The 72,089-nt window shown below is 34.8% G+C and overlaps 4 protein-coding genes across 4 annotated transcripts; all 4 read left to right on the top strand.

The window, feature by feature from the left end:
- The first annotated feature begins 23,255 nt into the window (after positions 1-23,255).
- LOC148586170 (uncharacterized) lies at positions 23,256-23,684 on the top strand. The gene has a single exon (XM_088515476.1). The coding sequence runs from the start codon at positions 23,256-23,258 to the stop codon at positions 23,682-23,684; it is 429 nt and encodes a 142-aa protein (XP_088371602.1).
- Positions 23,685-37,469: 13,785 nt separating this feature from the next.
- On the top strand, positions 37,470-44,248 carry LOC132179234 (serine carboxypeptidase-like 7). The gene is made up of 14 exons (XM_059591904.2): positions 37,470-37,637; positions 37,742-37,878; positions 39,828-39,904; positions 39,998-40,120; positions 40,772-40,874; positions 40,990-41,027; positions 41,123-41,224; positions 41,327-41,407; positions 42,305-42,460; positions 42,533-42,604; positions 42,880-42,998; positions 43,408-43,521; positions 43,631-43,685; positions 44,008-44,248. The coding sequence occupies exons 1-14, from the start codon at positions 37,504-37,506 to the stop codon at positions 44,089-44,091; spliced, it is 1,395 nt and encodes a 464-aa protein (XP_059447887.2). The 5' UTR covers positions 37,470-37,503; the 3' UTR covers positions 44,092-44,248.
- Positions 44,249-55,765: 11,517 nt separating this feature from the next.
- On the top strand, positions 55,766-60,581 carry LOC132179839 (serine carboxypeptidase-like 7). The gene is made up of 14 exons (XM_059592624.2): positions 55,766-55,935; positions 56,026-56,162; positions 56,304-56,380; positions 56,632-56,754; positions 56,874-56,976; positions 57,069-57,106; positions 57,208-57,309; positions 57,416-57,496; positions 57,604-57,759; positions 57,841-57,912; positions 58,145-58,263; positions 58,950-59,063; positions 59,164-59,218; positions 60,424-60,581. The coding sequence occupies exons 1-14, from the start codon at positions 55,799-55,801 to the stop codon at positions 60,505-60,507; spliced, it is 1,398 nt and encodes a 465-aa protein (XP_059448607.2). The 5' UTR covers positions 55,766-55,798; the 3' UTR covers positions 60,508-60,581.
- A 1,609-nt stretch (positions 60,582-62,190) lies between these two features.
- On the top strand, positions 62,191-66,457 carry LOC132179038 (serine carboxypeptidase-like 7). The gene is made up of 14 exons (XM_088515443.1): positions 62,191-62,327; positions 62,447-62,583; positions 62,951-63,027; positions 63,252-63,374; positions 63,771-63,873; positions 64,137-64,174; positions 64,276-64,377; positions 64,515-64,595; positions 64,700-64,855; positions 65,041-65,112; positions 65,217-65,347; positions 65,643-65,756; positions 65,872-65,926; positions 66,205-66,457. The coding sequence occupies exons 1-14, from the start codon at positions 62,191-62,193 to the stop codon at positions 66,286-66,288; spliced, it is 1,410 nt and encodes a 469-aa protein (XP_088371569.1). The 3' UTR covers positions 66,289-66,457.
- Positions 66,458-72,089: the final 5,632 nt, after the last annotated feature.

Below are 72,089 nucleotides of genomic sequence, written 5' to 3'. Positions count from 1 at the left end.
CCCCTTCTATCAAGATCGCTGTAAAACAAGAGTTTTACCGCATTCAATAAAAAATTGGCTCATCAGCTTAAAAAACCAAATAATATATACATAAAAATACGTATCTTTTCCATTCTTCTTCCTCAACCGGCTCCTTTGTTAGATTTTCTTTCTCATTTTATTCCTCTCAGATCTTCCCATTTACGACTTTTACATTTCCTTTTGAACCCAGATGAAACCAATCACCCCGCACTGCAATTGCTGGATTTCTTGATTAACGCAGCATCATTGTGCTTAAAACTCACCTCTGACTTCTCCTCATCCTTCTATTCCTCTCCTCTCTCTTTCTCTTTCTCTCTCTATGTGTATTTGTTTTCAATTTTCTCTGTTCTCAATTTTCTGTTCACCTTCGGAACTTGTTTCGGTGCCGAATTGATATTGCCATTGTAAATCAAACAGCTTCACTGTATTACTGTTTTTTCATCTGGTTCAAAAGGAAATGTAAAAGTCAAATGAGAAGATCTGAGAGGAATAAAATGAGAAAGAAAATCTGATAGACCAAGGAGCCGGATGAGGAAGAACAATGGAAAAGATATTGTGTTTTTATGTCTATATTATTTGGTGTTTTAAGCTGATGTGTAAATTTTTTATTGGATCCACTAAATTTAGTGTTTTATACCACATCCTAATTGAAGTTATTCTGAAAACGAAAATTGAGTAGATTCTCCAACAACAGACTAAAAACAAAAAACATAACCACATGATAACAATAAAAATGGTTAAATGCCTTTCCTTTGCGCCAAAATCAAATAGCCACTTCGATTTTCAAAAATGTCACAAATGGTACCTATAGTAAGCTAATAAACTCACTTGGTACTTCCGTCATGATTCTGTTATTTTTTTGATGGAGTGCCACGTCCCCCTTACACGCGGCATGATACCTGTGTTTTTGAGTGCCACGTCAGATTAAAAAACATTTAAAATAATATGTAACTAAAAAAAAATAAAAAAAAATTCTGGGGAGTTGGGTTGGGGGTGGCTGGCCATTTTGCCCGGCCACCCCCCATTTTAGCTAGGGGTGGCCCAAATGGGTAGCTAGGGGGTGGCTCGCCTACCCTCGTTTGGCCTGGGGTTGGCTTTGGCCATCCTAGATTGGCCCGTCTGGGTGGCCGAATCACCCTCAAGGGCTAAATAAAAAAAGTAAAAAAATAAAAAAAATTAAGGGTTTGCCATTGGGGTTGACTGAACCACCGCCAAAGCCCCCTCTCCCTCGCTCCCGGTTGGTTTGGGGTGGCCGAAGCCACCCGTAGGCCAAACGGGGTGGCCGAGCAACCCCTATGGCCTTTGGGGGTAGTTCGGCCACCCCCAAAGGCAAACCCTCAAAGAATTTTTTTATTTTTTATTTTTTATTTTTTTTATTTGGCCCTTGGGGGTGGTTCGGCCACCCCTTGGCTGCCCATTGGGGGCCTAGCTAAAATGGTGGTGGCTCATGCCACCCCTAGCTAAAATGAGCCACCCCCTATTGCCAAAATGGGGTGGCCAGCTACCCCCAACCCAACTCCCAGAATTTTATTATTATTATTTTTTTAATTGGTGATTTCATGTTTTTGGTTTTTGGTTTTTTTTTTTTTTTTTTTTTTTGGTTACATATTATTTTAAATATTTTTTAATCTAAGGTGACACCCAAAAACACAGGTACCACATCACGTGGTGCCTTGAAACTATAGGTATCAATTGTAGCGCTCCGTCAAAAAAACTAATAGAATAATGGCAGAAGTATTAAGTGGGTTTATTGGCTTAAAATATGTATCATTTGTGACATTTTTGAAAACCAAGGTGGCTATTTGATTATGGCACAAAGCACATGTACTAGAAATGCATTTAACCCAAATAATTTTTTTTTTTTAAAAAAGTAAAGTCCACATACCCTCAAACTACCACCCGATTGACAATGTTCCCCTCAAACTTTTAATTGTGACAATGTCCTTCCTAAACTACCAAAACATTGCCAATGTCTCCCCCAATGCTAGAAAAAAGATAAAAATGCCCTATATATTTCTCAATAAGACAAAAATACCCTTATAAATTCACAAAATATAAAATTTGTTTTTTTTTTTAAAAACGAAAATTTTAATTAAAAAAAAATTATTTAAAACAAATGATTTTATTTTAATTTTTCTTGTTTAAAACGAAAATTTTTAATTTTTTTTAAACCGAAATTTTTATGTAAAAAAGACGATTTTTTTTTTTTAAAAAAAATTCTGTTTTAAAAACGAAAATTTTTATTTTTTTTAAGCGTAAATTTTATTTTATTTTTAAAAAATAACGGAATTTTTTATTAAAAAAAAAATTATAAAATACAAATAAAAAAGAAAATTTTCAATTTTTATAAAAAAAAATTGAAAGTTTTTAATTTTTTTTTCTTATAAAAAGGAATTTTTTATTTTTAAATTTGGCAACTCCTTTTTTTTATTTTTTTATTTTATTTTATTTTTTCAGTTTTAGTATTTTTGTTTCTTAATTTTATTGAGGGTAATTTCATCATTGGGGGGATATTGACAATGTTTTAATAGTTTGGGGGGGAGGGGGGAAATTGTCAATTAGATGATGGTTTGATGGGGTATATGAACTTTCCCCAAAAAAATAAAAAAAAAAAGAAAGAAAAGAATTGTAATGCATTTTTTCATTAAAAAACAACGATTGTAATCTCTCTCTTGTCTTTTTCATAAATTGAGTGTAAAATTTACAAAATAACATTGAGATGCCAATAGAAAGCAAGAGAAGAAAAAAAGAAAAGAGAGAGAGAGAGAGAGAGAGAGAGAGTGACAAAGAGAAAATTTGGAAACTTTTTTTTTTTTTTTTTTTTGGTTAAGACGTGAATTAAATGCATTCCAAATAAAACTCTTAGGTTTTTTTTTTAAAGAATATAGTGGTATTCATTATCTCAAAAAGATCCAAAAAGATCACACAAACAGGAGAGATTGTTCCCTCTTTACAATATCATCACCGAGACTTGGTGGAAAGTCACTACAAAAAACTTATCAATTTGTAAGATCACTACAAAAGACATTAATGTTACGAGAATTAAGTTTATGCGGAACAATTATTAATATTATGATATATTAAAATATATGATACGGTATAATATTATATTGTGTTTATTTCTATTTGATATTGTGTTTATGTATTTCCATGTAAGAGTCTTGATAACTCAGCCCTAATTTCCTAATTTATATTCCAATAAGAACTGATGACTCAGCCCTAGAAAATATTGTAATAGTTTGCCTATTTAAAGACTATTATGTTATGAATAAAAAAAAACCAGAAAATTAATCTAAACTTTATATTTGAAAAGGTTTTAGATTCCCTTCAACGAATTTAAAGGGTTTAGGTTCCCTCAAAACCTAACAGTCTATCACGTTACGTGTATGTAAAGTATTCACGTAACAATTGGTATCAAAGCAGCCAGGTTGGTTGTTTTCTATAGCAATCAACGATCTATGAAGGATTCACGTCTTTAGCAACAATTAGCTAGTTTCATAACTATGTTCGAAGGCTTGATCAAGAAATTAGAAGAGTGGATGGAAAGGATGGGAAAAAAAATTGACAACCTTCTCTCAAAGAATGGGTTTGATGTACAAAAAATTGAAGTTGTCGTTCAGCTATTTCGCCACGTTGAAGCCCCAATTCAACAATTCAATCTCATTGCCACCAAATTCCGCCACCATCCAATTGTGCCAAAGGATCAAACAAAGGCAACACCTCCAACCGCAAATATGCGTCTTTTTGCCATCACAGTCCAACACTGCCCCATCTCAACCATGTCTCCACTGAAATCGCCAACTTCGTCTTGCTTGATCATGCCAACTTTGTCATCTCATGCTAGATCGTGGCTCACCCAAAGGAGAATTAAAAATGGCTTAGATGTTGCTTGGTTCCAAAAGAGAAAAAGAAAGAATGAAAGAAAGAAAAAAAATTAAAAAAATTAAAAAATTGGCGGGAAGGAAAAAAGGCCACGTGAAAGTGAGCAAGCCTTTTTCTAAAAAAAAAAAAAAAAAAAAAAAAAAAAAAAATTGAAGATACTTTCAGAAGTTGCTTAACAATGCGTGAAAGAGCAAATGCTTGGTCATGGTAATATTTTATTACCTATTATTTTTGTTGTATTATGAATATGCAGACTCCATTAATTCCAAGAGCAAGATTATTTCAAGAACAAGATTTCGGACCTTGAGGACAAGGTTCTCTTCAAGGAGAAAGGAATGTTAGAGAATTAAGTTTATGTGGAACAATTATTAATATTATGATATATTAAAATATATGATATGGTAGAATATTATATTATGTTTATTTTTATTTGATATTATTTTTATTAACTTTCATATAAGAGTCTTGATGACTCAGCCCTAGAAAATATTATAATAGTTTGCCTATTTAAAAGCCATTATGTTATGAATAAAAGAAACCAAAAAATTAATCCAAACTTTATGTTTGAAAAAGTTGTAGATTCTTTTCAATGAATCTAAAGGGTCTAAGTTCACTCAAAACCTAATAATCTATCCCGTTACGTGTATGTAAAAACATTCACGTAACCCATGCCTTCAAGTTTATCAGTGTGCCCACTTATATTGTAAAGTATAGCTTTCAGTTGGAACATTATACAAGTATATTCCATCATCTTCGGCCTGCCAAATGCACTCTTGAACATAATGATCTACCCATGGTGAATACTTATGATAGAGAAAATCGTTTGCAGTCCAGAAAACATTAAAGGTCCATTGTCTACCTACCCACGTTAGGTGGCAAAAGTAGAGCATGATATCCTGATAGAAGGTAAACTCCCAATGGACCTGTTCAGCCCGAGAGACATGCTGGAGGCCAAGATGTTGGCCGTCTCCGCACTTACAATGAATGTTTAGAATATGATTTGATAACATATTTTGAATGCGAACGACATATTTGTAGTTGTCGACGTCGTAGGCGTTAGTGATTAGCGTTTGACTCATGCACAAAGCCAAGACAAGCAAGAGTGCTAAATTACTCATTTTCTCTACTTCCATTGAGAATTTCTCTATTTTTTTTTTATGTATTATCTTACTTTCTGTTTATATCCTACAATTAAAACGTAGGGGTTTTATTTAGGATGCATTTAATTGATGTCTTAGTGAAGAAAACAAAAGGTTCTCAAATTCTCTCTCTCTTTCTCTTTATTTTTCCTTTTTCTTCTCTTGCTTTCTATTTATATCTCAATGTTATTGTGTAAATTTTACACTCAATTTAGGGGAAAAAAAGGAGAAAGAGAGAGAGTTTCTAATTGTTGTTTCTGAATGAAAAAAATATACTTCAGTTCTATTTTTTTCCTTTTGTTTTCCTTTTGCCAGAACAGTTCTTTTCAATTATATTAGTATTTTCATTTTTTTTTTATAATCTTTATCTTGTAGTTATGTTCTGCCATTTTCATTTTTGTTCCTTATATATATATATATATATATAATTTATACATTATTTTTATTCAAATTGAATACTTTTTTTTTTTTAAAAAAAAAAAAAATTACATTGAATTCAGGAAATGATAGTGAGAGATAGTTCTCCATCATTATTTTAGTTGACAGTTTTTTAGTTTGCATTGTTATTCATTGAGTAATTCGTTTTTCAGTTTACATGCTTAATTAATGGATGACATTGGTTTTCAAGGTTGCATTGGAATCGGGAAACGTATACTGCAGAAAAAGACAATTATTTCAATTATATTAAAAAATTTATTTTTAGTTTTTTATCTTTATTTCATGTGGTTATGTTCTTCCAATTTTTTTCCCTTAAATTTTCTACTAATTTATATATTATTTTTTTTTATTCAAATTGATTATTTTTCTTTGGTAAATTTTACATTGAATTTAGGGAAATGATAGTGAGAGAGAGTTTCCTATCATTATTTTTGGTACGAGATATGACTTTTTTTTATTACCTTGGTGTTTATTGAGTAGTTTTTTTTTTCCTATGTGTCCTAAAAGTAGTTCATTTTACGTTATATATGTTGCTATGTTATTTCATTCTTCGTTTTTTTTTTTTCCTTATATTTTGTTTTAATTTATATAGTTTTTTTTATTCGAATTTATTATTTTTCTTTTGTAAATTTTACGTTGTATTCAAGGAAATGATAGTGAAAAAGAGGTATGTGGTATGAGGTATGAGGTATGAATTTTTAGATTATGTTGATGTACTTTTTCCTATTACTCTGAATTTTATTTGAACTAGGGAAATTATAGAGAAAGAGATATTTATTTCATGTTGTTTTGTTTTTCCTTTTTTCCTTATTTTTTATTCTAATTTATATATTATTTTTCATTCGAATTTCTTATTGTTCTTTTGTAAATTTAATGTACTTTGTTCTTCATTATTTTTTTTGTGTTCCAATATTCCTTCTACGATTTTTTATCTCTTTCTTTGATGAAAGAAATAAAACTACTCCTATGAGAATAAATATTTTAATATGTTTTATGGGTCTTATGATTTAAGGGTCGTATGTTTTAACTCATTCCAGGTTTTCTTCTTACTGTTTTCTTTTTTCTTTACACTTCTTTTCATATGTTTTAATTTATATGGATTAAAACTAAAATTATATATGATTCTTATGATAGTATATTTTTATGTGATTTATATATTCATGCAAACTTATGTGTAATTGTGTCACTATGTTCAACAATATACTGTTGAATAACCTTTAGTATTTTATTTTTTATTTTTTATTGAAATATGCATGTTAGATTTTTTCACACAACTTTTTTGACCTATAATACAAAATACAATAGAGATGTGTTTTAAGTTTTAAACTTAAATTATAATGAATAATTTCGCGCATTGCGCGGATTATAAGCTAATTATATATAAAAACCCAGTTTTGGCTTAGAGAGTGCCTAAAATAGCGACACGTGTCCTAAACCCATTTGTTTTTGTGGGTGAGCTGGTCTTCGTAGAGAATGCCTAGAATTGCGACACATGGCGCTTTTTGAAGTAAAGTTCCATTTATGTGAGACAATTAAAAAGTAATGAATTTAAAAAGTAGGAACTAGATCTTTTTCAGTCCAAGATGGACTAGAGAATATCTCGTTCATATCCAGGATCTCTTTAAAGAGATCCAACAACCACAACAATGCCACGTGTCCCATTAATAAAAAAAAATAAAAAAAATATATATTATTTAAAAATTTTAAAAAATATAAGAGAAAGTAATAAAAAAAATAAAAAATAAAAAATTAATGGGAACTTGAGTTATATGTGAATAGAAGTGGTTTCCATATGAATTAACTCTTCTTTAATGAGAACTTGAGTCATATGTTTAGGCTTCATTTGTTTCGCTATAAAATGATTTACGAAAAATGTTTTCTGTATTTTCGAGTGTTTGGTGCGATGTAAAATAATAGTCAACGGAAAATATTTTCCCTTTGATAAAAAATTCTTCTTTAATTTACGGTACGGTTTCAAAACTGTAAACCATTTTCCGACTTTGAGCATTTCATTCGCAAATCGACGGACCCTGCTAAGACCCGCCCAGGACCCTGCCGAGACTTGACTGGGATCCACCCCGGGACTTAATCGGGACCTGCCCGAGACCTGCCTAGGACCCCATCTGGACATACCCAGGACTTGACCGGGACTCGACCGGACCTGCCTAGGACCCCACCAAGACCTAATCGGGACCCTACCGGACTTGCCCAGGACTTGACCGGGACCTGCTTAGAACTCGCCCGGGACCCCGCTGAGACTTGCCCGATACCCGCCCGGGACCTGCTCGAGACTTATCAGAAAATGTTTTCGCCTGGATTTTTTTTTTTTTTTTTTTTCTTTTTTTCCGGTATCTGGTGTGTACGCAAAATCATATTAAACAATAAATTATGAAAATGTTCCTATGCGGGTCCTGTCAAAGTCTCGGGCTGATCCCGACGGGGTCTTGATAGGGTCTAGGCGAGGTTCGGGCGGGTCCCGGGTGAGTCATAGTGGGTAATTTTTAGTTGTGAATAAAAATTACATTTTATAGGTTAATATGATTAAATGAAAATATAAAAAATATTTTTGATTTTCCGTGCGCGCGCGAAATGCCGGAAAAAGTTTTCACCGTAAAACATTTTCTTATAAAATGACTTCCCTGAAAATATTTTACAACAGAAAATATTTTATGCCGGAATAATCTCTTTATGTATCATAAGTGAGTTATGTGAGAGAAATCGGTTTAGGCTTTCGATCAAGAATCAAACAAGCTATGAATTATGAATACGATGCAGAAATGATATGAATACGACGAACCAACAGGAGAATCAGCCGATCCAAAACCAAAATGAATCAAATGGGGAACACCAAATCATCATCTCCAATGCAATCCAACTTAATAACTTCTTGCTTTTATATCTTGAATGTGTAATCTCATGATAACCTACCATGCACTGAACGTTGTAATCTTTTGTCTAAATATATATTGGCCTATCTTGTCATTCTTCATACACTTACAAAGAAAATTGAGATTGATATTTATATCCTTTGCATTGTTTACTTGAAGTACTTCTTGAACCTTGATAAACATGTAATGGAGGTTTACTAATTCAAACTTCTCCAACAAATATTGTCCGAATGGGGGCGGAAATACAAATAAAAGTTCTAATGCAAGACTAATCAAATTTCTAATGGAAAATCGGTGACCACAACTTCACCTAACCTCCAATGCCAATGGCCAACAATGACTTCCAGCGAACTCGGTGTAATTTATCACTACCCAAAAAAATGGTTATAATGAAGAAAAAAAAAAAAAGAATAGTTCCTACCATTGCTCGCATGACCCTGTTAAATGAATGATTTTTGCAAACACAAACACGTAAAGAGGATAGATGTTAGGTTCGAGTGTGATGTCTTTAAATAGACAATTACAATACATAATAAAAATAAAAGACTAAGTAAAATAAACTACCCTAATAATAATACTTATCTTTATTCTAAGATATTTTAATCTTAAAATACAACTCTATTATTAGACCCCTAACATACCCATAATGAGTAATTGATTTAATGCTACCTAATTTTGTCGTACAAATGTGGTTTCCATGACCATGAATCCTAGCTTGGACGAGAATCAATCTTGTCAGAAGAGACGTATATAAGAAACCAACTTAATTGAACAAGTGTCTTTTCATATTTGCTTTTGTCTTTTGTACGTGGGATTACTAATATATGTATGCATTATTGCATTTGGTGCTGAGAAAAAAAAACATTTGGTGCTGAGAAAAAAAAAAAATATATATATATATATATATAGTATGCTGCCATTTTTACAACGATCGAATTTTTTTAATGAAAAAAGGGGACATGCTCTAACATTATCTATTTTCAAATTACAGCAAATGCCACATGCTCTAATTTTTTTAGAGCAAATAAGTCAAATCTCATTTCGGAAGTAATATGTGAATTTATTGCTTATTCACTGCATTTCCTTAGCTGCAATGTTGGAGACTAAGCTGAATGTTCATGTATTTGTGCCAAGTATTTTTGTTTAATCATACATGAGACAAATAATCAAAGGGCGGCTGCGGTTATTTAAAAGCCGGAGCGGAGGGAGGCATATGCCCCCCCCTCACCTCCCAAAAAATTTTCTTACCTCCTATAAAATTTGTTTGTTAATTTGGTCGCCTACCCTCAAACACTCATTAGGGGGCAAATATTTTCTACAAGGACTGAGATTCACAACTGAAGCCAACGATCTGTCACAATTTTAGGGGTTTTCATAAATTAGGTTAAACCAGTTTCAATGATAACATTAAGTTGTTGAAGAAACGGAGGTTGAAGATGAAGTGATTTTACGGAGGTTCAAAACACACCGTTTTATTTATTTTGGACAAGGTTTTTCGTTTTGTGAGACAGTGAGGCTGATTAAGAAAGGGTGATTTAAGACAATCTTGTGAGTTGTTAGTGTTTGCTTTTAAGTGTATTCAATGTAAAATATATAAATTAACTCGTCTAAAATTTAATGATAACTAAAAACTTAAAGATTGCATTTCTTTAAGACATTTGGGTGAATTAAAATGTGCCAACCTAACTTTGAAATTATCCTCCCCGCCCTCCCCCATTTGGTAAATGCCTAAGCCTCTTCGATCTACAAGCAACCAAGACCGTTGACAATTAGATTTTTACTTTAGGGAGAACCCCCCCCCCCCCCCCCCCCCTAAATTTGGTGAATGCCTAAGCCTCCTCGGTCTACAATTGGCAAGCAGCCAAGACCGTTGACAATTATATTTTTACTTCATTTCTCCCGAAATTCGCACAAAAGAATTTTGAGCATAGCTAGAATTGGGGCATAATGGTGTTAAATTATTGCTTATTAAATTTCATTATTTAATTAATATTTCAACACTTCATCTTATTTGTGGGATCAAACTCTTTCTTAACAAGTGAGTCCAACACGTGAAATATTTAACTGATCGAAATAGGAGATGGAATGTGGAATTAAGGATTAAACTCATGACATTTGCCCAAATTATTCTGATATCATGTTGAAACACAAATTATACAAAAAATTTAAGCTAATAGGAATGAAGGAATTTAATCATTTAATTAATATTTGAACGAGAGAAAAAATAATTTTTCATCTAATTATTTCCCAGTTAGGCATAATGGTTTGTTTAATCATAAGAAAATTTAGCATTAGTTCTGTTCCAACATAAGAGGACTATTTATGGCATACATCTTATAAGAAACTTGTTCCATCTAAGTAACTAGATGTTGCATTATAACATAAGTGGTAATCTCTTAATGGAAGGAAAGGTATCGGGCTATCGGCATTTATGGATGAAGGTTTGTTGCAGGATTATGGTAATCTCTTAATGGAAGGAAAGGTATAGGGCTATCGACATTTATGGATGAAGGGTTTGTTGCAGGATTATCGTTGTCCTCCACATGAATAGGAGTAGTGCTACTTGTCGGTGTCGTACCAATTAATACTACCCACTAAAACTGTCATTTATATGTTATTAGATAAAAAATAGACTTTATTCATTAGAAATAATTAAAACAATTAATAAAGAAAAATGTTATGGGTACTGATGAACAAGCTTCACATCATCTTAATATTTATTTTTTGGTAAAAAATTTGGTACGATCCTTAACATTTCCAAAAAAAAAAAATTGCGGAAACAACACATACGATCGACCAACATGGACATGGTACAAGGAGGGTTGCTAGTTAGAGATTTAGGTTTCATGTCTCCCTAAATTCCCATATTTGGATTTTTTTTTTTTTTTTTTTTAAATTTTTATTATTATTTTTTTTGATATAGAATGCAAATAAATGCCTAGCAAAACTACCATATTTACTCTTACTCCTTTGAAGATTCAAAAGGAAACTGGGCCAATGTCTAGAATGGTGTGATAATGGTAGGGGGAAAATAGATATTCGCTGCTAATAATTTCCCTAGCTAGCCATGCACAATGGTTTGGTAATCCAAGGAAATTTAGAATTAGTTATTTTTCGAACAGAAGAGGACCGTTTGGTTTTCAAGGGGTAGCTCAATCGGTTGTAAACCACGCCCCATGAAGTGGAAATCACTAGTTCGAATCACTCCTTCCCATTTCCTTGTGTGAACATGTCAACAAAAAAAAAAAAAGGACCGTTTGTGGCATATGTCTTATGGACATAAATTTCTTCCAAACCAGTTTGAAAAAAATATCTTTCAACCTACTTAAAATAGTGTCATGTGTTTATAAATATTTAAAATGCACATTAAATTCTAAACGTCATTAATAACAGTTGGCACTATTTTAAATGGGTTGGAGGATATTTCCTCCACACTAATTTGGAAGAAATTGTCGAGGAGGGAGAGTTTCGGTTGGAGGTTTGTCTACTCTCAGTTCCGAGGAATAAGCACTACCTATGCATTAGTTTGAATTTGTTTGGCACAGATCTGTTTTTTAATATGTAGATTAGTCATGTGTTAGTGGATTAGTTTCGGGTCAAGGATGTAATACGTCATTTGTGGCGCTTATAATCTCGTAGCTTTGGCTATGGTTGCTTGAAAGAGCTTTATGGTCATGATTTGTATGAATGAGATTGATAAGGATTCTGTTTCAAAAAAATTTTGGAAGAAATTTTTGTTCATGTCTATATTAAGTAACTAGATATATGTTGCATTAAATATCAATTGGGAATTTATGTCATGACTCCCCTTGTACTTTCATATTTTTTGATATTAGCACCTTAGTTTTCAATTTGATAAAATTAAGACTTGTGCTTTAGACATTTGGACCACTCACATCTGGCTCAACAAATATTTAGTTAAGTTTTAATAAAAAAAGGAACATGCTCTAACTCTATATATTTTCAAATTACAGCAAATCCACATGCTCTAATTTTTTTAGAGCACATAAGTCAAATCTCATTTCGGAAGTAATATGTGAATTTATTGCTTATTCACTGCATTTCCTTAGCTGCAGTGTTGGAGACTAAGCTGAATGTTCATATATTTGTGCCAAGTATTTTTATTTAATCGTATGTGAGACAAATAATCGAAGGGTGGTAGTGGTTACTTAAAAGCAGGAGCGGAGGGAGGCATGTGCCCCCCTCACCTCCCAAATTAAAAATTTTCTTACCTCCTATAAAATTTGTTGGTTAATTTGGTCGTTCACCCTCAATAACTCATTAGGAGGCAAATATTTTCTACAAGGACTGAGATTCACAACTGAGGCCAACGATCTGTCACAATTTTAGGGGTTTTCATAAATTAGGTCAAACCAGTTTGAGTGATAACATTGAGTTGTTGAAGAAACGGAGGTTGAAAATGAAGTGATTTTATTGAAGCAAATTAAACGCACTGTCTTATTTATTTTGGACAAACTTGGTTTTTCGTTTTGTGAGACAGTGAGGCTGATTGAGAAAGGATGATTTAAGACAATCTTGTGAGCTGTTGGTGTTTGCTTTTAAGTGTGTATTCAATGTAAAATATATAAATTAATTCGTCTAAAATTTAATGATAATTAAAAACTTATAGATAGCATTTCTCTAAGACATTTGGGTGAATTAAAATGTGCCAACTAACTTTGAATTTATCCCCTTCCACACATACCCCCCCCCTCCCCCACCTAAGCCTCCTCGATCTACAAGTGGCAAGCAACCAAGACCGTTGACAATTAGAGTTTTACTTCATTTCTCCCGCATAGAATGCAAATACTTCCTAGCTAGAATTGCCCTAGCTAGAATGGTGACACAATGGTGTTAAATTATTGTTTATTGAATTTCATTATTTAATTAATATTTCAACACTTTATTTTATTTGTGGGATCAAACTTTCTCTTATCAAGTGAGTCTAATACGTAAAATATTTAACTGAAATAGGAGGTGAAATGTAGAATTAAGGTTTAAACTCATGACATTTGCCAAAATTATTTTGATATCATGTTGAAACACCAATTATACAAAAAAGTTAAGCAAATAGGAATAAACGAATTGAATTATTTAATTAATATTTGAACAAGAGAAACAACAAAAAAAAAATTCCTCTAATTATTTCCCCAGTTAAGCATAATGGTTTGTTTAATCATAAGAAAATTTAGCATTAGTTCTGTTCCGACATAAGAGGACTATTTATGGCATACATCTTATAAGAAACTTGTTCCATCTAAGTAACTAGATGTCGCATTATAACATAAGTGGTAATCTCTTAATTAATGGAAGGAAAGGTATAGGCTAGGGCTATCGGCATTTATGGATGAAGGTTTGTTGCAGGATTATGGTAATCTCTTAATGGAAGGAAAGGTATAGGGCTATCCATTTATGGATGAAGGTTTGTTGCAGGATTATCGTTGTCCTCCACATGAATAGGAGTAGTGCTACTCGTACCAATACTACCCACTAAAACTGTCATTTATAAGTTATTGAATAAAAAAATAGACTTTATTCATGGAAATGATCAAAACAATTAATAAATAAAAATGTTATGGGTACCAATGAACAAGCTCCATATCATCTTAATATCAATTTCTTGGTAAAAAATTTGGTATGATCCTTAACATTTCAAAAAAAAAAAAAAAAATTGCAGAGACAACACATACAATCGACCAACATGGTAGAAGGAGGGTTGCTAGTTAGAGATTTAGGTTTCATGTCTCCCTAAATTCCCATATTTGTTTTTTCTATTTTTTTATTTGATTTTTATTATTATTATTATTTTTTTAATATAGAATGCAAATAAATGCCTAGCAAAACTACCATATTTACTCTTACTCCTTTGAAGAGTCAAAAGGAAATTGGGCCAATGTCTAGAATGGAGAGATAATGGTAGGGGGAAAATAGATATTCGCTGCTAATAATTTCCCTACCTAACAATAATGGTTTGGTAATCCAAAGAAATTTAGAATTAGTTATTTTCGAACATAAGAGGATAGTTTGGTTCTCAAGGGGTAGCTCAATCGGCTGTAAACCATGCCTCATGAAACGGAGGTCATTAGTTCGAATCCCCCTTTCCCATTCCCTTGTGTGAACATGTTAAAAAAAAAAAAAAAAAAAAAAAAGAGAATAAAAGAGGAGCGTTTGTGGCGTATGTCTTATGGACATAAATTTCTTCCAAACCAATTTGGAGGAAATATCTTCCAACCTACTTAAAATAGTGTCACGCATTTATAAACATTTAAAATGTACATTAAATTCTTAATGTCATTAATAACAGTTAGTACTATTTTAAATGGGTTGGAGGATATTTCTTCCACACTAATTTGGAAGAAATTGTCAAGGAGGGAGAGTTTCGGTTGGGAGTTTGTCTACTCTCAGTTCCGAGGAATAAGCACTACCTATGCGTTAGTTTGAATTTGCTTGGTATAGATTTGTTTTTTAATATGTAGATTAGTCATGTGTTAGTGGATTAGTTTTGGGTCTGGGATGCAATACGTCACCTGTGACGCTTGTAACCTCGTAGCTTTGGCTATGGTTGCTTGTAAGAGCTTTATACTCATGATTTTTATGAATGAGACTAATATGAATTCTGTTTCAAAAAAAAAAATTGGAAGAAATTTCTGTTCATGTCTATATAAGTAACTAGATGTTGCATTAAATATCAATTGGGAATTTATGTCACGACTCCCCTTGTACTTTCATATTTTTTGATATTAGCACCTTAGTTTTCAATTTGATAAAATTAAGACTTGTGCTTTAGACATTTGGACCACTTACATATGGCTCAACAAATATTTCGTTAAGTTTTAATGAAAAAAAGGGACATGCTCTAACTTTATCTATTTTCAAATTACAGCAAATGCCACATGCTCTAATTTTTTTAGAACACATAAGTCAAATCTCATTTCGGAAGTAATATGTGAATTTATCCCTTATTCACTGCATTTCCTTAGCTGCAATGTTGGAGACTAAGCTGAATGTTCATATATTTGTGCCAAGTATTTTTGTTTAATCGTATGTGAGACAAATAATCAAAGGGTGGTTGCAGTTATTTAAAAGAAGGAGCGGAAGGAGGCATATGCCCCCCTCACCACCCAAAAAATTTTCTTACCTCCTATAAAATTTGTTCGTTAATTTGGTCGCTCATGCACCCTCAATAACTCATTAGGAGGCAAATATTTTCTACAAGGACTGAGATTCACAACTGAAGCCAATGATCTATCACAATTTTAGAGGTTTTCATAAATTAGGTCAAACCAGTTTCAGTGATAACATTGAATTGTTGAAGAAACGGAGGTTGAAAATGAAGTGATTTTATTGAAGCAAAAAGCACCATTTTATTTATTTTGGACAAACTTGGTTTTTCTTTTTGAGAGACAGTGAGGCTGATTGAGAAGGGGTGATTTAAGACAATCTTATGAGTTGTTAGTGTTTGCTTTTAAGTGTGTATTCAATGTAAAATATATAAATTAAGTCGTCTAAAATTTAATGATAATTAAAAACTTAAAGATTGCGTTTCTTTAAGACATTTGGGTGAATTAAAATGTGCCAACCTAACTTTGAAATTATACCCCCCACCAACAACACCCCCCCCCCCCCCCCCCCCCCCCATTTGGTGCCTCCTTCATCTACAAGTGGCAAGCAAACAAAGACCGTTGACAATTAGATTTTTACTTCATCTCTTCCGCATAGAATGCAAATACTCCCAAGCTAGAATGGCCATAGCTAGAATGGTGACATAATGTTGTTAAATTATTGCTTATTGAATTTCATTATTTAATTAATATTTCAAGACTTCAGTTTATTTGTGGGATCAAACTTTGTTTTAACAAGTGAGTCTATCATGTAAAATATTTAACTGAAATAGGGGGTAAAATGTAGAATCAAAGTTTAAACTCATGACATTTGCCGAAATTATTCTAATATCATGTTGAAACACCAATTATACAAAAAAGTTAAGCTAATAGGAATGAACGAATTTAATTATTTAATTAATATTTGAACAAGAGAAAAAATTGTTTTTCCTTTAATTATTTCCCCAGTTAAGCATAATGGTTTGTTTAATCATAAGAAAAGTTAGCATTAGTTCTGTTCCAACATAAGAGGACTATTTATGGCATACATCTTATAAGAAACTTGTTCCATCTAAGTAACTAGATGTTGCATTATAACATAAGTGGTAATCTCTTAATGGAAGGAAAGGTATCGGGCTATCGGCATTTATGGATGAAGGTTTGTTGCAGGATTATGGTAATCTCTTAATGGAAGGACAGGTATAGGGCTATCGACATTTATGGATGAAGGTTTGTTGCAGGATTATCATTGTCCTCCACATGAGTAGGAGCAGTGCTACTCGTACCAATATTACCCACTAAAACTGTCATTTATAAGTTATTGAATAAAAAATAGACTTTATTCATTGGAAATGATCAAAACAATTAATAAATAAAAATGTTGTGGGTACCAATGAACAAGCTCCGCATCAACTTAATATCCATTTCTTGATAAAAAATTTGGTAAAATTGCAAAGAGAACACATACAATCGACCAACATGGTACAAGGAGGGTTGCTACTTAGAGATTTAGGTTTCATGTCTCCCTAAACTCCCATATTTAGTTTTTTTTTTTTTTTAATTAATTAATTAATTAATTTTTATTATTATTATTTTTTAATATAGAATGCAACTAAATGCCTAGCAAAACTACCATATTTACTCTTATTCCTTTGAAGATTCGAAAGGAAATTGGGCCAATGTCTAGAATGGTGAGATAATGGTAGGGGAAAAATAGATATTCGCAGCTAATAATTTCCTTAGCTAACCATAATAGTTTGGTAATCCAAAGAAATTTAGAATTAGTTATTTTTCGAACAGAGGAGGACCATTTGGTTCTCAAGGGGTAGCTCAATCGACTGTAAATCACGCCTCATGAAGCGGAGGTCACTAGTTCGAATCCCCCTTCCCATTCCCTTGAGTGAACATGTCAAAAAAAAAAAAAAAAAAAAAAAAAAAAAAGAAAACCGTTTATGGCATATGTCTTATGAACATAAATTTCTTCCAAACCAGTTTGGACGAAATATCTTCCAACCTACTTAAAATAGTGTCATGTGTTTATAAACATTTAAAATGCACATTAAATTCTAAACGTCATTAATAACAGTTGGCACTATTTTAAATGGGTTTAAGGATATTTCCTCCACACTAATTTGGAAGAAGTTGTCGATAAATGAAAAATTGTGAGCCTAGAGGAGAAAACACCGGTTTCGAAGAAACTAATGGGGACAATGGGAGTTGTAGCCTTTGTGGTGGCGCTACCTATTGTCTGTCAAGGCCATTAGGGAGAGATCGGGGTTAAGCAAGGCGGAGGTTTGTAAGGAATGTATGCATGATTTGTTTCACAATCTACATTTGATTTTTCAAATAGTTTTCTCTCTGGGATCTGATAAAGCCTAGGGCAGAAGGAACGGTTTTCCACATCAACACAGGTGGTGGAAGGATTGCAAACGATGAATCAAGAACAACAAATGGCTGAGGATTTGTCTTGTATGTGGGAAAGTTTGTCTCTATCAGAAGCGGAGGGCTTAGAAATAGAAATCCAAAACCAGGCATGGGAGGTAGGTGCTAAAAGGGGGAAGACATGTGTGGTAGGAAAGCTGATCGCTGATCATCTGGTGAGTAAAGAACTTATCTGTTCTACCTTAATGCGTGGATGGAAGCCCTCAGGGACACCTTCTTTTAAGGTTTTGGGGGATAATCTTTTTCTGGTGGAGTTCGTGAACGAAAGGGACAAAAAAAGAGTACTGGAAGGGAGACCGTGGGTTTTTGAAGGGAATCTTTTTGCTGTTGAAGACTATGATGGTCTAACGTCCCCAGCAAATTTTAAATTCGACAAAGCATCTTTTTGGGTTAGGATGTTTAACCTTCCCCTAGCATGCATGAGTCTGATAGTGGGTCAACAAATTGGCTCGTCATTGGGTCAGGTTGAAGAAGTGGATGTGGATGAGAGAGGCATGGGATGGGGGCATTTTTATGAGTTAAAATTACACTCGATATCTACAAACCCTTGGTGAGAGGAAGGATAGTGAAAATCAACGGCTCATCTACTCTGGTTGGGTTTCAATATGAAAGGTTGCCGAAATTTTGTGGTCGCTGTGGAGTACTTAAACATGGGAAAACCGGCTGCTCAGCAATCTCCGGAACACGAAAACAGAATGCACCTATCGAATATAAGGCATGGTTGAGAGCATCATCGCCAAAGCGAGTCTTTGGAGGCCGACTTGCTCATAAGACGGATTGGCGAGACCAATATAGGAGTGATCATGGTGGGTAGAACAGACAACATGGACAAAATATATGGAGCTCTCCAAACAGACAACATCATTCACCGGAAGGGCGGGCACAAGGCAGAGCAGAGTCCGACGCGGTGGAGAAGGGGGCGGCGTCCTCTATGGAAAGTGCATTAAGGAGCAATAATTACTTTCCCAAAGAAAAATCGACCGGTACAGAAGATGCTGGCGAAATTAATGGTGGGATAGCTGTTGGCGGAAATTGGGGAATTATCAATCCTAAAAATATTGCAAGGGATTTGAATATTCAAATGACAGGTTTTGAGGGAGGAGAATCAGGAGACATATCCCAGACACGCGAGAATCTTGATGCTAATAATGGGGGAATTAAATTAGGCAACCTTTCCAATAATTCCCAAAAGGAGAGGGCGCCAGCTATGAGTCTTAATATGGGCCATGTACAAGAGTCTATGCATGGTGAATTTTTCAACATGCAAGGTGGTGAGACAGAACACAGTACTGAAAGACATGTTAAGGGAGCTAGTCCACATGGCATTGGGACTTTTCTTACGATGTCTGAGGTGGAACAATGCATGAAGCACAAGCATAACATGGAGATAAGTGAAAAAAGAAGGGCCAGTGATCCCGCAGGATCACGGGAAACTCAGGAGGGGCTCGCGATGAACCTATACGGGGCACCTGTTGGGACCCAAGGGAAGAGGAAAATGCGAGAATTCTCGGAAGGAGGAAAGGACATGCCTAAAAAAGGACGCATATCGGGTGGAACAAGCTATAAATCTATGGGAGGAGTCTCAAAAGATAACAAATATGGTTCGGGATTGGCGGCGGCTGTGCAACAGCCTCGCCGACTGCAATGAGCATATTGAGTTGGAACTGCCGGGGGCTTGGGAACCCTCGGACAGTTTCGGAGCTTCGCCGTTTGGTGAATGATAAGAAACCCACTATAGTTTTCCTAAAGGAAACTAAACTCCGGGCTGATCGATTGGAGAGAGTGAGAATACAATTGGGATATGACTACATGTTTGCGGTGGACTGTGTGGGAAGGAGTGGAGGCTTGGCCTTATTGTGGCTGGCCGATATGGGTATTGAAATTGAAAACTACAGTCGATGGCACATTAATGCAAAAGTTTGCCCCTCCTCAACTGAACCGCCGTGGAAATTAACTGGCTTTTATGGCCATCTGGACCCGAGTAAGCGAGGGGAATCATAGAGTTTGTTGCGATATATTGCTAGAATGGAACCTGGCCCTTGGGTGTGCATAGGCGATTTCAATGAGATCATAAGCCTTAATGAAAAATTTGGTGGGAGTGGACGTCAAAGAAGTCTAATGGAGGCTTTCCAAAGGGCTTTGAAGGACTGGGAACTCTTGGGATTTGGGCTATAGGGGTCCGAAGTACACATGAAGTAATTGTAGGGAGGGTGCAGATTTTACGAAGGAAAGGCTTGATCGAGCGGTTGCTAACAGGGAATGGTGTGACAATTTTCCTGATGCGGAACTAGTGATTGGGGCTACTGTATGGTCAAATCACTTCCTACTTCTCTTGACGTTAAGCTATCATGGGGGGAGACAGAAGGGTTGTAGGAACTTCAAATATGAGGCTAGGTGGGAGCTTGATGGTAAGTGTCGAACAATTATTCATAATTCTTGGAAGGCACAACCCATTAATTCTACCTTGCCACATGTCAACCCATGGTCTTATTTACAAAACAAAATGATGTGTTGTACCAAAGCCTTGATTAAATGGCGAACTGATGAGAGGGGATTGCTGGGTAAATCTCTAAGGGACCAGTACAATAAACTAGCAATGGAACAAGGGTAGAATGGGATACCAGACCTGGAATCGGAGGGAACAACAAGAAATACTCTGAAAGTGTTATTAGAACAAGATGAACTAAAGTCGCGTCAACGAGCTAAAGTAAATTGGCTGTCATTTGGAGATAAAAATTCTAAGTACTTTCATGCTTGCACGAATTATAGAAGAAAAGTGAATAAAATCGCTTTTATTGTCGATGAAAATGGAGAAAGATGGACGACCCAAGAAAAGATGGGCGATGCATTTGCGGGTTTTTTTGATAGTCTTTTCAAGAGCAGTGGAGGGGGGGATTTTGATATTTCCTTGGAAGGCTTAGAGGGGAGGGTGACAGATGACATGAGGGAATCTCTAGGGAGGCCTTTCTAGACAGCGAGATCAAGGACGCCTTATTCCAAATGGCTCCTCTAAAAGCTCCTAGGCCGGATGCGTATAATGCGGGCTTTTTCCAAAAACATTGGGACGTCGTTGGAACTGAGGTTTGCAAAGCTATTCTTTTTTCTCTCAATAATGCTGTCATTGGTAGCAAATTGAATTCTACATATATAGCTCTCATCCCCAAGAATAAAAATCCCTCATGTGTTTCGGATTTTCGTCCTATAAGCTTGTGTAATGTTCTATATAAGATTATATCAAAGGTGCTTGGGAATCGGCTTAAATTGATTTTACCACATATTATCTCTCAGAACCAAAGTGCATTCATTAAGGGAAGGTTAATTACGGACAACATTTTGGTTGCTTATGAGACCTTCCACACTATGCAATCTAGAATGGGGGGGAAAAAGGGATATATGGCGGTTAAAATTGATATGAGTAAGGTCTATGATCGGGTGAAGTGGGGATTTTTGGAGGCGGTAATGGGCAAAATGGGGTTTGCAACCACTTGGGTCAAATTGATAATGGAGTGTGTAACCACGCCGAATTTTGAAGTGCTAGTTAACAGCGTCCCTACTAGAAAAATTGTCCTAACCCGAGGCATACGACAAGGCGACCCTCTTTCACCGTATTTGTTTTTGCTTTGTGCCGAGGCATTGAGTTCCTTACTTGACAAGGCGGATAGGGAAGGTGTGTTGACCGGGGTTCCCACCTCTAAGAGGGGACCCCGCGTCAACCATTTATTTTTTGCTGATGATTGTTTACTATTTTGTAGAGCTGACCTAGAGCATTGGGAAAAATTGTCTTCCATTCTCAGAATCTATGAAGAAGCTTCAGGACAAAGATTGAATGCATCTAAGACGGCTATCTATTTTAGTCGGAATACATTGTCAGCACACCGACATCAAATCCGTGAAGCCTCTGGTGTCCCCAGTTCACAAAGGTATAAGACATATTTGGGCCTCCTGGCGATGGTGGGAAAATCTCGGACAAAAGCCTTCAAAGGGATACTTGATAAAATATGGAAGAAACTTCAAGATTGGAAGTTAACACTCCTTTCTCAAGCGGGGAGAGAGATTATGCTCAAGGCGGTGGTCCAAGCAATACCGACGTATTGCATGAGCGTATTCAAGCTTCCCAAAATTTTGTGCAACAAAATTAACTCCCTAATGCAGCAATTTTGGTGGGGGGAGTCGAAGATTCCATGGATGTCGTGGAGCAAATTGGGTATGTCAAAAGCTCAAAGAGGTTTGGGCTTTCGGGATTTCCTTTGTTTCAAAAGGCCCTTCTTGTGAAACAATGTTGGCGATTATGGCATACGCCCGATAGTTTGGTGGCCACGGTTTTGAGAGCAAAATACTATGCAAATGGAACAATTCTTGAGGCCAAATTGGGCTCTAAACCCTCCTTTGCATGGCATAGCATTTTGGGATCGTGTGACCTTCTCAAGGAGGGTTTGTATCGGCGGATTGGCAATGAAGAATCTACAAGAATCTGGGGAGACAAATGGATTCCCGTCCCGTCCACTTATTCTATTCACACTCCTCCCCGGGGGTTGGATGCCAACACAAAGGTAAGTGCTCTCATTGACAGAGACACGTATGGGTGGAATACAAGCTTGCTGAAGGCTATCTTTAATTTAGTTGAGGTCGAAGCTATTTTGTCCGTCCCTTTGAGTATCACTAATCGACCTGATAGGGTGATATGGAGAGGTAGTGTTAATGGTCAGTTCACAGTGAAATCAACATATCATTTGGCCAAGGAAATGGAGGTTCTCAAACAGGCAGGGAGCTCAAATGGGGGGAAAACATGTGATCTGTGGAAGTCAATTTGGAAAGTACAATGCCCGAATGTGGAGAAAATTTTTTTTGTGGAAGGCATGTAAGGAGATCCTCCCCACTAAGGCCAATCTGCTTAGGCGGCATGTTATTCAAGATGATTTGTGCCCAATTTGTGGTCTACATGCAAAAACAGGATACCATATCCTATGGGATTGCCCCTCGGCACGAGATGTATGGGGAACAAGTCTGAAAAAATTTCAGAAGCTAGTACCAGATGGCCCAACCTTTAGACAGGTGGTGGAACTGGTGGCGAAGAAATGTGATGGAGAGGAGTTGGGTCTCTTTGCTGGGATTGCAAGACGCGTCTGGCTACGACGTAACGAGTTCCTGCATGAAGGTAATTTTTCTCACCCAAGTGCACTGGTGCAGCAGGCTATGCAGGCACACACCGAGTATATGGACGTAAATTCCCCACACCAATCTTCTCCCCAAGAGATAGCTGAGGTTACCAACTGGACTGCTCCGTCAGAGGGGTTTATCAAATCAACTGGGACACGGTGATCTGTTCCAAGCAAGGAGTAGTGGGTATGGGTGCTGTGGCTCGTAATGAACAAGGGCAGGTGCTAGCCGTACGAAGCTTGGTCATACCCGGCAGGCTCTCCCCTCTAGCAGCAGAGGCGTGGGCTGGAGGGCAAGCTCTAATATTTGGCAAAGATGTGGCACTGAGGAAGATCATCTTGGAAGGGGACTCGAAGCTTGTGGTGGACACTGTTAATGGCAGAGACACTAGTGGGAGGGGTATTGGTCATTTGATAGAAGATTTGCATATTCTGCTACAGCCATTCACTGATTGGAAGGTAATGGCGGTTCGAAGGTCTGCGAATCAAGCGGCCCACGAGGTAGCACGGATGGCCATTTGGGCGAACACAGCGTGGACTTGGCATTTTGCATATCCTGATTGTATTCATGAGATCATTATAGGGGAGACTCCCTCCTCTAATAATGTTGAGTTTTGAGTAATAAAACTCCTACTTATTCAAAAAAAAAAAAAAAAAAAAAAAATTGGAAGAAATTGTCAAGGAGGGAGAGTTTCGGTTGGGGGTTTGTCTATTCTCAGTTCCGAGGAATAAGCACTATCTATGCATTAGTTTGAATCTGTTTGGTGCAGATCTGTTTTTTAATATGTAGATTAGTCATGTGTTAGTGGATTAGTTTTGGGTCTGGGATGTAATACGTCATCCGTGACACTTGTAACCTCGTAGCTTTGGCTATGGTTGCTTGTAAGAGCTTTATGCTCATGATTTCTATGAATGAGATTGATATAGATTCCATTTTAAAAAAAAAATTGGAAGAAATTTTTGTTCATGTCTATATAAGCAACTAGATGTTGCATTAAATTTCAATTGGAAATTTATGTCACGACTCCACTTGTACTTTCATATTTTTTGATATTAGCACCTTAGTTTTCAATTTGATAAAATTAAGACTTGTGCTTTAGACATTTGGACCACTCACATCTGGCTCAACAAATATTTAGTTAAGTTTTAACTAAATGATTACCTTTTTATTTTATTTTTATTTTATCTATCAACTTTTTCAAATCACACTCAACATTTTAGCTATGTACTTTTATTTTTTTGTTTAAAATATTATGTCTTTATCTAATTTCCCTATTCCAAAATTAGAGACAGAACGCTATTTTTTTTTAAAAAAAATTTATTAATATAGCTAAGGATTTGTTAAGCAAAAGTGCTTAACAAATTTGGTGAACACTATAACATCTCAGCAAATCTTTAGCCATTTTGATGAAGTGGATGTGAAATCTTAAGGCACAACTTAAACTCAACTTTGGCCCAACTTTTCTCTTAAGTTTAAAGAAAAAACTGTTTGTGGAGGAGAGAGAAAGCCTTAAACGAGAGAGAGAAAGAGAAATTTTATCTAGAAGTTGGACCAAAGTTGGGTTTGAGTTGTGACCGTATTACATCTCGTCAAAAAGAGAATGCTAGAAGATCCGAGTAAATCACAAAAATGAAAAAAAAATCTAATAAAATATTCAAATGTAAAACATAAAATCTTATTGGTGTGATATCTATTATATTTTAATACAAAGAAAATTATTTTTTAAAAAAAAAATACAAAGAAAATTTCTAGAGAAACAAACATAAAAATAATCGTCGTAAAAAATATATACATAGATACACAAAGATAAATCCAAGCAACAAATTTTCAATTAAATAGAAACTCTAGACGGAATCAAATACAGTGCAAAAATAAAAAAATCATTTTATTTTATAAGTACCTAATAAAACAAAATATTGCACTTAGCATTTAACACGATCAAATAAATCCTTTGAGGTTTAATGTTTAATTATCTCTTTAGTGTCTCAAAAGAGTTTCTATTCTTTTTTTTTTCTTTTTTTCTTTTTTTGGAACAAAAATCAAATAAACACACTATAATCTTCCATTAGCCCACTAAAAATCCAAACAATTTATTATCTTAATTCAAAAGTTGCAATTTTCATCAAAGAACAAACTGAAAAAATAAATAAATAAATAACCAACCTACAAATACAGTTAATACTCAATTACAATTGTTTGAAGAGGGTTGTGCTATTCTTATTAAGGGTTCGTTTGAGATTGTAGTTTTAATAAGTACGATTTTAAAAATTGATTTTTTTAAAAAAATTGTGTTTTTGTAAGGTTAAGAATAAGAATTACTTGGGGATTGAATTTTTAGGTTATTATTGTTAAAGAGTGAAGAGAGAGAGAGAGAGAAAAAAAAAAAAAAAAAAACAAACAAACAAAGTTAATTCTTAAAGTTGTAGTTTTTCTCAAATAAAAAACATATACATGGAAGATTAAGAATAAGAATTATTTCAGGTTGTTATATTTGAAGAGTTGAGAGAGAGAGACATGGGAAGAGAGAGAGAGAGAGAGAAAAGAAGTTAAATAGGTGAGAGAGAGAAAAAAGAAATCCGAAATAATTAGGAGATCTTTATTTTGTAGGCCTTATTATTTTGTAGATAATCTATTATCAATCAAATTGTTTTTCAATGGCTTATTGTTTTTTTTTTTAAATACAATTCTTATTTTATAATTTATCTATTATTACATGCACAAAGTATACGTAGAAAAAAAAATTCGTCTTCTCTAACCTTTTATAAATTTGAATTAAAAATATTAAAGTGACTAAAAGTATTAATACATAGTAATTTGATTTGTGTTATTTGTTTTATTTGGACATTAATAATACTTAATATTGTGCATTAAATGTTTGAATTTAATGAAATCACATATAAGAAAAATTATTGAAATATAATTAAATGTCTTTAATTAAGCTAATTTAATAACCGGTTCACTATTGAAAAATCGGTTCATTCTTAAAAAAACCGGTTTATTCTTAAAATAAAATAAAAAGGTTTTACGTCACATGTCACAATATTAAGTCACTTTAAGAGTGATTCGACTTTCATATATAATATATATAAGATATGATATGATATGACTAACTAGGCCTATGTGCTTATACATATTTAATTTGTCTCATCCTGCCAAAATAACCCAAATATTATTTTGGGTAATAAAAATGTTAAAATGAATTACATTTATGTTGGCAAAATAATGAAACATTTAGTAACTTGCTACCATGTTCACTAAATTTGATGATCGAGCACTGTTTGTTCATCAAATATGAGAAAAAATATTAAAAAATATATAATATTTTCTCTCTTCTCAAATAAAGGATAAATAATATTTTTTAAAAACAAAATTTAAATAAAATAGTAAAAGTCGATAGTTAAAATAGTAACTCAAATACATGTTCTTTGAAAAAATAGATAGGTTAATTTTATTTTTTTAATTACAATAAAAAATAAATTTATTGAGCCGGACTTGAATTATCCGTTACGGGAGGTAACAAATTCACATGTATACTTAAAAAAAAAAAGATTTGAGGGTGTTAGATTGGCGTATACGCGAGAGGTTTAGCATTACCTCCCAACCAGGACCTACCACCATTAGAGTCCAAATACAAGAAATTTGCAATCTTTGGCGATATTTGGTTGGACCACACACCCTGAAAACTGACTATTTTTGCTGGCATAGAGCAACAAATACAACGACCGTAAGTAGTCGAAATAGACACATATAATATATAGTTCCGACAAACATTTGCAAGTCATCTCCCACACGTTATTTTTTCTATTCCGTCTTCCACACGTTAAGAGTCACATGCATGTAGTTCCTTTACACTATACTGTTAGTGTATAAAAATAAATGCTATCAAATACGCAACCGAAATAAGGATTCAGAATTATTTTTAGTCATATTTGCTCAAATGCATTAGGAACAAAACTCTATAACAAAGAAATAGAGATCTTCATACATATGCTTACTATTGCTAATAGATGTAATACACATGATTTATTTATAGGTGAGTGAGGGACACTCAATCAAAATTGTTAGCTTATTTATTCTTTACATCAAGAAATAAGAATCAAAATGAAAATGAATTCTAAATACTTGATTCAACAAAATAATTTTTCATTCCGAATAAATCACCGAACACCCGTAATTGTGATTTAATTGAATCACACTAGGATTGATTGGAGAATAAAATGAGTATAATTCAACTCCAATTTTTAATTAAGGAAAATTGTGTTAGAGCATTCTTAGCAGTCTCACCAAATTTTACTTACCAAAATAACCAAAAGTACACGTTTAGTTATTTTAACAACTTACTTTTTTAGAGTATTCCAGCAACCTCACTATTTTAACAATCTACTTTCACTATTCCATTTAAATATTTTTTTTCAAAAATTTGTTTATTGTTTTTTTAACTTTTTTTTTTTTAATTTTTAAAATTTTTTTTTTATGACATGTCCACACAAGAGGGGGGATGATGGTTCGAACTAGTGACATCTGCTTCATAAAGCGTGGTCCTCGGCCCGTTAAACTTTCTCTTAGGGTCTTTTTTTAACTATTAAAAAAAAAAAAAAAAAGCAAAAATGAAGAGAGAGAAATCAATTGTATAATAAATAGGTGAGTGAATAGTAATTTTTAAATTTGGTGAGTACTGTTCACCTCACACAGTTTTTAAATATAGAGAGTAATTTTTATAAGAGAAATGCTAGAATCTACTAAAAACTCTCTATTTTGCTCATAAAAGTCCACATGGCAAGATGCCACATCATTTTTTTGTGGAGGGGGTAAAAAAAAAAAAAAAAGATGATGATGTGGCATCTTGCCATATGGAGTTTTATGGCAAAATATGGAGTTTTTATTAGATTCTAGCATATCTCTTTTTATAATCCTTTTGTAATTTTTACTTTTTTTAAAACATTGAACCCATAGTTTTTAATTTAAAGAAATCGAGACTCGTGGTTCAAACATTTCAAAACTAAGGCTCCGTTTATTTCGCTATAAAATGATTTTACAGAAAAATTTTTACGTATTTTCGGGTGTTTGGCAAGACGTAAAATAATAGTCAACGGAAAATATTTTCTCTTTGACCGAAAATTCTTCTTTAATTTAAGGAAAATGGTTTACGATTTTGACCGAGACCTACTCGGGACCCCGCCTGGACCTGACAGGGACCTACCCAAGACTTGACTGGGACCCGGTCGGGACCTAACTGGGACTCACCAGAACCTGATCGGGACCTACCCGGGACCCGACTGGACCTAACCAAAACCCCCCGAGACTTGATCGGGACTCGCTCAGGACATGCCCAGGACTTGACCAGGACTCACCCGAGACTCGACCGGACCTGCCCGGGACCCCTCGGAGACCTAATTGGGACCCGCTCGGGACATGCCCGAGATCCGCCCGAGACTTGATCGGGAGCCCAAGACTCACCTTGGACTTGACCGGGACTTGCCCGAGACCTGATCGGGACCCGACCGGACTTGTCTCGCACCCCACCGTGACCTGACCGGGGCTTTCGCGGGACATGCTCGGGAGCTACCTGGGACCCGCCCGTGACTTGATTGGGACCCGCCTGAGACTCACCTCGGACTTGATCGAGACTTGCCCGGGACATCATCAGGACCCGCTCGGGACCCGACAGGACCTGCTCGAGACCCTTTGAGACCTAACCGGGACTCGCTCCGAACATGCCCTGAACCCGATCAGGACTTGACCGGCACCTCGCTGGGACTTGATTGGGACCCACCCAGGACCTACACAAGACCCGCCTGGGACTTGATCGGGACCCGCCCTTGACTCGACTGAACTTGCCTAGGTCTTGCTTGGGACCCCGCCGAAACTTGCCCGGGACCCTCCCTGGACTTGATCGGAACTCACCCTAGACTTGACCGAGACCTGCCCGAGACTAGCTTGGGACTTAACCGGGACTCGCCCAGACCTGTTTAGGACCCCTCCAGGACCTAAGCGGCACCTGCTCGGGACCAGCCTAGGATCCACCCGGGACCTGACTAGGACTCGCCCGGGACTTGACCAGGACTTAACCGAGACCCGACTGGACCCGCCCTCGTTCAAGTCTCGAGCGAGTTTCGGTCAAGTCTCGGGCGGGTCTCGGGCAGGTCCGGTCGAGTCCCGGGCTGGTTTGGTCGAGTCCCGACAAGGTCTCGGGTGAGTCCTGGTCAAGTCTCAGGTAGGTCCTGGGCGTGTCCTAGGTAGGTCCAGTTGGGTTCCGATCGAGTCCTGGGCAAGTTGTGGAGGGGTGCTGAGTAGGTCTAGGTCAAGTCCTGGGCGGGTCCCGAGTAGGTCTCGGGCGAATGCCAAGGGCGTCCCTAGCAGGTCTCGGTCAAGTCCGGGGTGGGTCCCTGGCAAGTTCGTTCGAGTCCTGGTCAGGTTCCAGTGGGGTCCCAGGTGAGTCCTGGTCAAGTCTCGGACGGGTCCTGATCAAGTCCAGGTGGTATTTTTATATTTTATTTTTAAAATTATTGTATATTAGTATTTTTAAGTTATGAATAAAAATTACATTTTGTAGGTTAATATGATTAAATGGAAACATAAAAAATATTTGTAATTTTTCGTGTGCGCGCCAAACGCTGTAAAATGTTTTCATCGTAAAATATTTTCCTGTAAAACAACTTTCATGAAAATATTTTACGACGAAAAATATTTACGCTGAAATAGCGTAAAATAATTTATGAAAAATATTTTCATATTTTTAGGGGTTTGGTGCTACGGAAAGTAATAGTCAACAAAAATTTTTTTTGATTTACCGAAAAAAGTTTCTTTAATTTCCATAAAATAGTTTCACCTTTTCAAAATTGTAAGCTATTCTTTTAATTTTGTGCTTCTCATTCTCAAACTACCAATACTTCGTTGCGACCTTGTGAGGGGCTTGGGGGCTTCGCTAGGACTATGTTCAAAACAATGATATCATTAAATAATGTTAAAAAAAAAATTCATACAAAAAAAAAAAATAAAAAAAGAAGAGAGAAAATCCTAATTCTGTAGCTTGATAAGGGCCAAGCAGGGGTTGTGGCCAACTCTGAAGGACCAAAGTTGTACAATATTGCCTTTCTTGAGCCCGTTTTTATTTGCAACATTTTTCCATGGGGAGCTGAGCATGTATGTGCTGCTGCTACCTAATTTCCACTTCTTCAAGAAGATGGCCGACTCCTTGAGGCTTGGCTCTATCAACACCACTTTCAACCCTTTGAGATGTATCCCATCTTTCTTCTTTTTCCTCCAGTTTAGCTTCTTCCTCTTGCGTCAAAAAGTCTGCCCTCATTTGTGTTGGCTGCCAACAAGGTTTTTCCCTACTTAAGATAAGATTTTGATTAAACAAAATGGAGCAAGTCCTACAAAGATTTATCTAGATGGTTCTCCATTCATCTAGAAGTTTTTTTTTCAAAGATTTAGCTAGATAGTTCTCCATCCATCTAAAAGGTTATCTTCAAAGATTTATCTAAATGGTTTTCCATCCATCTAGAAAGTTCTTTACAAAGATTATTCTAGATGGTTCTCCATCCATCTAGAAGGGTTTTCTTCAAAGATTTATCTAGATGGTTCTCCATCCATTTAGAAGGTTTTCTTCAAGATTTATCTAGATAATTCTCTATCCATCTAGAAGGTTCTCAATTTATCTTCATCATCTAGATAGTTCTACCTTGGAGGCCAAGTTCATTCATCTAGAAGGTTCTAACTTGGGGACTAAGTTCATCATCTAGATGGTTTTAACTTTGGCTATAAATAGCCAAGGGTCCTTATGCCTTAAATGATGATTGAGGAAGATCAACAATAACACACGAGAAGAGAAGCCAAGAAAGGAGAGCTTCAGTTATACTCCAGAGAGAGAGTTAACTGTATTATTTTACTCTTGTATTAAGTCAAGTTTTGCATAACTTGAGTAAACACTACTGGAACAAGTTGTTTATAGTGGATTGATCGGAGTTAGTCCCGTGGATGTAGGCTCACTGTCAAACCATGTAAATACTGTGTGTTGATCTCTTGCATGTATCATTCTATTATTATTCTGTGGAGTTTGCACAACTATTGAGTCAAGGGTGTGTCCATCCCTAACAATTTGGCCCCTTGGAATGGAAAGCCGGTCCTGAGAATCCTCCATGTCGGTGGTCGTCAATTTCTTTTGAATCACAAGCTGCACGTCCCGACCATGCAGCCCCATGATTTTGTCCTTGAGCTCAGTTGGCATACTGGGTGATTGCTCTTCAACCGTTTGCTTCTCCTCTGCCGGCTTCTTCCCCTGCCTTTCGCGTTTCCTACGCTTTCCTTCTTCTCGAGTAATGTGGTTGGAATTCTTCGGCTCAATATTCAAGGGGTTTTTGGGAGGTATTACCCTCACCCTTTTCTTCTTCTTCTCCTCCTCCAGACCCTTTTCATTGTCACAATCCAATGGTACTGCAGATCACTTTCTCCGGCTGAATTCAATTAAATCAATCAAAATCCTCTCGGTGAGCATTGCATCTTCTTCATCCTTATTTTTAGCCACAGCTCTGATCTCCTCCCTAATCTTATTGAAGGACCCACATATGGCAGGAGAATCGCCCCTCAAATCCTCAAGAGTGACCATCTTTCTTCTTCTTATTGAGTACCGAAAGAATTTCAGAGAATCAAAGAAAGGAAAGAAATTGGTTGATAACAAAGTAGAAGCACCAAGCAGAAAAAAGTGATGAAACTGATTATTGGGTTTTTTCTTCTGAATCCTGACATAGGAGTATTTATAAATTGGAAGAATTGCTTGGGGCAGAGGCTTCCTAAACCTGAAGCTACTCGGAGATGCAGGGCTTTCCTAAGCTTGGTAGTACTTGGAGAGGCGGTTCCTTACCGACTTTCTCACCAACGGTCGAGTAGGAGTATTAACTCAATTTCAAATTAGATGATAATTACTATTTTACCTCTATACTTTTAATCGTTATTACCTTAATACCATCCTAATGCTGTGGACGTTTTCTTATTTGGCATACCCTACTGCATCCGCTGAAGACGTTTTACAGAATGATCGACCAATGGGGTCTTGCCGTCTGGTGAAAATAGTCCATCATGTGTTCGATTTTTGAGCTATGTGATTGTGAGGCACATGATACATTGTCATGCTTTGCTAGCACATTTTGTGGGGACAGCTTATGAAATAAGATTATGTTAATGTAACACTTTCATTATGATTAATATAGAAAGGGTTTCGACATCCATGGGACGAGAAAATAATTTCTTAATGGTAGTGAAAATCAACCCTTTGATCAACATCAACTGAGGTTGATCAACCCATTGTACAAGTTATGATTCATTGTCTTCCCTCCGCATGCTACATTATTTATAAAAAATAAAAATAAAAATAAAAAAAACGTTTTGAATTGTTCTAAGATAAAGCAATTAGAGTGGGATTTCACTTGGTATCTAAAATATTAAAAGTTCTTAATGGTAAGCACATGGATCAATATTGATTCCGGTGCCACAGACTTATGTTCTATCCAACATGTGGTCAATAATTAAAGGGTCCAGAACTGCACATGTTAGAAATGTTTGTATTTAGGGTGATTGGTAAATAATTCTCACTGTATTATTTTGATGAGATTCTATTTATGATGGCTTCAGGTTAATGTGTGGGATTGCAAGAGGTTCAACACAAAAATATCATGGAATTTGTTTTACAAAGTTGATTTACAGATTTAAAACAAAACACTAATCTAGTTTTGTACAGATACAGATAAATTACAATTGAATTGTGATCAGTCTCATCAACTCTGCCATCTTATCTCACTTGAACCTAAGATCGTCGCATCTTGTGTTGCTGTCTGAACAGCTTCTGTAGCATCTGTTGGTATTTCAATCTTCTCCTCTGTTTCAAACTTCTTCTTCTCTGTTGCGTTGAAAATTTACTATTTTTGGGGTTAGAACAAGGGACATAGCTTTGCATGTAGCATGTAGGATTACCCAATAGTCGGTATGATCCTTGGGGGAAACATATATTGCCACCAAGTACCAACTGGTATTACAGAAGGAAAACTGGAAGCAAGTCAAATAGAGACTGAATATGGCAAAAACTACCTTTTTCCTGTTCTGGAGTATCTCCTACATTAAAGATCAGTTGTTGAGTTGTATGAATATGGAGGAGGGTAAGATTTCAAAGAGATTATCTGCCTGGGATTGTGAAGTTCTTTTGGAAAAGAAAATTCTAGCAAAATAGATGCATGGTTGTTTAAAAACCTTTCTTTTCCCAAAAGACGGTTTTTTTTTTTTTTTTTTTTTTTTTTTTTGTGGAGTCTGGTATGATTTGTTGAGTGTGTTCTCTTTCAAAGCTGGTCCATCTTTTGGGAAGGCTTTCTGGTGGTGGTTTTATGTTTTGCTTGTAATTTTGCTGATTGCAAGCTGGTTTCTGCAGCTTTGTGTTTTTTCTAGTTTTGTTTTGGTTGGGTTTAAACCTCTATGAGGTTGTGGTTCGGCCTCATGAAAGGGCTTGTATATGGTGTTACATTGTTGATTGGTTTGTTTGCTCTTAACGAAGTTTCTTATTCATTGAAAAAAAAAAAAAAAATCCTTTCTTTTGCTGGAAGGCTGGAATTGTTGTCTTCGGTTCTTTACAGTTTTCAAATCTTTTGATCTCAAATTTTTATTCTTCCTAAAAGGGTGATTAGATGTAACACTCTGGTCTCATATTATGAAAATGAGTATCCCACATAAAGGGTGGGTGGTTTATAAGAAATGGTCATGGGTGCTAAGTCTCACACTGAATACAAAGGTAAGTTATTCTATAAAAGCTCTAAATTGACTTATCATTTTAGAGGGATAACGCAGGTTAACACTTTCCGTGGGTCATTACATTAGATCTACGAGAAGAAATTTAATAGATTTTTTGGAATGGTAATGACACTAGTTCTGCCAAGGGTAAGGTTGCATGGGATCTTATATGTGTGCCCAAGAAGGAAGGTGGTTTGGGGTTTAAAAAGCTTGGGGAATGGAAATAAGGCTGCCATTCTTAAACGTATCTTCTTGAAGTTTAGGGTTGGTGATGGCAGCAAGATTTACCTTTGGCTAGACTTCTGGCATCTAGATGGAATACTCAGTGATCATTATGGTTATAGAGATAATTATGATGCTGGAAGTAAGTTTGATGCAAAACAATCAAGTGTCATTAGAGGTACAAATTGGGAATAGCTGCCGGCAAGGTCGAAGTATTTGGTTAATATTGAAAGTAAATTGCCTTTGATAAAAATAGGAGGTATCCAGGTAGGGATACTCCTATTTGGATGGCCTCTAAGTCAAGTACTTTCTCAAGTAGGGATACTTGGGAAGAAATTAGTGTGAAGCAACCAATAGTAGAATGGTGGAGTCTGATTTGCTATTCTAAAGCACTCTTTTATTTTGTGGTTGGCTGTAAAGGACAGCCTTTCAACTGGTGACAAAATTTTGAATGAGGAGTACAAAGGGAAGTTAAAAATGCCTTTTCTGTAGAAGCTGCATTCAATGCCAGAACCATCTGTTTTTTGTTGTTGTGGGTTTTTGTAAAAGAATATGGAGGCTAGGGGGCCGCTCTTTACGGTACATAATTGTTGCTTAATTGGCTATTTTTGCAGTGTAGATTGTGCTCTTATGCAGATTAATTGCTGCATTTTTTTTTTTTTTTTGGATAATTGTAGAGATTTTCTTGCTGAGTTGATTTTCTATCAGCTGTATGTTTGTAGGGTGATTGTTAGATGTGTGTTCCTTGGAGTCTGTATTGGTCTTTGTTTGTGAGGTGCTCTGTGGGCATCTTGTGTTCTAGCAGGCTTTTCTGTTGGAGGGATTCTATTCTTTGTTTGGTTGGTATAAAAGAATGTGAAAACTTCACAAAATTCTTTTGAACTTTTATGCGTTTTGAAATTACTTTTATAAAGTTCAAAAACTCTCAATTTGAGGTATTGAACTTTCAATTCTAGTAAGATTTTCAGTTAAAACTTATCAAAATACCAATTTTTTTTTAATTAAAAAAAATTGCAAAGATTCCGGCATGGGTATTTTTGAAAACTCCGTTAAATCCTGACCAAAGCCTGAATCTTTACAATTTTTTATTGTATTTTTTTATAATAAAAAACACATGTATTTTGAAAATTTTGACAATATTTAACAAAAAATCTTAACGGATAAGTGACATTGTAAAAAATTGATCTAAGAAAAAGCATAGAAACAAACAATTGATGCAAAAAACTGGGAAATATTTTGATAACATCTTGAGCTTGTGTTTCATTTATTTCTCTTCTCTTATATGTAGAAATTTTGAGAAGAGAAATGCTATGATTTCTCCTGTAGTTATTCTAATGTTTTCCTAATTATATGTGGATATTGTTTTTTAAAAAAGTCAAAAAAGCCAAAAAAAAAAAAAAAAAAAAAAAAAAAAAAAAAAACTTATTCTTACTTTCTAATTTTTTTTAGAAAACAATATACACTTAGGATCAAGAGAACACCAAAAAAATCACACAAGAAACCGTAACATTTCTCTTTTGGGAATGAAAAAATTTAAAACAAAAATGCGTACAATGAGAAAGTTTGTTTGCCACGTGGTTCTAACTAAAGCCTATATATAGTCTTGCTCTAATCAAAAATTGAAAATCCTGATCTGAAAGTAGAGTATCTTAAAAAACTTAAGAAACTCATGACTAATGATTTTGAAAAACCTGTTGGTACTAAAATCTCTCTTGAAGATACCTTGAAACGATTTTCAAAACAAAAATCCAAAGTAGTTACTATCTCAGATTTGCAGCATGAGATTGATAACATGAAGAAAGATATTACTGATTTGCAAAATGACTTGCAAATTATTAAAAATGAGAACAAAGATTTACAACAAAAGCTTTTGCTTTTTAATCTTCAACAATTTTTTCCAGAAAATAACTCTGGTAATGAAAATGTTAATGGTAACAAATCTGAGCATGATGATGAAGCTGAATCCAGCTATAAGCCTCTTTCCAATGACGTTAAGATTGTCAGTGCTATTCATAAAATTGTTCCTCCCAGATGATATTCAAAAGTTCATGTTACTATTGCTCCTGATTATACTTTTGATGTCATTGTTTTGATTGATTCTGGTTGTGATTTAAACTGTTTTCAAGAAGGATTTACTCCAAGTAAATATTTTGAAAAATCCACTCAGAACATGGATTCTGCAAGTGGAGACACAATGCACATTGATTATGAATTGAAAAATGCTTATGTTTGTCAGCATGAAGTACATTTCCATATTCCTGCTGTCCTTGTCAAAAATATGGGTGAATATAGGCTTTAGTTAGAACCACGTGGCAAACAAACTTTCTCACTATATATATATATCAAGGTAAAGATGGCATGAAAATTAGCTAGAGGAATTATTTGAAAGGAAATAATTTTAGCACGTTTTACTTGTGGCTGCTTTTACAAGCTAAATATCTGTTCTCGACATTCCACAACCTCTGATCAACGGCTAGCCCCCATTTTTAGACCGTTGGTTGAAGTATAAAATGTTTGACTTCCCTCCATTAGGTGCACCAATGTTTCCAACTTCATGGATTAGCATACGGACGATGTTGACAATACATTTCAAAGAAAAATGCTGCATGAATTTTTCTTGTTTGTATTGGAGTAACAATGAAATCATTATTGGATTTGGATGACCATTAAATTTTGGATCTAATAGTAAGGAGCGAAACCAGAATATCATAGAGAAGGGGAAAAACAATAAAACAATAAATTTTTAAGCGGGTAAAAATGAAATTTTAAAGGATTTATTTCGTAAAAATCTATAATTTTGAAGAGATTTTTAAAATTGAAAGAAAACATTAGCTCCTCCAAGTTAATGTCTAAGTCAATTCAATCTTCGAGAGGGAGAAAATAGCCATTAAATGTTATCTAAAAAATGGGTCGACCCGGTATAAGAGAATGTGAGAGTATGTATAATTAGAGAGTGCCTAAAACTTTAGGCTAGAAAAAGAATAGTCGTTGGTGCATTCAACTGCCGGTCTTGGACTCGGTAAAGGTTTAGTCATTGAGCCTAATCCTAACACAGTATTAAGCTTTCTTAATAGTCGGGTGAGGCTTGTTGGTATGTAATATGGTCCTCCGTAGTAACTGAATTTGTCTCGTGGGCTTGCCAGTATCTGAACCCTCCAAGTGGGGTTAAAAAAAATTAGTTTTTTATTTTTATTTTTCATTTAATCTGAAATGTAGCATTTAATTTTTCTCACCACCTAACTCAAATCCGTATGTGTACGATAAGCTCAAGTGTGGACATAGCTAACTTTCATGGGGTAATTGTCCTTGTCATTCATGTACCTTTCTAGACCCATCAAATCTATATATTAACAAACAAATCAACACCAACCCATTTCAAATTATGTACTAGCTAGTTAGTATTACTCAGCTAGTCGGACGCGGCGGAAAGCCTCTTTAAAAATGGCTTCAAAAGCAAGCTCAGTATGCTTGCATTTACTGCTTCTTCTGCTTCTCTCCGGCACTGCAATCTCACAATCGGTAGTGAAGACTCTTCCGGGCTTCCCCGGTGATTTACCCTTTAAACTTGAAACTGGGTATATCTACTTTTTCTTTTTCTTTCATCTTATATATATATATATATATATTAATTGACTGGCAATCAATGATATTGATGGGGGATTTATATATATATACACAGATACATAAGTGTGGGCAACGTGGAATTCTTCTACTATTTCGTTGAGTCGGAAGGGAACCCGGGAGCAGACCCTGTTCTTTTCTACGTGAATGGAGGCCCTGGTTGTTCCGGTTTAAATGGATTCCTTTACCAGATTGGTAGGAGTTAACTTCATCTTTTTCTTCTATTATTATTATTATTATTATTATTATTACGGGAAACTTCGCTTTAAATCTTTGAACGAACTATCACGCGTTTTGAGAAGACCCTCTAAATTTCAAAAACTCTAAATTTAACCACTTAAACTTTCAATTTAATTCAATTGACCCCCTTTCGTCAAATTCAACCATTAACCTCTAACGAAAATTACTAAAAAGACCAAATTACCCTTTGATTTCTTTTTTTTTTTAATTTTCATTTGAAAATTAAGGGTAAATTTAGAATTTTATAAAAAAAAAAAAATCAAGGGTATAAAGGTCATTTTATCACTTTTAACGTTTTAAATTTGATAGAAGGTGGTACATTGCATCAAATTAAAAGTTTAAGAGGTGAAATTGAGAGTTCTTGAAATTTGGGAGGGTCTTCTCAAAATGCGTTCAAGGGTTTTTTAAGTGAAGTTTCTAAGTAATTCTAAATGGTCTACTTGTTTCTTATAAAGAATGATGTGGCTATTAAAATCACTATTTGATCAAAACTTAATAATGATCAATCACAAGCACAATGATGATTTTAATAGCACCATCATTCTTAATAGGACACAAATAGGCCTCCTAGAATCACAAGCTAGTTGAAAGAAATTGAAAATTCGATACTCTTAATTGAGAGTTTTTGAACTTGAAGATACTTTCAAAACGCGTGAAAATTTAAGAGGGTTTTGTGAATTTTTTTATTTTTTTCCTTATGAATAAATATGTTTCTTCTAATTGTTCATAGTTCTATATATATATATATATATATATATATATATATATAGTGAAATACATGAGGGATTGGGATTGGGATTCGTAGTAATCGACCTATATGAGTCCGAGGCTTATTTAACCAGATAGGTAGTTGGACAATTTACAAACAAACAAATTTTCAAAACGCGTGAAAATTCAAGAGAGTTTTATGAAGTTTTTTTATTTTTTATTTTTATGAATAAATATGTTTCTTCTAATTGTTCATAGTTCTATATATATATATATATATAGTGAAATACATGAGGGATTGGGATTGGGATTCGTAGTAATCGGCCTATATATTTAACCAGATAAGTAGTTGGACAATTTATAAACAAATAAATCTCTTATGAACTCTCATACAATAATTTTGAATTGCAACTAATTACTGTTAGTCCCCCTGTCCATAGATGAGTTGGTTTCATAATGAAGTTCCTCTCATTTAGCCAAAAAGTCTATCCAAAAAGTCCAGGTGCCAATGAGTCATGATTCACTGCACGCGGCGTGCGTAGCACGCCCGTGCAGGAATCACTTTTTTAAAAAAAAAAAAAAAAAAAAAAAAAATTTTTTGCATGCGGCGTGCCATACACGCCGCGTGCTCTTTATCTTTACCCGGTGCGAATTCCCGACTTGAAAAGAAAGAGACAAAAAGGGGGTTTGAACTTTACTTGGCTGGATAAAGTCAGGACTTTCCAAGTATGAGTTTAAATTTTCATTCAATAATTGAGGTATAATGCATAAAATATTTAATTAAAATAAATATGAATTAATGTTTAACACTCCTTTCTAGTAAGTGATTAAACTATGGTCGTATAATTGAGGTACAACACATTAAACATTTAGAACATGTTTGTAATTGTGTTTAAGAAATAGAGCTTTTAAGTTAAATAATATTTTTTTTTACAAAAGTTTCATTTTTAAGCTTTTGTTTGGCACAACTTTGTAGGTACTAAAAATACTTTTTAAACTCTCTAACGTAATTTAAAACGGGCTCTAAAATAGAAGACTGAGTAAGACTTGTTTAACCCATTAAGATCCAGAAAAAGTGAAAAATTAAGCACCATGAAACCTGGGTTTTAAAGCTAATTGGAGGAAATGGCCCTAATTTGTTATAAATGTTGGTATGTTAAGGATCCTGACCTTGATGAGTTCATGTTCTCTTGTAGGCCCATTAAAATTCAATATCAGTGATTACACTGGGGGCTTACCAACATTAATATACGAACCAAACACATGGACAAAGGTACACATTTGAAGTACCTACTACCTAGTAGCTAAGTACCGCAATCTTTTTATTAATTTTCATTCAACTTTTGTCATTGTCATACTTTTCCAGACTGCCAACATAATATTTTTAGATGGGCCTGTGGGTGCCGGCTTTTCATATGCAAACACTACCGAAGCTTGGAGCACGACAGACACACTATGGGCGGCACAATCCTATGAGTTTATAAGAAACGTGAGTGTCTTTGACGATAATACTGCTTCTTTTTAAATTTAATTGGGTCTTTGGGCTTTACCATTAATTTAAACACAAAAATTATCAATAATAATACAAAAAATAGGTCGTAAATTAGCTCGGTTTGTTTTGGTGTAAAATATTGTACAATATTTGCTGCGAACAAAAAATATTGACTGATAAAAAATGATTTCCGAATCAATAGCAAATTTGCTACTATTGTTTCGAAAAATGGTTTACACCTTTTTCCTCTCCTGAATTGCAGTGCCTCATTCCTGTTAAATCACCATTTATCCCAAAATCTTAAACTTATACATGTGTAATATTTAATTTAAATGGGATGAATTGACATAGTCAAAGTTTAATCTCAGGACCTTTAGCTCTGATACCATATTAAATCACCACTTATGCTGATAGAAAGAGGTAAATTTAATCACTTAATCAACATTTTAACCATTCCGCCCCGCCATAGCCATCCCCTTACCACCCTCCTCCAAAGAAATCAAACCGCCCCATTCCTCCATTGATAGAACTAAGAATTTAACTTTGAGGGTCCGGAATGAATTGAAGTAATACCGATAATTACAGAACTGCATATTAATACCACCTCTTATTTGTTTATCTAATTATATATTTACATTTGTGATGCAGTGGTTGAGCATACACCCAGATTTTGTGACCAATCCTTTCTTTCTTGGAAGCGATTCATATGCAGGAATAATTATTCCAATTCTTGCGCAAGATATAATAAATGGTAGCTTAATTAATTACCCCCCATTGAAGTCAATTACCCAGTTGTGGTAAATGAATTATGAATTATACACTCAAACCTGCTTCTTCTTTTTCTTTTTTCTTTTTTTCACTTGCAGGCAATGAAGCAGGAATTACGCCTTATGTGAATCTCAAAGTAAATACATGATCTAACACATCTTTTTTTTTTTTCTTTTTCATTCTTTGATTATTCATTTTGTATTGCAATGAATTAAAAATAATATATATCAGGGATACTCGATTGGATGCCCACATACAAATACAGATCTAGAAAGGAACGCAAAGATCACATTTGCACACCGACTGGCTTTAATATCAGATGCCATGTATGAGGTAATTGTTAGAATATATAGGTTTTGATAAGTAATTGTAGTTGTTTCCCAATATTTCATCTTTTGATTCATTGTTGTTCTTCCCAATCAAATTCAATTTCAGTCAGCAAAAACCAGTTGCCATGGGAATTATGCTGATCCGACCACTGCAAACTGCACAGAGGCACTTTCAGCAATCTCCCAGGTTTGAGTGATTATATATACTAGCACATAGCGTGCACTGTGCGCGAGATTCTTCTTTATAATATAATTTTAAAATTTAAACGCATCCCCATCTTACTTTTCATGTAAAAAAATCTATCATGCCTCTTAGTACATTATTGAATATGCACTTCTTTTTTAAAAAAAAAAAAAAAAAAAAAAAAAAAAATTATACTGAACATGTACTTAATGACACAATCACACTCAGATGAATTAAAACACAAGACTATTGAATTTAATTTAATCTATATAAAGTAAAAGATGTTTAAATCTTTTGTTTGTATAAGTATATATGATTTAAAATGAAAAGTAAAAAAAAATAAAAATAAAAATAAAAAAGCAAGAGGAATACATGAATTATAATATAAAAAATTAGTAAGAATATTTAATATTTTTAGTGTGATATCTATTGAAAAAAAAAAAAAAAAATCGGCCATATATGGCCGATTTTTATTTTTAATTTTTTTTTAATTTTATGACTTATATGGCCAATTATGAGTAGTTAATTAATGTAGTATGTTTTTAAATTCTAAATGTTGTCTTTATATAGTTTTGGAAAGTAATAAATTCAGAGAAAATAATATCGTACATTAAATTTTTGAACTTAATGAAATCACATATAAGAAAAATTATTGAAATATAATTAAATGCTCTTAATTAAGCTAATTTAATGACCGATTAACTGTTAAAAAACCGGTTCAAAAATTATGCCTTAAAAAACCGGTTTAACCTTTAAAAAAAATGGTTCACACCACATATCGCAATTCTATACTACCTCTAAAGAGTATAATCACCTCTCACCTCTGTTCACTACAACATGTTTGCTTTTGATCAATTCAATGGGCAGCAAGAATGAGTGATGATTTATCTGAATATTCAGTGCACAGAGCTTGCAAACTCGCAAAATATATTGGAACCCACTTGTGCTTTCTTGTCACCCAAAGCAAAAGAAGAAAGAGCTCGAAGATCTCTCAGAGATAACTCTCAAAATTTCATTCTGCCATCGCCTAGAAGAACTGGTGGTTCTTGGTGCAAAGTAAATCTCTCTCTCTCTCTCTCTCTCATGCAGTTGAGTTCATCTGATTTGATCTCCCTTTTCCTTTGACAGAATTTTGACTATTTGCTGATGGACATATGGGGAAATTATAAAAGTGTCCAAGATGCTCTCCATGTTCGACGGGTAGGTGCTTCTTGAGACTAAAAATGGATTAGAATCTTCACCGATTACTTATCATATGTGAAAGAACTCATATGAAACTTAGTTATCATAATAGATGATCGGATAGTTCAAAATGTATTTGAAACATGAGAATCTCATATAAACTCTCTTGTGCTGCCTAAATTACTAACAATTTTAGCAATGAATAGATGACAGATCGATTAATCCAGCACAATAACATTGTTATTTGGTTTAGTAAAAGCTCATGCATGGAAGTGTGTGTAATGTGCCAACAGGGAACAGTCAAACAATTCTTTAGGTGCAACATCACCTTGGACTACACATCTAACACCGATGATGTTGTCCCATACCACCAAAATCTGACTGATACAGGCTTGCAAATCCTAGTTTTCAGGTTCCTATCTCCAACTTCTCAAAGCATTTGATTGTATTGATTATATTAATTATTTAGTTTATATTCTAACACTCCCACACATATGGACTCCAACTTTTCCTTAATAGGTGGTGCCCAACACGTAGAATGTTTAATTAAAACAGGAGGTGAATAATGGAGACCGAGTTCGAATTCAGAATTTCTATTCTGAAACCATGTTAAATCACTACTTATCTCCACAGTTTATCACCTATTTTAATTCATTATTCTACTTGTCGAGCTTCGGTACTTACTAAGAAAAAGTTTAAGCTCACACGTAAAAAAACATGTTAAAATATTAATTAAATATTTAAATTTACTATTTTTTATCGGTTTAAAATTACAACACAAGTTCTGTACATGACAATTACAAATTTTGCTCTTTCTGCAGTGGTGACCATGACATGGTTATCCCACATAATGGTATTGAGCAATGGATAAATGCTCTAGACCTAACGGTGGATGTTGATTGGCGACCTTGGTTTGTTAGTGGTCAAGTTGCAGGGTTAGTTTTTTTAATAATATATATATGCATGACCTTCTTTTTTTTTTCTTTTTTTTTTCATTATTGATAATTCTTGTTATATAGGTAAATAATAGGCATTGTTTTCTAGGTACACAAGGAAATATACAAATGATGGATACCGATTGACATACGCCACTCTAAAGGTAAGAAAAACTTTTAATTTTCTTCCTCATTGATCTAAATAAAAATAAGATAAATGTTTGGAGTAATTCATAGTTTACTATATATATATTAGTGAAAGATGTGATAAGTGCTACGTGAATTGTCATGTCAATTTATAAATGTTATAAGTGTCATGTAGAGTATCACATGACAGTCTATATTTTTATGACTGATATGATAAGTGACACGTGAATTGCTACGTCAATTTGTATATAACTTATAATAAAAGTTGGAATATCTCAGATTCTCTAATAACACTCCAAAAATAATGAAAATTACATATTCTCCTTTTAATTTGTGCAGGGATCTGGACACTCGCCACCAGAATATAAAAGGAAGGAATGTTATCACATGTTCCGTAGATGGATCTACTATTATCCCGTGTAATTTTTTTTTTTTTTTTTTTTGGTGTCCTTTTTGATTCCCATTGTTGGAGGAAACTTTCTTATGTTAGAAGTTAATTGTTGGAGGAAACTTTCCTTTATTAGAAGTTAATTGTAATTCGACTAAGTATTTCAAACAATATATAATATTTGTTTACTCACTACAAGAAATACAACCTTATTAGCGGTGACTCAAAATTAGTCTTTGATAAGTACTTATCAACGTCGATTTTAGAGTCATTGCTAATAAGCAACTATATATTAGTGACAACATTTGGTCGTCACTGGTAGTCATTGCTAATTTTAGAAGAAAAAAAAAAAAAAAAATTCGCAACAACAACGTCATCACTGTTATGTCATCGCTAATAACCTACGGGGAATTTTTTCCGCCTTGGTTGAAGCGGGAAGCTATTAGCAACAAGCTTTTTTCCATTAACAAGGAGAATAGTCATTGTTAATAATAATATATCAGTGACAAATCCATTGTGGTTGTAAATAATAATAATAAAATAGCTCGTTTGTGCATCTAATAGACATAGCTTGATACTTCGATGCAATTGTACGTAGAGTGGGAAACCACAGCTTGCTTTTTGGCACTCTATTTTTTTTTTTGAAGGGTGCTTTTTGTCACTCTAGGAGACTAAACATTAAACAGGTAAGTTCCAAAACCTAAAAAATTGAAGCAATACCATGAACGACCTGCATATTATTATTTGTTTATCTGCTAATATTTACATTTATGATGCAGTGGTTAGGTGTACACCCAAATTTTGTGACCAATCCGGTCATTCTTGGAAGCGATTCATGTGCAGAAGTAACTACTCCAATTCTTGCTCAAGATATAGGCTCGTTTGTTTCAGCATAGAATGATTTCTAAAAAATGTTTTCCGTATTTTCAAATGTTTGGTGCGACAAAAAACAATAGTCAATGAAAAATGTTTTTAGTTTTACCAAAAAAGCCTCTTAATTTCTAGAAAGTGGTTTCAATTTTTGAAAACTATAAACTATTTTTCGAGTTTAAGCATCTTATTCTCAAATCAAAACACCTAACTAAGACGTTGCCGGGGCCCCAATTGGATCGGTTAAAGACCCCCCCAGGACTCGACCGCAACCTTGATGGGACTCGTTCAAGACCTTGCATGACTCGACAAGGACCTCGCTGAGACCCAATCAAGACCTAACCAAGACTCGCTTCGACCTGATTGAGACAACATCCGAACGTCGGGACCCGGATAGAAAACCACTGGGACCTAGTCAAACCCTACCTGGACCACATCAAGACTCGATCAAGACCCCGTCGGGACTTGCCTGGACCTGACCAATACACCGTCAGACCCTACCCTAACCCGATCAAGACCCTACCAAGACTCGACCGGGACCCTGTCAAGATGCAACCAGAACCCTACCAAGACCCCACCAGAACTTGAATGAGACCGTCAGGACTCAGTTAGGACACTGTCGGGACTCGGTTGGACATCACTGAGACTTGGTTAGGACCTACCAGGACCCAATCAGGACCCACTTGGCCTTGGTCGAGACTTGCAAGACCCAGCTAAGTCACCATTAGGACCTGATCGAGACATTTTCATAATTTAAAGTTTAATATGATTGAATGAAAATAATTTGTGATTTTTTATACGCGCAAAATATTGAAAAATGTTTTTCAAAAATCATTTTTTAAGAAAATGTTTTCTAATAAAAACATTTTATGTCGAAACAAATAGAATCATAATATATGATAAGTTTCTCCATTGAAATCAAGCCAAAGGTAAACTAAACTAATTATGAATCATACACTCAAACCTACTTTTTTATTGACTTGCAGGCAATAAAGCAGGAATTATGCCTCATGTGACTCTCTAAGTACATACATGATCTAACCCATCTCTTTCTTTTTCTTTTTCTTTTTCTTTTTCTTTTTTTAATTTTTCTTTTTTTTTTTCATTATATTCAATGAAATGAATATAATGTTGTTAAAAATAATATCAGGGATTCTCGATCGGATTGGATGCCCACATGCAAATGCAGAAGTAGAAATGATCTCAGGAATAACATTTGCACACTGGATGAATTTAATATCGGATGCCATGTACGAGGTAGTTGAAATTAATACCTTTTGATAAGTAATTGTAGTTGTTTGTTTCCCATTTCATCTTTTGACTCAAAAAGTATCATTTTTCACTCATTGTTCTTCTTCCCAATTAATCATATTCAAATTCAGGCAGCAAAAACCAGTTGCCATGGGATTTACATTGTGATCCAGTAAAACCAGTTCCATCTCATCATTATTAATTAAGAAAGGGGAAAATATTTAAAAAATAAATAATTTTAAAATTAGTTAGTATGGTTCAGTGGAGCTATCTATTCTCGACGCGGACTAATCAACGGTCAGCCCCATTAGACTATTGGTCCAAGTTGTAGACACTACAAGAATCTGCCTCATTAGCGGCGACACATTGTCGCCGCTAATGATCACATTGTTGCCGCTATTAACAAATAGCTTTGGTTGCAAGCAATTCGAGGGTAATGATAAATAGCGGTGACCTTTAGAGGTCACTACTAATGATCACTCAATAGCGGCGACATGTATTGCCAGTAATAATTTTTGTCACCGCAAAAAAATGGTTTGAAATAACCCTTGTGTCGCCGCTATTGGTATATCATTAGCGGCAACCACCGAGTCGCCGCTAATGATATGAGGAAAAAAAAAAATAGCGGAAGGGCTTATAATAGGGGGTGTTAAAGAGCAGTTGACCCATAGCAGGGCAGCTCATCTGCTTCTTGTGTTGTTGCTGATAGATCTGTATATATAAGAAAGAATATCAGTGAGATTAAGCATGAGTTCAATTTCATGCATGTCCCCAAATTTATATCCCATAAAACAATGTCTAGAGAAACGAGAATCATAAACTTCAAGCCATACAAGACCTACATGTGTTTATCATGATATACACCATATAATGCAGAGCATTTAACAAAATTCATCCTAATATCCTCAACAGATGGACCAAGTACTTTTGCCACATTAGACAACAAGGGTTTCTATTTGCAGTGAATCTATCAGGTATAACTTCAATCTCACAATGGATGGGGGAGATGATAAGTAAAATCTCTTGCCTAATATGATTGCCCAGATAAAAAACACCCACATAGAAATATTGAGGTGCACCAAGCTAATTGAATATGAATTAAAATGGAGTTGATACAAAGTAAGATGAACCCATAATATTTTTCAAGTGCTGGTTTAACTAGGTCTGCATAGAGAAAAATGCATGATACAAAGTAACTAGCCATGATTGTCTGGTAAGATGCACCCATTAATCAAGACACTAATAGCAATTCAATCTTAAGACAGGGTTCCACATTAAATCATGATTACATAATGCAGGGAACTCCATAACTTCACATCATTAGTTCGGAGTCCAATCCCTCCATCATGAGATCAAATTCTGCTATGTGATACTCGAATATACCTTGCTGAAACTTATAAATTCTCGGTTCCACATTAGATCATGATTACATAATGCAGGGAACTCCATAACTTCACATCATTAGTTTGGAATGCAAAAGCGGATAAAACAAGTGAACTAAAAAAGCAAAAAACAGTAGTAAAGGTGCCATATCATGTTTTATAAAATGTCCAACTTCCTAGGCCGTGGGTTCCATAAAAAAGTACCTATAATCTAAACTATGCTGTTCAAAACAGGAATCGATAAGAAGAAAAGATACTGCAGCCTCACTGATAAAAGAAATGTATTAAAGTGGAAACATACCTGTGGAATGTATTCAAACAATGGAGTCAAGAATAAAAGAGCACAGCACATTATGGACCTGGTAACAATTCCAGATAAGCCAGTTTTTGCTCCACTTTCATGATTCACAGCAGACCTAGAAAAGGAACCTGCGCGGAACATTGAAAAGAGATGAATTAAGTTTTTGTAAGTAGGTATATAAAGTAAAACTTTGGTGAGAAACAAAATTATAAAGAATGAATGATCATTTCTGTCCAACACCCATAGTTAATTATGAATCATAGACTCATGTTTGCAGCTCTTAAAACCTCACATAAGTATCACCTGTGGTAGGATATGCCGAAAAGAATGAACCCATAATGTTGGATACTCCAAGACCGAACAACTGTTTTTTTTTTTTGATAGGTAAAATTGTATATATCAAAAACCCAAAAGGGGCGCAAACACGATTACACAGGTAGTATAAAAAGAGTGCGTCTAAACACCCAATAAAAAACGCTAAGCTCCCAAGGAGCACCCACAAGGAACCCAAAAAGATCCACCCAAGAACCCCCGAAATCAAAACACCCTACACAAGAAACACCCTACACAAAGGCTAACCCACAGAACCCAACTCACATAAACACCCCACATCCCTAACCCTACTCGAGCCACCGCCCCTAGCCTCAAAGTTATCGGAGCATTCCAAATTCTTGAGCTCCCTCTTTCCCATGACCTTAAGAGCATAAAAGTCTTGAGCTCCCTCCTCATCGATGGCGATCAAAAGACTTTCCTCATTCCTTCCACAAGATTTCATCGCGAACTTCGTCACGCCCTTCACCCCCAGCAGCATCTTTTTCTTATGTAGCTGTTTAGCTTCCTTATCCTTCGCTCTCCGTGTATACCCCAAAGTAGACTTGGAAACAGAGGATTGTTTATCTATCAAAACTTTAGCAGGTGCAGGAGGAAAAGAGAAAACCGGAGGAACAATAGCCATCACCGGAGGAACAGTAGCCACCACTAGAGGAACAGAAGCCTCATCCTCATCCTGCACTGAAGCCTCGCCGGATAAGTAGAAGCAACCGCAGGAATCGCCGGAGGAAAAGAGAATTGATTCACAGGCGAAACAGAAGCCACCGAAGAAATAGTAGCCACCACCGTAGGAGCAGTAGCCTCATCCCTCAAACTGCGCCATAGCCTCGCCGAAGAAACAGAAACTGCCACAGGAGTCGCCGGGGAAGTTTTCCGTCCAAAATCCCCAATTTGAACATTCTCAGCAAACACAGGAGACTCCGGCGAAGACTTATCCGAGTGCAACAAAAACCCATCGCTGAACTTATCGGCATCGTCAAGAAGCTCTGACAATTCCAGCGAATCGGGATCCAAAACAGGGCCGCAACTGTTTAAAACATATAGAAGATTCATCAGATATTTATTTGCTCAAAATAACTAACTACATAAGTCCTATTGCTAAAATTGCTATTTACCACCACAAAAGACCAAATCACAACCTAGTTCCCTCTTTTTTTTCTCCTCAGTGCAGAATATAGCATTCTCTTTTAAAATAAATGATCATGTTTAATATGTAAACTTTCATAACCAGTGAAAATACAAAGTTCATATCTTTCTCATCTTTTATTCGATGCATGGTGCATTCCTAGGTATAAAAAATGAGTCACAAATGGTAAAAATATAGCAAATTGACACCTGAAGCGCCATATATGATGTTTATGATACCAGTTTATGTAAAGCCACATTAGTTCACTCAACTGAAACCTCCAATTTCAATTTACTGGGGGAAAAAGGATTAAAAACAAAAGTAAAATGGGAGACTCTTATCTGTAATAAAAGATGCAGAAAATAACAAAAACTTATTCCTTTATGAGAAAGAGAAGTTCATCAGCACAAACCACTCATGATGAATTTAAAAATGCTGAAACTTCAGTCCCTCATCCGATGAAATCATTCCTTTTACATTCGAACCAAATGATGACATTAACTACATGAATGATGAAGCTAAGGGCTATGGCAAGGAACACACATCAACAATGGAAACTAATAACAAAAACCTAAGAAACAAACATGCCACAAAATTTCAGCTTTAACTATGAACTCAATGAAAACATTTTGAAAGAGACTAGAAACCAAATGAATATAATACAGATCTTGAGAAAAACAAGCTAGTGTGTGTATATATATATATATATAGAGAGATGAAGAAAAACAAGCTTTGAACTCCCAGGACAAGATTAATGCTTATGATGATGATGCTTCAGCAACTAATTACCAACTAAAAGGCCTAAAACAAATGTGTTGCATATATATCGTGTGGTTAGGTATAGATTGTACCATATGAAGAAAAATATAAGAGATGGGCTTGAAATTTCAGAAAACTAACATATGTTATATCAGAAAATTCAATGCTTATCTGCAATTTCATGAACCTAGAAACTGGTTTTATGGAATAATGAAGATTATTGGAGTACCAAATAATGAAGATTATTACTGTCCAAAAAAAAAACCCCATAAAACCCAGATGAGAAAAGCCCTAGATTTTGCAAAGCAAAATTAGATAAAAAGAAAACCTCAAATGATTCGGATGAAAAGCCCTAGATTTTGCAGGTGTTTTTGTCTTGTTCTCCAGAATTAGCCTAAAAACCAACCGGTGGAGAGAGGGAGCACTTACCGCCGGTGGAGGAGAGAGAGAGCCTTCCCGGATTTGAGAGAGAGATATGACCACAACCTGTTCTTCTTCGCCGGTGGCCGGAACCCTTACGCGGGAGAACGAGAGGGAGAGGGAGAGGGAGAGGGACAGAGAACGAAGATTTGAGAGAGGGAGAGAGGAAGAGAGAACGACAGAGCCGGCAACGTTTAATTATCAACCACAAAATTTTGAGAGCTAAATATGAAATTTGGGTACGAAATGTTTGCGCCAAAAAATTTATTGTCAAAATTTCAATTGAAACAATAACGTTTCATTATCAGCCGCGACGTAGTGTTACTTAATAGCGGCGACTTTAAATAATTAGGTTTTCTTAGGGCTGACAAAATAGGTACCTAACAAATAAATATGTACATGTTTATCATATGCATATAACTATTCTTTACGATGCATAGATGAATCTTATTATAAAAAAACATGCATAAGGTAAATGAGTCGTAAACAGGTCATGATAGATATTTGTTTTGCCCGCCATAATTTAAAAAAAAAAAAAAAAAAAAAAAAAAAAAAAAAAATCTATAATTTCATATATACAAAAATATATGAGAAAATCTTGCTAGATTGGAATGCAAACAATAACCCAAAAATAAGCATTTTTTAGGAAGAATTAACACCCATAGAGTCACGCTCGTTCAGACGATCAATTAGATGTTCAATCGATTATACAATCCTATAGGTACAACGGACGATCATACGTATAATTTTATCGATTGATCATACGATCTTGTCATGATAGGTCGGACTAATGCACTAGGATCAATTGGATGGACTTATCATGATTGATCGGACTAATGCAAAAGGATATTACAAAATTCATATAGTCATGATCAATCCGACTAATGCACTAGGATCATTTGGACGATCAATTGGATGTTCGATCGATCGAATGATTCTATCAAGATCAAGCGACTAATGCACTAAGATCGATCATATGTTTTTATTATGATTGATCGAACTAATGCACAATGATAATATCGGACGATCGATCAGATGTTCGAACGATCAAATGATCCTATCAAGCTCAATCAGACTAATGCACTAGGATCGTTCGGACGATTGATTGGATGTTCGATCGATCGATTGATCCTATCACGATCAAACATCCTAATGCACTAGGATCGATCAGATGTTCTTATCAGATTAACCGGCTAATGCACAAGGATTATCATGATTGATCGGATTAATGTATAAGGATAGTACAACGATCCTATGTAATTGCATCAAGCTAAACCAATCAAAATCAAATGCACTAGAAGAGTGATACATGATATCATTGTGTTTTGTTCATAATACATTTGACAAAGTCTAGAATCCAAGGCATCGTGATGAAAATAATTTTTATATATCTAAAAAAAAGAAATCGGGTTATATATTTAGATAAGAATAAAAAATAGAAAACTTCAATAATAATATAAAAAAATTAATTTTTCTAAGCGTTTTAATTTAATAGGAAAATTTGTTTTTAATAGGATCCTAATGCACTATTATTTAATTTTTTTTTCTTTAGGAACATTAGCGACGACCTTTAGATGTCGCCACTATTGACCCTCTTTAGCGGCGACTGCCGTTGTTGCCTACTCAATAGCGGTGACATAATGAGACTCAATCAGCGGCGACATTAAGTCGCTGCAATTGACCCCACATCAGTAGCGACTCTGAGGAGTCGCCGTTGTTGTCCACTCAATAGCAATGACCTAATGTCACCGTTGAGTGAGCCTCATTAGCAACGGTGACTCCTCAATGATAGTAGTTGCCGTTAATGAAGGTATTTATTCTTATAATTGAATAAATGTCGCAGCTATTGAGTGAACAACAACGGCGACTCCTCGGCGATAGTAGTCGCCGCTAATGAAGGTATTTATTCTTATAATTGAATAAATATTATTCAAGTTGCCGCTAATTTTTTTTTTTTTTTTTTGGTATTTAGCATCCACTAAAGTTGCCACTAATGATCAGTCATTATCAGCAACCTCTAGAATTCGCCGCTAATGACCCCTCATTAGCGGCAACATTGGGGTCGTCACTAATAATATGGACGCTAATGAGCAAAACTCTTATAGTGAGATGCTTCGTTCAAAATGTTGACTTTCCTTAATCAGGTGCACCATAATGTATTAGCGCCCCACCCCACAAATCAGCATTTTGGTCTTAATTAATCGCCATGTTAAAAAATTGAAAAAAGTAATTTATTCATCGATAATATATTAAAAGTAAGTGTCCTGTTTTATTCTTATAATTGAAAAGTTTAAGAAAACCTTTTGGAACACTATGCATTATTTGTGTGATGTGTTTAACAATCTTTCATTATTTGGAATAAACTAAAAGATAGAGTCAGCAACTATAATGTCAAAAATACAATGAGAGCCTTCTCAATATGGACTAGTTCGTCCATACGAGAAAATGCTTCTTTGATTAGCTTATGAGCTACTTCATTTTCCTTCCGCTTGACATGGGATATCTTCCAACTCTGTAGACGATTTAACAGTAAAAATTGGTGTTTATTTTAACAATATAGATATATAATTGAATAATAGTACATTAATTATGAAGGAGTCAAGCTTATCACTTCACCCTTTATAGAAAGACTAATGTTATATATTACATTTTTATTTCACAATTATTCTACAATGTGATATGATAGTTTCAGTTTAGAGTTAGGGTGCGTTTGGGATTGCAATTTAGCAAGAATAATATGTGTTTTTAAAAGATATCGTAAAATGTAAAACGTTTGGCATTGCGATTTAAAAAGCATTTAATTTAAAATAGGAAAAAAATTTGCGATTTCTAGAAGCAGGCTAGGAAGTACTTATTTAAAAAATGCTAATTTAAACCAAAATCATGATTTCGCATAACAAATCTTTGATAAAAAGTAATTTTTAACATGTTTTACCAAACGCCTTTTCGATTTTAAAAAGTAGCGATTTAAAAAACGTAATCTTTAAAAACGCAATTTTTAAAGTTGTACTTATTGAAACCGCAATCCCAAACAGACCCTTAGTTGGGCTTGGGATAAGTTATTATTAAAACTGGGGGTGGTAACCCGGTCCTGGTTAACGGTTATTGGCTAAAACTGGTAACCGTAACCGGGGTACCCGGTTATTAAATTTAGAAAACCGGAACCGATAATCGGCTACCGGTTACCCGATTATGTAATAACCAGCTGTGTACCAGTTGGTACCCGGTTATCCCAACCAGTAACCGGGTTTTCAAAAAATTGTGTATTTTGGGCCTATTTTGGATATTATACCTACTTTTTGGGCTTAATTTAGGCATTTTTGGCCCTTTAAAAAAAATATTTATGGTGTTTTTTAGCCCAATAAGCTAGGCTTAGTTATGGTTGTTCTTTGCTTTCATAATACATTTTAAAAAGATCCAAAACAAGACAAAAAAAATTTTCTCCCCCTCACGTTCTCCCCCTCCCCTCTCTGCTAGGGTTTCATCTCTAGTAGAGAGCATCGTTGGAGGGGGAGAACCTTTGTTCACCCCCTCCGGCCCTCCTCCCCTTTCCCTCTTCTGCCTCCCCCCTCCCCTCCCATCGCCCTTTTTCTCTTAGCGAGCTAGCCTATTTACATGATGCCCCTAGCTCTTAGGGCGATTTTTTCCTTTCCCTTCCTCTCCGCCTCTTCCCCCTCCTTTGGTCCATTTTTTTGCTCTAGGCTTTTGGATCGACCGTTTTTTGCCCAATCTTCTGCCCTTGCCAAACCCACGTCGTCGCTCGCCCCTCCGCGTGTCCTCTTTGGCTCCGTCCAGGTTCTTCGGGTTTCGGCCATTTTCCCCCGGCAACCTTCCACCCCGCCGTGGTTTCTGTTTTGGGTTTTTTGTTTCTTTGTTTTATTTTCTTGTATTCTCTCCTTTTCTTGTTTTTTGCTAGAGTTTGTGTTTGTTTCTTTCTGTTTCTGCTTTTGTTGTTTCTACTTGTTTAGGTATCCTTTGTGGATGATGCTCATGGGGTTTCACTAAACTTCCCCTCCGTTTGAGTGCGCCGCCGATCTCCTACGAGCCTGCTCCGCCTCCCACCGTCCTTTGTTGGGCCTTTTTCTCGCACCCCCCACCGCGATGAGCTTCCAACGCCCCTTTCCATTTTCGGTTTCCGGCGAGCGCGCGATCAACTCTTCTTTCCGGATGTTGTCATCCTCTTAGTATGCTTTTTTCTGTTGGTTATTTCCCTGTAATTTTGTCTAACTTTCCTTTTTTGTTCTTTCTGTTTTGTTTTGTTTTCCTGTATCGGTTTTGTTTTTTGCTTGTAATAATTCTCGGTCTTCTCTCTCGATCTGCCCACCTAAAGCCCTTCGGGGTAGTTGATTTGGTCCAGACCTTTTGGGTTGTAGATGTGAACGCTATTCTGACTTTCTAGTTCAGGAGAATGAGTTTTGGCTTGGGGTTCTCTACCCTCAATGCCGAGGAATAAGAGCTATCTATGCATTGGTTTGAATCTATTTGGCGCAGATCTGCTGTTTAATTTGAGAGTTAGTCATAGGTTAGCGGATTTTGTATGAGTCTGGAATGTAATACGTCATTTTTGACACTTGTAACCTCGTAACTTCGGCTATAGTTGCTTCAGAGCTTTGCTCTGTGTTGTTTGAGCTTTATGCTCGTTTATCAATGAATGAGATTGAACTGTTTCAAAAATAATACATTTTAAAAGTGCCCTAAAAACCCAAAGAATATATATATATATATATATATATATATATATATATATCAAGAGTTTGTTAGTTTGGACTGACCCGTCATCATTGTGGGATAGTTGTTGGATAAAAATGTAATTTTAAGCATTACTCTTTTTTATAATGATGGATTCAAGAATTGATTGAGATAGTCATATAAAATAATTTTAACTCGTCCCCAAGGAGTAGCTCAATCAGCCGTGAATCACGCCTCATGAAGTGGAGGTCACTAGTTCGAATCCTCACTCTCCTTTCTCTTGTGTGGACATGTAAAAAAAAAAAAAAAAACTCTAACATTATATCCAAGTGTTTAATTAGTATACTTAACATTTCAGCTAACGTTCATGGGCTACAATTCCAGCTAACTTTCATGGGCTACAATTCCCCTTGTTATTCTCCTAACTTTCTATGCCCATCAGATATTATATCAAACAAACTAACCTGAATGCCTATCAAATTCAAATTATTTAATTACTAGCAAGTTTGAAGACTAGTTAACGTTTTTTCCAAAAAAAAGAAAAAAGAAAGACTAGTTAACGTTATTATACTTATATTATAGCCGCGGAGGCTCTCAGCTAAAGCCTCTCAACAATGGCTTCCAAAGCAAGTAGCTCAGTGTGCTTGCATTTTCTGCTTCTTCTCCTCGTCTCCGGCACTGCAATTTCTCAATCGGTAGTGAAGACTCTTCCGGGCTACCCCGGTGAATTACCCTTTACACTTGAAACTGGGTATGTCTTACATTTCTTTTTCTTTCATCTTCCACATATATTAATTGACTGGCAATCGATGATATTGACGGGGGATTTATATATATACAGATACGTAAGTGTGGGCAATGTGGAATTCTTCTACTATTTCGTTGAGTCGGAAGGGAAGCCGGGAGCTGATCCTCTTCTACTCTACATGAATGGAGGCCCTGGTTGCTCTGGTTTAAATGGATTCTTTTACCAGATTGGTAGGATTCTTTTAACATGATCATCTTTTTCATCGAATTGTTTATAGATCTACACTGAAACATGCTGTTAATGTACTCGGTTCATTTCATTTTTAGGATTTCTGCTCTTAAATGAACATCCGTGCTTCTTTAAATGAACAGGCCCATTAAAATTCAACATCAGTGATTACACTGGGGGCTTACCAACATTGATATACGAACCAAACACATGGACAAAGGTACCCATTTATTAAATTTAGTAAAATTGCTCAAAATCTCGGATTGAGATGATCCTCTCAAATTTTATAAAATATGAGATTCTTGAGTCTTCAATTATATCTAATGGTTTAAATAAATGTAGAAGTTTGTGTATTACCATGCCGGCAAGTAACTTTAGTTTTCAACATGTGAAAACACACAAACAGGGGATCCGAATCCAAAAATCTCTGCTTATAGGTTTGGTTACTGATAATGGAAATGCTTTTTCCAGACAGCCAACATAATATTTATAGATATACCGGTGGGTGCTGGCTTTTCATATGCAACAACTACAGACGCTTGGGGGACGACAGACACAGAATGGGCGGCACAAGCCTATGAGTTTCTAAGAAACGTGAGTGTATTTGATATTAAGAATAATTAAACTCCTTCTTTCGATTGAATTGAAGCAAAACCCATAAAAGATCTCTTATTTGTTTATCTGCTAATTATATATTTGCATTTATGATGCAGTGGTTGGGCGTACACCCAGATTTTGTGACAAATCCAGTCTTTCTTGGAAGCGATTCATATGCAGGAATAATTACTCCAATTCTTGCTCAAGATATAATAAATGGTAACTTAACTTAATTGAAGTCAATTACCCAATTGTGGTAAACTAATTATGAATTATACACACAAACCTGCTTCTTTTTTATTGACTTGCAGGTAATGAAGCAGGAATTACGCCTCGTGTGAATCTCAAAGTAAATACATGATCTAACACATCCTTTCTTTTTCTTTTTTTGATTACTCATTTTGTATTGCAATGAATATAATGTTGTTAAATATATATATATATTATCAGGGATACTCGATTGGATGCCCACATACAAATACAGATCTAGAAACGAATGCAAAGGTCACATTTGCACACCGGATGGCTTTAATATCAGATGCTATGTATAAGGTAATTGTTAGAATATATAGCTTAATTTTGATAAGTAATTGTAGTTGGTTCCCAATATTTCATCTTTTGATTCATTGTTCTTCTTCTCAATAATATTCAATTTCAGTCAGCAAAAACCAGTTGCCATGGGAATTACGCTGATCCGACCACTGCAAACTGCACAGAGGCACTTTCAGCAATCTCCCAGGTTTGAGTGATTATATATCACCGCTCACCTCTGTTTACTACAACATGTTTGGTTTTGATCAATTCAATGGGCAGCAAGAATGAGTGATCATTTATCTGAATCTTCAGTGCATAGAGCTTATAAGCTCGCAAAATATATTGGAACCCGATTGTGCTTTCTTGTCACCCAAAGCAAAAGAAGAAAGAGCTCGAAGATCTCTCAGAGATAATTCTCAAAATTTCATTCTGCCATCGCCTAGAAGAACTGGTGAATTTTGGTGCAAAGTAAATCTCTCTCTCTGTCTCTCTCTCTCTCATGCAGTTGAGTTCATCTAATTTGATTTGTTCGCCCTTTTCCTTTGGCAGAATTTTGATTATTTGCTCATGGACATATGGGGAAATTATAGAAGTGTCCAAGATGCTCTCCATGTTCGACCGGTAGGTGCTTCCTGTGACTAATCCCAATCTTCACCAATTTGTTGTCGGAACTAGGTTTACTTGTTCAAATAAATTGATGGGTATTCTAAATTTATTTGAACTGATAAACTCCATACTAACTTTTTTATATTTACTATTCAAATTACTAGCAATCTAGACGGTCCGAGCTTAATAGTATTATTATTGGTTTAGTAATAGCTCATGGATTGAGGTATGTGTAATATGTCAACAGGGAACAATCAAACAATTCTTTAGGTGCAATATCACCTTGGACTACACAGTTGTCACCAATGATGTTGTCCCATATCACAAAAATCTTACTGATACAGGCTTGCAAATCCTAGTTTTCAGGTTCCTATCTTCAACTTCTCAAATTATTTGATTGCATTGATTATTAGTTACACCAGTAGCTATGTTAAAAAATAATTCTCATGGTCATGGGTTAAACTGGTTTTTACCCCCCAAAAAAAAAAGAGAAAAAAGTAAAAAGTAAAAAGTAAAAGAAAACTACAGATGACTATATATGTTATGTTATGTTAAATTATCACTTATTCTAAGAGTTTAAATTAATAGGAATTGATGAATTAAATTTTTTTTAATTTATATTATAATAGTTGCTCTCATGTTCAGTCTCAAACTCCCTTTTAATAGATGGGGTCCAATACTCAATATTTAATTGAAATTAGAGGTGAATGACAGAGACAATGTTTGAACTTAGGATCACTGCTATGACACCATGTTATATTACCATTTATCTCAATAATTTACCTCTTATTTGAATTAATTATTCCGTATGTTAGGCTTCACCTATTAGGAAACAATTTGAATCTACATGTAAAAGGGAGTATTAAAATATTGATCAAATGATTAATTTTTTTTTTTTTTTTTCTTTTTGGGCCAAGACCGGTTGCATTTTGTATTTTTTTTTTGTTACTATTTTTGTTTTGAAATCAGAAAATAAAAAGTTTCTTTGCTTGACAATTACAATTTCTTTTGTTTTTTTCTAAAAACAATTACAAATTTTACTCTTTGTGCAGTGGAGACCATGACATGGTTATCCCACATAACGGTATTGAGCAGTGGATAAATTCTCTAGACCTAACACTTGATACTGACTGGCGACCCTGGTTTGTGAGTGGTCAAGTTGCAGGGTTAGTTTTCTTAATGCCATATATTAGATCACCATTTTTTTTTTATTGCCAATTATATATATATATATATATAGCGCTAATCATGTGCATTGTTGTCTAGGTACACGAGGAAATATACAAATGATGGATACCGCTTGACATACGCGACTCTGAAGGCAAGAAAAGCTTTTAATTTTTTTATTTATTGATCTAAATAAAACTAGGAAAAATGTTTGGAGTACTTCTATGTTGTCTCACATTGTCTGGGTGTGAAAAAAATGATGTGTTTATAGGAAATATGTTCTTTTTAAATGGTATGGGACATTTTGGGGTAAACCAAATAATAGAACCATGCAGGTTTGACCCAAAGCGGACAATATCATATCATATTGGGTGGAGTGTTACAACTTCACTTTTTACTAGAACTTTTTTACAAACAACTTTAACTCAATTTTTCTCTTATATGGTCATTTTTTAAAAAACAAAATAAAAATTCTGAAACAATAACATCTTATGGGGTCTTTTTTTTTTTATTTGATATATATAAATGGTATTTTTCTTCATAAAATTGTCATTTTTTTTTAATAAAAATTGGTCATTAATATAAAGAAAAATATCATTTTTTTAAAAAAATACCAAATAAAAAGAGAAATGATATAGTGCAATGAAAAGATCATTTTTGGCACATAAAAGTCCTAGGTGGCAAGTGGTCATAGGCCCCATCTGTAATTGCTGTGGCCTCTTGCCACCTAAGACTTTTATGAGCAAAAAATGATCTTTTTATTGCATTACAGCATATCTCTTTTTTTATGATGTATGCTACAGTGCAATATAATGTCCACGTTTGGCTCATATTTAATGACTTGTCTGATGGGGAGAGAGGATTGAAATTCAAATTTCAAATTTGAATCCTCCCTTTCATGTGATTGTTCATCTGCCATGTCACTAAAAATGGGCCAAATGTGGGCATTATATTGCACTGAAGCATTTTTCATAAAAAAAAAAAAAAAAAAAATGACCACATAGGATGTTATTGCTTCAGAATTTTTTTTTTTTTTTAATTTTAATTTTAATTTTTTTTTTTTTTTTTTTTTAAATTACCACATAAGAGAAAAGTTTGGCCAAAGTTCTGTCAAAAAGTTGTGTTTCTATCACTTCTCATTTATAAATGTTGTAAGTGTCATTTATCATTTGTCATATGACCATCCACATTTTAATAATTGACACAGTAAGTGACACTTGAACTGCTATGTCAGTTTATAAAGAATTTGTATTAAAAGTTTTTTTTTATTTCAACATGAATTTATATTAAAAGTTATAATACCTCTAATAACATTCAAAAAATAATGAAGATTACATATTTTCTTTCTAATTTGTGCAGGGATCTGGACACTCGCCACCAGAGTACAAAAGGAAGGAATGTTATAACATGTTTCATAGATGGGTCTACTATTATCCTCTGTAATTTTTTTTATTTTTTTTTGGCCTTTTCAATTCCCATTGTTGGGATAAATTTTCTTATATTAGATGTTAATTGCAATTGGAGTCCATTGGACTGAATATTTCCAAAAAACAGTCTATTTCTATTTTTGGAGTATTTGAATATCTAAATCCGAGAATGAACCATTCATAAAGAAAGAGATCTATGGTACGTACGTATCTCAGGTGGCATTCTCATATAAGGCCTATTTACAATTTTGTTCTTCTTTTCAATAGATGGGGTCTTTCTGAAATTTTCTATTTTATAGAGGCCTATTTGAAATTTTCTGTTTCATAGAGGCTTTTTTTTTTTTTTTTTTTTTTTTTGACATGTCACATAAGAGGGAAGATGAAGATTCGAACTAGTGACCTCTGCTTCATTAAGCGTGATCCAGCCGATTGAGCTCATAGAGGCATATTTGAATGTTCTTTTTAACATAGGCTAGGCCTATTCGAAATTTTCTATTTTGCAGTGGCTTATTTGTCATTAACTATTTTATTTTTCACTCGTTAATCTAATTATAGTATGTTTGAAATTGCGTTAGAAATATTAAAAAATACTTTTAGTACACAAAAAAAAAAAAATGTGCCAAGTAAAAAACTGTTTTGTTTGATAAAGAATTCAAAAAGTATTCTTTGACTTTTTACTTTAAAATTTATTTGACTTTTGTTTGGTAAAGAACATCCCCTTGATCTTGATGCAATTTTAGTATATTGTTCCTGACGACAAAAGTAACGTATTGATTGGTGTCGATCGTTGGAATTCCTCTCTAGTCACTTGATTTTTTCTTTACAGTTATGCAAGAGCAGAGTTTTTTTCATTCTTCATAAAAGTTTAAATTGAAATTTGATATATTTCATATCACATTTTTAATAGGTAATATTTTTGCTAAGTTTAATATATATATATATGTAATTTGTAGGTGGCATCATGCTTGCCCATTTTCTGGTCCCAATAAAAGAAGGTCAAGCTATGTCAAAAAAAATATATATATATGCAGGAGAGAATTAAGAAAATCTTCTAAATTCATAAATGCTCACATAGTGATCATATATACAGGTCACAATAGACACATGAAAAAAGAAAAAGAAAAAAGGAAAATAAAAAATAAAAAAACGTCCTGAGCCGAGAAAGGGGTACTTTAGACATTATGAAGACATCGAGGGGCCTTTTCGTACAAGAACATCCAAGCCTTATTGCAGCTCCGGCGAGCTCATCGGAATCGAAATACGGATGTTGAGAGAGAAGAAAATTACAATTTGAGTCTGAAGTCTGAGCAGTTTTGAAGCAGATATTCACGGCATGATAATGATTAATGACAGACGATGACTTCATGCGGGTTGGGCGAGACAATTTGCGTCAAAACCGAACACTAACCGGATCGGACCACCCAATTCGTAAGCCAAAAGCCGGTTTTGGAAAAAGGAGTTTTATATTAATTCTTTATTATGCTAAACTACAAGTCTCCAAACCGATTATAATTCATCTAACTTTCTATACTAATAAAATAATATAGCAAATAATTAACAGCTAATCGTCTATTCATGTCAATCTACTTTTTCTTTTGTCCATTTTATTCTTTTCAAAGTGGGGAAGATGGGGATTCATGTAAATCCACAATCAGTTTGAAGCCTTGTTATTTTCAGACCAAAAAACCGCCTCTTAATTATGGCTTCCAAAGCAAGTAGCTCAATGTGCTTCCATTTTCTGCTTCTTCTGCTTGTCTCAGCCACCGCGGTCTCTCAATGGATTGTCCAAACTCTTCCAGGCTACCCCGGTGAATTACCCTTTAAACTTGAAACTGGGTATGTCTTACTCTTCTTTTTCTTTCATCTTCTCTCTCTCTCTCTCTCTCTCTCTCTCTCTCTATATATATATATAACTGGCGATCGATGATATTGATGGGGGATTTATATATACACAGATACATAAGTGTAGGCAATGTGGAATTCTTCTACTATTTTGTTGAGTCGGAAGGGAATCCGGGAGCTGATCCTCTTATACTCTACATGAATGGAGGCCCTGGGTGTTCCGGTTTAAATGGATTCCTTTACCAGATCGGTATGTCTTAAATTCTTCTTCTTCTTCTTATTGTTTATAACTCTTCCACTAAAACATGCGGTTAACGCATGTAGTAGGTTCTTAAGGATGTCGGTGAACATGAGTACTTTAACTAAAACATATTATCCAACTAATTATAGTAGATGATTATTTTATCTCATTAAAAAGTGAAAAAATAAAAAAATAAAAAAAAAAATACCTCTCCACTACATCTTACTGGATATTATCCGTTCATGTAGGGGTGAATTTATATATATATATATATATATATATATGTGTGTGTGTGTGTGTGTGTGTGTGTGTGTGTGTGTGTGTGTGTTGGGGTTGTATTTTATGGATTCTTGATGAGATGGATGTTTGGCTGTAGGCCCATTAAAATTCAATATCACTGATTACATTGGGGGCCTACCAACATTAATATACGAACCAAACACATGGACGAAGGTACACTTTTTTTTTTCTTTTTTTTTTTTTTGTGAACTTCATAAAATTTTATGAAACTTTTATGGCGTTTCCAAAGTATTTTTTGAAGTTCAAATTCTTAATTAAAGGTATTTAGCTTTTAATTTCTTTTAATTATTTTATTCCGTTATTCTAAAATACCTCTTCTTCTTTTTTTTTTTTTCTTTTTTTTTTTTTTAATTTTTGGCATTGTCGTACTTTTCCAGACTGCCAACATAATATTTTTAGATTCTCCTGTGGGTGCTGGCTTTTCATATGCGACAACTGCGGAGGCTTGGAACTCATCAGACTCAAAATCGGCTTCACAAAACTATGAGTTTCTAAGAAATGTGAGTCTCACTGATGATGATAAGAAACTTACATGCTCAAATTATTACACACCAACTTAGCTATGACTTCCATCTCAAGCATACTTCTTCCACTTTAAGAAAGATCATCTCTGCAGGGTTTATTTTTTAAATGAAGAGGTCAATTTACAATGAAAAAAGCTTATGCAACATAAAGCACCCGTTTTTTAAATTAGGGTTTTTTTTTCCTACCTTGTTTTTCAATTGTATGGTAGCCAAAACAAAAACAAAAATGGGTGGTTAGAGCCATCCCATGCCGGTTCGGAGGTGGTTTAGCTATTCACAAATACCATTCCCTTTCTTCTCTTTCAATTAAAATAATAAATAAAAGAATATTTATTATTTGTTTATCTGCTAATATTTACATTTATGATGCAGTGGTTGGGCCTACACCCAGATTTTCTGACCAATCCAGTCTTTCTTGGAAGCGATTCATATGCAGGACTAACTACTCCAATTCTTGCTCAACATATAATAAATGGTAACTAAATTAATCACCCCCATTGAAGCCGGAAGAGGATCCTCGCTCTCCAATTCAAATGAACGAAAGAGCAGTTAGTTATATTTGAAGAATATTTTTGTCTTTTCAATTTTTGATAGGACAAAAACACTCTTTCAATATAACTAACTGAATATTTTTCAATTTAAATAAACGGGAGATGATCCTAATTCATTGAAGTCAATTACCCGGTTGCGATAAACTAATTCTGAATCATATACTGCTTCATTTTTGTTGACTTGCAGGCAATGAAGCAGGAATTATGCCTCATGTGAATCTAAAAGTACATATATATATCATCTAACACATCCTTTTTCTTTTTCTTAATGATTATTTATTTTGTATTGCAATGAATATAATGATGGTAAAAGTAATATATATCAGGGATTCTCGATTGGATGCCCACATACAAATACAGATCTAGAAACGAACGCAAGGGTCACATATGCACACCGGATGGCTTTAATATCGAACGCTATGTATGAGGTAATTGTTAGAAAATATAGCTTTAGATTGATAAGTAAATAAATTATACCATTAAATAAATTAGCCCTTAATTATAAATTAATGATTAAAGTATATGTGATTCATAATATATTTGTTAACGTTGTATTTCATTTCAGTCAGCCAAAAGTAGTTGCCATGGGAATTACGCTGTTTCCACCAATGCAAACTGCACCGAGGCACTTTCAGCAATAGCCCAGGTTTCACGTACAGAATTGCATTAATTCTAATTTAATTTATATATCACTTTTAATTAATTTAAGGATGTTTATATATAATTTTATCGATTAATTTGATTATTTAGTGCATCAAGCTAATAAGCGAATCAAACATATTGGAGCCCAACTGTGCTTCCTTGTCACCAAAAGCTGAAGAAGAAAGAGCTGCAAGATCTCTCACAGAAAACTCTCAAAATTTCATTCTACCATCGCCTATAACAACTGCTGACTTTTGGTGCAAAGTAAAAACTATCTCTCTCTCGTCCATCTATTAAATCACAACTTATCTCAAAATGTTAAGTTCATATATATAATCATTTAATCATTACTTTAACATCTATTTTGATATCTTATTAAATTACTACTGTGATAAAGACCCATAAGAGAGTTCATTTGATTTGATTTGTTCACCCTTTTCCTTTGGCAGAATTTTGAATATTTGCTGTTGGACATATGGGGAAATTATAGAAGTGTCCAAGATGCTCTTCATGTTCGAAAGGTAGGTGCTTCTTGGGACTAATCAAGCACAATGAAAGTAATGTAGCATGGTTTAATTAAAAAAAAAAAAGGTCATGCGTTGAGGTATTTTAATTATGACAACAGGGAACAGTCGAAGAATTCTTTAGGTGCAACCTCAACATCACCAATGCCAAGCATTACACATATGAAATCACTGATGTTGTCCCATACCATAAAAATCTCACTCATACAGGCTTGCAAATCCTGGTCTTCAGGTTCCCATCTCCAACTTCTCTCTAATTATTTCATATATATATTCTCAAGGGTTAACTTGGTTGCACACAAATAAAACCATTGTCTATCATTTTTATGAGCATATTTGGGATTGCATTTGAGAAATAGAGTTTTTAAGTCAAAAATGTGTTTTGACCATTTTTAAGCTTTTTGAACCCTTAAAAGCGCTTTTAATTTTTTTTAAAAAAAATTTAACTCACACGTAAAATATATATTAAATATTTAAATTTACTATTTTCTACCGGTTTAACATAACAAATTTTGCTCTTTCTTCAGTGGCGACCATGACATGGTTATACCACATAACGGTATTGAGCAATGGATAAATGCTCTAGACCTAACAGTGGATGTTGATTGGCGACCTTGGTTTGTTACTGGTCAAGTTGCAGGGTTAGTTTTTTTTAATAATATTTACAGTATTACCATTTTTTTTTTCTTTTTTCGTTATTTCTGATTTTTATTTTATTTTTATATATCTAATAATGTGTGTTTTTGTCTAAGCTAGGTACACGATCAAATATACAAATGATGGATACCGCTTGACATACGCGACTATAAAGGCAAGAAAAAACTTTTAATTTTGTTCCTCATTGGTCTAAATAAAAATAAGAAAAATGTGGGGAGTATTTCAATTTTTACTATAATTTTTTTTTTTTTGTTATTAATTTTATAAGTAAATAATATATACCACCAAACTAATTAGCCCTTCATTATATTAATATATAAATGTTTAAAGTATATATGATGCGTTAATTTTTATAGTTGTTCTATTTCATTTCAGTCAGCCAAAACTAGTTGCCATGGGAATTACACATATTGTATCTTTTGATTTGTGCAGGGAGCTGGACACTCGCCACAAGAGTACAAACGCAAGGAATGTTATGACATGTTTTGTAGATGGATCCACTACTATCCTCTTTAGTTTTTTAGTTTTTAGTTTTTTGTTCTTTTCAATTCTCAATGTTTCTGAACAAGCTAGTGTTATATATTATTCTATATAGTAAACTTCGGAGTCTTCTATGTAATAAGTTCTCGTGAAATAACATTAATATCTCTCATGAGAGAATTATTATTAAAAAGTGTTATGAATCCGTTTTTAGGCTAAAGTGATGTTTAAATATGTATATTAATATATTGTTGATAAAAACGCCCTAACTGTTTATCTATCTAACAAATAGAGATATCTAAGTCTAAAAGATGTACCGCGTAGGAAGAGTCATAGTCAAAGTCCTATCTAGTATGAAAACTTGTTATCTATCTCGATTGTAAACTATATTTGAGGGAGGTCTTGACAACAAGTTTGGGAGAGAATTGTTATTGCAAATTGTTGTGCATATACTTGTGAGGTTTGTGTCTCACATTGAGAAAGTGTAAAGAATAAGAGTAGTTGATATACCTAAGTAAACTTAAGCCCATTAGCTTAGGCTTTTGGGCTAGAAGTGGTGTCCTAATATGTATATTAATTTACTCTTATTTGACTCCTGGAGTATGCGTGACACTCGTGTGTGAGGGAGTTTGGCCAATATGAAAGAGACTCACAAGTGAGGGGAGATTTGTTGTGCATACACTTGTGAGGTTTGTGTTCCACATTGAGAAAATGTAAAGAATAAAAGTAGTTAATATACCTAAGTGGACTCAATCCTATTAGCTTAAGCTTTTGGGCTAAAAGTAGTGTCCTAATATGTATTTTGACTCCTCACTATTAAGTACCTTCTTGCAAATAAAATGGAAATCAACTTTAATATGTTTCGTCCTGACAAGATAAACAAGACTAAATACGAGAGCTAGGGCACCAAGATTGTCACAACATATTATAAGAACAGTTGGCAAGGGAACACGAAGTTCCTTGTATAGCATGTGGAGCCAATAGAGTTCAGTACTGAGCATGGCCAAAGCTCTCTATTCAGCTTCGGTGGAGGAACGAGCCAAAGCTCTATATTAAGCTTCGGTGGAGGAACGAGACACAACAAGTTGCTTCTTTGCATACAAAGAGATCAAACATGAGCAAAAGAAAACACCAAATCTAATTGTGGTCCAACATCATCTAGATCTCCAGTTGAGTCAAAGTCACAGAAGACCACTAGACAATGTGGCCCGTTGTCACAATACTAAGAAAGAAGAAGAAAGAATAAGAAGAGGTGGAGAAGAAGAACTAGAAGTGTAACATCCCCAGCCCGTTAAGACTGAGTTTGCCACTTTTCTTCTTTTACAACAAAAGTTCTTGCAAAGATCTATAAGGTCTATCAGAGTACTTGATTTTAAAGGATACAAAAAAAAGTATAAAACATTATTCAAGAGATTTTATTACAAGCGAAATTAGAAAACATTAAACTTTAATTGCGGAATATCATATTATTATAATCACTGATATGAAAAGACTTTGAAAATTAATAATTATTCCCGTCCCCATTCCGGCCTCCTATTCCAGCATCCTTTCTACCTGAAAACAAGAAATAAAACTGAATGAGCCCAAAGGGCCCAGCAAGTAAAATCCACAACCATAAATAATTTTGCTCCTTGTTCTCAGTTTTGATAATCGTTTTCGCAAATAAATATACATCCAGCCATAATAATAATACATGTATGTACGGTTGTATCTTCCGTAGCATATACGTACTATTACATCATCATCATAATGCATCGCTATAAATCATCTTTATAAATCAACATAGTATATCATCGTTGAAAATCATCATAGTATACCATCATTGAAAAATTATCATAGTATATCATCGTTGAAATTCATCATAGTATACCATCATTGAAAATCATCATAGTATATCATCGTTGAAATCATATTATCGTTTTCTCATATTAGGGCCCATGTACACTATTACCCCTGTGTACGAGGGTTGCGGGTCCTTGTGACCATGGCACTGAACTGTGGCCTCAGCCATGCCCGACCGTTAATTAACTCTTTTCTTGGTGCACTCAACGGTCATGTTGATGGAATACCACCTTCTGGCATAGCCTCCTTCAGTGGTTTCGCCTCCATCCGAGTATCGGTACCGAACTCCTCTCATCCTTACTTATCTTGGGGCCAAAAATACTCTCCTCCATACATGTGCCCTCATTTCATAAACATTTAACTCATTTCTTGTACTTCTCTTTGTACTTCTTTTGATGCATCTTAGGGCAACATGTAGGAGGGTTTATCATCATTCTTCTTTCTTATAATCATCATTATTTCTCAACTTTCTTTTCTCAAAATGGAATCATTTTCAAATATAAACTTGTTGTACTTAGAAAGCGTTTAAAGAAATAGAAACTTTCTAGATAATTCTTTTAGAAATGCTTCATGCATGCAACATATATCCATGACAGGTAAATAAAATAATCATTTACAGTTTGATACAAGAATAAATAAATAGCATGACATGAAGTAATTTTAGAAGGGGTAGTGAATTTACTTACCTCTAGACTGAAGCTAAAAGTGGTCTGAAGGATCTAGTTGCTCCAATCTGACTAACACTACTAGTATATCTTTCAAACTAATTTCTCAAGTCCGTTCTCTCTCGTGTTCTTTCTTTCTTGCAGCGCTTTGTCTCGCCCTTTCTCTCTCTGTTTCGTGTAAACACTTTCAGAAAGAAGAAAGACCGAGTAGAAAACGGAAGAATGAAGAATATGTGGAAGAGAAGGGAGAGGAGTAGTGAAATTTGTGAAGGGTGAGGACTCTATTTATAGGAAACCATCTCCATCTACCAATCTTCATCTACAACCTTCATCCACTAATCTCCATCTATAATTCTCTATCTACTAGTACCCATCTATAAATCTCCATCTACTAGTATCCATCTATAAATCTTCACCTACTAGTATCCATCTATAAATCTCCATCTACTAGTATCCATCTATAAATCTCTATCTACTAGTATCCATCTATAAATCTTCACCTACTAGTATCCATCTATAAATCTCCATCTACTAGTATCCATCTATAAATCTCCATCTACTAGTATTCATCTATAAATCTTCACCTACTAGTATCCATCTATAAATCTCCATCTACTATTTTTCTTACTATTTACTATCCTATTATTTCACCAATAACTATTATCTAATTACCACTCTCTGTAATATCATAAATTTCCCCAGAATTAAAATCATAGGCTAAAATGGATATCAAAATAACATCATCATCAAAATAATCTGTTTAAATAACTTTGAAAATTTCGGGGCGCTACAATCTTCCCTTCTTATTGAAATTTCGTCCTCGAAATTAAGGCCTATAGTATTACCGTCCAATCTTCAAATTGAGCGATTCAGATTTAAAATATTATTTTCAATAATTCATCAAAGCCTACTTTCCAATATTCACTTTTATCATGTTGAAATTTCGTCTCCTTATATAAGACAGTCTACAGCCAAGGATTAAACATCAAATTAAATAAAAAGTCATGTGATCATTAGTCCATACCTCCAAACATCATAGTCCTCCTTGCAAGTCCGGAATAATTTTCTCGATCTAATTTAATCAATCTTACTAGAAAGGTGTAAAAATCATCTCTGCCTATATTTTCCTCCGTATCTCAGTATTCCAAATCATGTATACGGAATATTAATATGATGCTCTAATAATTATTAACTCCTCACCATCATAAATCTGTAAAAGTAAATAGCACCATCATTCTATAGTTTATATCTCCCAAAAACGTCATTACACGAATAGACCTTAGAAGTGACATCATAATTTGATTCATTCTAAATACACAATTATTTCTTATTTTCTCATCCCAAATCTTGCGTCGGTGTTACAATATCAGCAAAATCTCTCTGTACTACATCTTTACTTAATAACTCGTAACTCAGCAAAAGAAACTTGTAATTATTAGTCCAACTTAATTTGAAATGTAAGATTCTCATCCATTCTTGACTAATACATGTGGTGCCTTGCTACACTCTAGAAATTAAATTGATCAGCAAGCAAAGTAGGATATGGGTAAGTTTCCAAGCTGGATGTTTCAAAGTACACATGCTAAAATCTCTCTTTCTTGGGTCTTGCAAGGTCAAGAAGAGAAAAAGAGAGACTGATAGTCCTGTTGTTTTCCAGAAAAGAAGATTTGATAATCATTTCAGGACCTGATGTGCATGTGACTCCTTCTGAGACTATCAAAATACCCACATCGGAAGCTCTCTCTCTTCTGTCATGTATGAAGACTTGAAGAAAAGAGAGATGCTTATCCTGAGTAGCATGATCAAGGATAATCTTGCTTCATCAGGACATGATCAACGATAATCTTGCTTCAATGGTTTACCACTGAGAGTATAAGGTGTTGGGTTTGTGAATCATGTTGTGATGCTGCATTTTTCTCTTGAGGATACGCTCAACTAGGAGAACAGTCGAGCTTTCATTGTATGGAAGGCTATTAACAGAAGATCTCAGGTGAAGGGGTATGATCAGAAGGCATGTGTTGCAATGGAGAAAGAGGTGTGAATTTATATGAAGGGTTTTCTGGATAATGAACGAGCACGTGGTGCGCGTTGGCATGACAATTCATTCAGTTGCCCACGCATGGTATTCGAAGTCGTTGATTGAACAGTAGGTTTGAAAAATGAGCTTCGTCGAATTATGACAGGAGACCAGATCCTACTTTCACGGGATCTTCTGACAAAATTTTCCATCGCGGCCCGAGGTCGCCTAACGTTTTGTTGTTTACTGATCATTTCACCTGAAGTAAAATTTTTTTTTTTTTTTTTTTTTTTTTTTTAAAGCCATTTGTCTGCTGCTACCAGAAACTTCCAAAAATCTCTTCAATTTATGACGCTCAGTCTCTTCTCAGTACTTCATCTCTCCCAAATTCTTCGTATTCTCAACTATCTTCCTTATTCTCCTAAATATGGCAGCATCATTGTCATCCGTTAACAACATCGATTTGAATGCTGCTCCTGCAGCACAACCCAGTGTTATTCCTAATGTGCAACCGGATGTGCTTGCTGTTCCCCCTGAAGTGTCTGCTATTCATCCCGTCGTACCTATTGCACACCCTAATGAATCTGCTACATATCCTAACGTATGGCAGCCAACTTTTGTCTTTGACAATCGTCCTATCACTATTCACGATTCTGTCATGCTCCACGATTCTACTGCTATAGCGGTGGCCAAAGGTTTCGTAATTCCACGGGATCAGACATTGTTAGCTGATAGATCGGATATTGAGGCTATTAACGATTCACTGGCGTTCAGTATCCAAGATGCTGCTTTAGTTTCTGACTTGGCACGACGTTTGCATGCCAGAGCTGATGAGCTGAAAGTCTTAAGAAAACAAATTGGGGTCATACAGCGACTACTCAAATACTACAAACGAAGACACGTGGATTTGAAGCAGGAGAATACTCAGCTGAAAAAGATTGTGTTGTCTTATGCGGAAGACATGGGATCAAAGATGCTAGAAATTGAGAAAAATACCGATCGTCTCCAGCGACAGTATGATAAACTCTGGGTCGATTTTCAGGGGTGTAGCAAGTCTTCCCGCACAGGCACTAGTCGGGTACCTCATTATAAATAAATATTCTCCTTGATAATTCAATTATATAAATATATACGATTCTGCTCATACTAGGTTTTCTCTATGCAGAAATAATCTTCCTGGAGCAGCTCTGAAGAATCATCCGCTCATCATTACCACATGTCTCTTTATGCAACAAATTTCTTTTTTTTTTTTTTTTTTTTTTTTTTATGGACAATGGTATGTAATATTATAAGGAGCTTGTTCTCCAAACATT

This window comes from Corylus avellana, chromosome 4, assembly GCF_965113065.1.
Source record: "Corylus avellana chromosome 4, dhCorAvel1.hap1.2, whole genome shotgun sequence".
In the NCBI taxonomy this organism is placed as follows: domain Eukaryota; kingdom Viridiplantae; phylum Streptophyta; class Magnoliopsida; order Fagales; family Betulaceae; genus Corylus; species Corylus avellana.
Note: the sequence above shows the minus strand (reverse complement) of the source record. Positions and strands in the feature narration are given on the sequence as shown.

Excerpts from the sequence above, each read along its gene's own strand:
- LOC148586170 (XM_088515476.1), top strand. The coding sequence starts at position 23,256 with ATGGGTGCTGTGGCTCGTAATGAACAAGGGCAGGTGCTAGCCGTACGA.
- LOC132179234 (XM_059591904.2), top strand. The coding sequence starts at position 37,504 with ATGGCTTCAAAAGCAAGCTCAGTATGCTTGCATTTACTGCTTCTTCTG. Across the intron at positions 39,905-39,997 it reads AACCAAACACATGGACAAAG|ACTGCCAACATAATATTTTT; the intron begins GTACACATTTGA and ends ATACTTTTCCAG. Across the intron at positions 43,686-44,007 it reads TGACATACGCCACTCTAAAG|GGATCTGGACACTCGCCACC; the intron begins GTAAGAAAAACT and ends TAATTTGTGCAG.
- LOC132179839 (XM_059592624.2), top strand. The coding sequence starts at position 55,799 with ATGGCTTCCAAAGCAAGTAGCTCAGTGTGCTTGCATTTTCTGCTTCTT. Across the intron at positions 57,107-57,207 it reads CGCCTCGTGTGAATCTCAAA|GGATACTCGATTGGATGCCC; the intron begins GTAAATACATGA and ends ATATATTATCAG. Across the intron at positions 57,497-57,603 it reads CACTTTCAGCAATCTCCCAG|TGCATAGAGCTTATAAGCTC; the intron begins GTTTGAGTGATT and ends CTGAATCTTCAG.
- LOC132179038 (XM_088515443.1), top strand. The coding sequence starts at position 62,191 with ATGGCTTCCAAAGCAAGTAGCTCAATGTGCTTCCATTTTCTGCTTCTT. Across the intron at positions 62,328-62,446 it reads CCCTTTAAACTTGAAACTGG|ATACATAAGTGTAGGCAATG; the intron begins GTATGTCTTACT and ends ATATATACACAG. Across the intron at positions 63,375-63,770 it reads ACTATGAGTTTCTAAGAAAT|TGGTTGGGCCTACACCCAGA; the intron begins GTGAGTCTCACT and ends TTTATGATGCAG.